The sequence below is a fragment of the Drosophila novamexicana genome, unplaced genomic scaffold (assembly GCF_003285875.2).
Source record: "Drosophila novamexicana strain 15010-1031.04,08,12 unplaced genomic scaffold, DnovRS2.1 tig00000008-arrow-pilon, whole genome shotgun sequence".
Lineage (NCBI taxonomy): Eukaryota > Metazoa > Arthropoda > Insecta > Diptera > Drosophilidae > Drosophila > Drosophila novamexicana.
The window spans coordinates 873,284-937,073 of record NW_020824765.1 but is presented as its reverse complement, the minus strand read 5'-3'; the positions used below and the strand labels follow the sequence as shown (position 1 = coordinate 937,073).

The window sequence follows — 63,790 nt, the reverse complement described above, 5'->3', positions numbered from 1 at the left end:
GAAGCGCTACATTTTGCGCTTTATGCACATTGTTTATGAATTTTCGCTCACAAAAGTTGGCCCAAACGATGTTGCCGCCTTGGCTGGCATTGGTGGTGCTGCTGTTGCTGTTGAATGGTTTTACGATTATTAACCCATAAAGTATTCATTGAAGTGAGCTGAGTGGTGCCCTGGCGCAAAGGCGAAGCCTGGACACTGCAAAAGTGCAATAACAAACAGCCACAACAAAAGCAACAACAACAAGTAAGAATGTTGCCTTCGAATGCTACCGACTGCGTAATACTCGCTCGCAGTCCGAAAACAGCTGAAAACATAAAAGTATAAACACATATCAATTCTAGAATCGGGAGTGAGAAGGTAAAATATTTAAGCTCTTTTGTAATATTTTTTCAGCTGCATGGAAGATATACATTTTCCGATTTCCCACTTTTTCTAACTTGATCCTGCATACCAAATCAGCATACTTTAGCTCTTAAGTTCTAGAAGATATACAGAATAGAAGATATAGACTTATATATAATATATATCTCGATCTTACACGAGTATTTATGTCAAGTTTCGAATCTCTAACCTCCAAAAGTTGTTCTCCACACAAATATCTCTGTTCACATGGACAAACGAACGAATTGACAGCCCTAGCCAGTATACCCGTTTTCACTTTGTAATCGAGCATAAGCTCAACAACAACGAGAACCAAGTCTGCTACAAAGGCGCCACAAGTTGTAGTCAATCTCTCCGTTTCCGTGCATCCTTTTGCATTTTGGCTCGCTGTGAGTCACTTTTTGGGCTGGCGGCCTCTTCAGTTGAGTGCCTTTCATTGGTTTCGCTGTTGCGCAGACCCTTTTATCTGTTGCTGCTGCTGCTGCTGCCCGCAACATTCGTTGTTGTTGTTGTTTGGCTTTTGCATTTTGCAGCCAACGCCAGCGAGACCCACACCTCCGGAGTTGCCTTCACTACATTGTGCCATTCGAGTGCCTTAATTTATTCAGCTACAAGAGTGAATATTAAAAGTTTTCAATGTTTTTACCTTTTGAGACGCCTCTTTTGCTGGGTCTTGAGGTCGCTCCCGCTCCCGCCCTGTACTCCTGCGCTCCTGCGGTCTGCTCTCCCGTCAGCTGTGCGCGTGGGCAGACCCACTCAGCTGCCACCACAGCTTCGCCTGATTATTATTGCTTTCTGGAAGCGCATTCTTAATGAACAGCAGCCCAAGGGCTGGTCAAGTGCTGGGCATGTTAATACGAAGCACGCACTTGGAGAGGGTTGGCAGTGTTGTGAAGTGCAGCTAAGCAATTTCTACAGTGTTGCAAAGTCAAGAGTGTAAAAACAATACAAATTAAAGGAATAGGACAAGACAAACTAAATAATTGCTTAAAACGATTTATATTAACTAAACCAGAAATCATGTAAAGATACTCTACTCTCTCCGAATACAATACTCTCTCTCTCTCTCTCTGAAATTTTACAAACTTAAATTGCAACATGCAACTTTTATGCTGTGTGTTTTTTTCATATTTGATGATGGCCATAAAACATATAATACCTTAATTATTATAATCATATAAATACATATAAATATGTTTAACACAACACACATATATATATGTACATGTATATGAAAAACTTAAACCTTAAAATTATTTCGACCACACTTATTTATTTCTATGCTTCTTATTAAGGTTTCATCTTCTTTACTAGGCTTTGCCCTCTGGTCAGATTAAAATCTCGGAGCAACTCTCCAACCACCTCTCACTTTTCCACCCAGGCTATAAAATTAAAATATACCAAAATGAGTTTTAAATATTTACAGCGCGACCTCAAGGTGCCCTCAAACACACATATTCAGCATAAATTCACAGCACTCGCATAAATTGTTGCTTATTGCAAAAGGTTTAACAAATATTTTCATATGCAGCCTTTGCTTGGGGCACACAACCAACACCTAGCACACACAAAATGCAAAACCCTTTGAGACACACGCAAAAAAAATGTAAGAATCTGGCAGTAGGGTATAGCCGACTGTGCCATACTCTGTTTGCAGTCAAATTACCTTTTACATTGATTAAAAACAGCTTTTCTTATTATGCGACCCTAGTTTAAATCTGTCTATAGATTTTAACTTTTGGGTTCAAAATGGGCGTGGTTGCACTCCAAGTGTAATGTATCCAGCTTCAAGAGGAGAAAATATATGGACGAATGGTTAGCTACACGAACATTACACAAAACCAATATACCCGTTTTCACTTTGTTAACAGAGTATAAAAGGAAACACGAGAGAGAAGCTAAAGAAGCGCCAAACAAAATGTATGAAATTATTTACGTGGAGGGGACCTATAGGATAAGGGCGAGCAGAAGAGGTCTGCTGTCTGCCCGATGATATATGTGTATGTAGGTAAATTTTAACAAATATGCACACGAGCACACACACGCACACATATGTGTGTGTAGCTAGTGCTTTGGAAAAAAAAAGTTAAATTAAAATGAGCTTAAGTGGTTGGCTTTCGACCGAAGTTTTTGTAGTTAAGGAAGAGTGCATAATGGTTAATAGTTGGCCAGGTTGGGCTGGGCTTAAATTCATATTAAGTATGGCAAATATGCAAATGTCTGCAAAGTTACATCGCCTTTTTTAATTAAAGTCCATTAAATGTGCCTGGCAAGTGCATGTTGAAAACTTTTTTTAAATAATTAATAATTACACAGCTTAAAAGCAGACTTTAAAATTGTTATTTTCACACATGGATTGCAATTACCAGCCGCTGTAATGCAAATAATGAGATGCAAAAATAGGTTCTCGACAGGCAGTTAGACATTGACTTAATGACAGCAGTCTAAGAGATGATAGTTTGATGAGAGATTGATTTGGTTTTAATTAAGCTTTAAGCCTAAGTTTGACAATTTAATTTTAGGATTGAAGTGAAGAATCTCTTAAGGCCAGCTTTTATGAGGATACACTATTATCTTTTAAGTCCACACTTGTATTAAGCAGGTTATTTGGTGTCTGCAAATAAAGGCCAGCCTCACACACTTCATAGTTGACAAATGTAAATTCAAGTTTTGTTATTTTATCTTCAATCGAACGTTTAGACCGGGGGTAACACATCACAGTAACCAGAGTTCGACTGACTATTGAAACCACATATAAAGCTCCAATTCTCCACGAAGACGCTTCTGACGCCCATCTGGACCTAAATCGTCCAGGTTTGGAGTAGGTCTATACATCAGCTGAAGTGAATAAGAGCAGTCCAAACATTTCTCGCTTAATGGTAACAAATTAAATTTATTCAATTTGGATACTTTTAAGATTGTGTATAAATTTTGCTTATCCTCGTTTATCAATATTTTTTTAGGTTTTAGTACACAACATATTTATGAAATTCCGTTTACCCCAGCTTTGCACACCTCCAATTAAACGACGACATGCTTTATAGACTTGAAATGAAATTTACTCACCGACAAAGCCATGCAAATAAAAACCCAAACTTGACCAGCAAAAACCTTTTAACATCAATTAGTGCAATTTCTTGGCCAAACCTGAACGAAACCTCAACCAGTCCAGAACAGAACGGACTCTGACATAAGAATCGAGACTGGCTGCAACACCTACTCCGAGCATAAACGTAACGTCAAATTACTCTGGTTGGATGGTAAAGAAAATATGCTGGGCAAAACAAACTTAATTGTCTGCACAGTTTTATTTACTTCGTCGACAGACACTCACATCCTTGGCATGTCCTTGCCACAGCTGCATCTGCTGGTAATTACTGAGCAACGACTCGTGTTCCAAGTCCGACGGCTGCCTGGTGCACTCTCCAGTTCCACTTAACGAACATGGCCAAGTCTGGACAAACAATAGGCCTGGCCTACAACATGCACGGATCGTTGCATGGACAGGAATAACTAGGATCCGTTCTTGTTTAGTGCCACACACAATAAACTGAGCCAAAAGGTGCTGGTATGCAGTCTTGCATGCTTGGCCAGGCAGCGCGAACAAGTCTGTGGCATGTTGCAGGTGTTGTTATCATATTTGCATGTCCACTTCGCCTCTCTTTCTCGACGTGTCCCTCTCCCTCATTTGCCAATAACTCAATCAGTGGCGCATTGCAGCTGCATCGCAGGACATCATTCATCATGTCCAAGCCGAGTAGACTGCGCCAGAGAACCGACAAAATATGAATCGCACTTGCGCCCAGTCGGTTCAGAAATCATCGCGATTATGTCACAGAAGCAGCCAGCTTACAATTTATAATTGTCAAACGGAAACTTGCCAGACAAATGGATAGATATTGTACTCTTCCATATAGTATGGATGCTACGGAATGCATCTGCTTCCTGCTCGGTCTGCACAAATTGAACAACCAACTGGCCCATTGATTTATGGACATGGGAAATTGACTTGTGATATATTGTCGAGACCTTGAAACGTATACACTCAGAGAAATAATTCACAACTTAAAGTATTAGCGAAGCTTAAATCAATTTCCTTTGCATTAAACGTCCAATGGAATAAACAATTATTAACATTTATGTTCCATAACTTAAAAACCCCTATTCAATTTTTTCTTAGAGTTCATAAACCTACATCCCTATTTCTCTGAGCTTATGACCATAAGGCATTGCATTGAAATTGAAAGCAAACGCATCTCATTTAAAATTCCATTTCCAAGGTGGCATAAATTAAGTGCATTCATAATCGCCATAATGCTATTAACTATCTGCCTTTTGCCCTCTCGCCAACTGACCTAACCTCTGTCCCGACCACAGGGTCCTTAATGCATAAGTGATTGCAAACGGGGCACTCAGAGGGCAATGAGCAAGGGCTTAGTACTTGAATCCTTAGGCCATGGCTTTGACATTTTAATTTGTGGCACGGATTTTCTGGCCTTTCAGTGGGTTAGTGGCTGTACAAGCAATTGTTGGTGCACTTAACTGGGAAATAAATGTTTAAATATTCATTCTAAACATACATAAAAACTTAAATTAACCTAACATTTGAATTTTAATTTCTATTTGCCACATTTCTAGTAGTTGATTAGTGCTGCATAACGCTTAACAACAATCGATTCCCTTATTTTTAAAGTCTATCGATTTTTTTGTCAATATAATCGAATATTTCTTTACATTATTTAAATAACTTCTTCATTTTAATTCTAAATAAGTGTGGCATGTAATCGAAAAGAATATGTAAAGAACTAAAACATATTTTAGAAATTCAATATATATTACAAATATATTAAGCTATAGATATGCCAAATATGGACTCTCAAAACAATCGACTGGAAATACCGGAGGCACCCCCAAGTGTTGACTTTCTGTAACTACATCAACTTGAATCTCGTTGTGACCAAGGCAATGATGTGTTTAATGTGCAGAATAAATGTAGGGAGGACATTTGTCAGCTATGTCTAGCTCTAGACAAAAGTGTTTAGCCAATTTGGTAGCTTGAGAGACGCGGACACGCACAGATCAGCAAAGTATTCAACAACTGAAAGGACTTGACAACTTTGTCAAGTGAGAGAACAAAAGGACTTGCCGCCTGTCACCGAATGCTGCACATTCATCTTCGTCACGGAACTGGGTCCAAGTTTGCATTTAAATTGGTAATTAACGCAAATGAAAACGAAAGTCACGAAAGGAACAAAAAAAATAAAACAGAGCACAGAAATGTGCACAAGCACAAAGCCAGATTGAAAAGAGATGGCAGCCAGCGAGAACGGAATAGACAGAGCCGGAAACGACTTATTACGCAAAACGGAAACAATCAACTACACAAAAGATAACAAACGTGCTGGGCATGAAGGATGCGAGTAAAAGCAGAAGATAAACCAGAGAGCAGTGCTAAGCTGAGACGCCACACATCAGCGACGCCAGCGGGCAGCAGAAGCTCCGCTGCTGAGCGCCGAATTGATTGGCTGGCAGCAGGGGCGAGCAGAGGCTAGGAGAGCGGCCACGTAGAGACGGCAAATGTCAGAGAGATGTCACCCAACGTAATGGCAATAAAATTTATACAATTCCTTTTGTTATTGGTTCTCCTGCTTTTGCTGCTGCTTTGCAGCGTTATCATTTCATTAAATCAAAAGAGCGAATAATGAACAAAAGACAAAGCGCCAAAATTCACTGGGTTCAGCTTTTTGTGCCATCAGCGAGTGCTGCCAATTGAATGTAAATCAAAAGTGGCTCCATGCCAAATGAATATGAATGAACGGGAGTGGCGCACTGCGGAAGCGAGCGCGACTGATGTTAATGCGAGGCCGAGTGAGAAAGAGGGAGACAGGTAGATAGCCAGAGGTGGCGCAGCTGCAATCAGACTTTTGTTGAGCAGGTCCCCATGAAAGTTAAGCACTTCTCACATAGACAACAAAAATGAAAGATGTTAATGAAGTCATCACGAAAATGACATTCAATTTAACGGATGTCAAATTCACTTGTAAAATACAAAAATATAATAATTCTGCAATTATAGTTGATTTTGAAAAGCTCTTTGACATTTTTGGACAATTAAACAGGAGTTCAACAGGAAGGAAATGCTTTTTGACTAAAATGTGAAAGCCATATTGAACCTAACTACTATCAAAATACATTTTTTTAGATAGAATTCTTTTCAATTCTTTCCTTAAGTCACTTTTTACAGAACAGACATAAATTTGTTATAGGCCCATGAATGAATCGAAGTTTCAGTTACAAACAGAAAAGGCTTGACATAATACTGATTAAAGCGGAAATATGAAAATGTGTCTCTGCACAACACTGTTCTGGGTAAATGACAGCCAAGGCTGTTATAGGGTCTGACTCTGAGAGACTGTACGTCAATTGAGTTGATTTGACAGAAAGTCTTGGGAGACGGCATACGGACAGATGTTAATTAGATAAAAATATATGCATATATTAATAATGTAACTCATGTAAAGATTTGCAAAGCTGATCGGCTAATAGCAACGATTGATTTTAATTCGCTAAAATTCTACAAGCCCATAACATTGAAATCTGCCTAAAAATATGCTTAAATATGAAATCGCAAATTGACACAAAAAAATGTCCATAAATTGAAAATTTATAGCCCGGCTGTCCAAAGCGAGCCTCAGAATAGTTAATATCAATAACGGTCTAAAACAACTTTCAATTTTCCGGGGGCACCACTCTCTGGCCATCAATCAATCAGAACTTCCACAATGCGGGGTGGAGGGGGGCTTTATAAAACGCGTCGCACTGCACGGGGCCTTTCGGGTACATAAATAACTCACTTGCACAGCTAATTACACTTAATACAATTTTATTGGCCCAACAAACTGACAAAATAAACTGCTGCCCGATATTGATATCGATCGCTGTTCGCAGTTGACATGCAGCCGTTTACAACGGCAACAAAATGCAGCTACAACTGCCCGTCGGTGGCAACAAAATGTATAGAAAACTCAACAATTAGCGCTGCAGGGAACCAGAGCAAAGCCTCACAATACTCAACAGACTGTGCGGCACCCACGCAAGCGACGACTCGGCTCCATGGAGTAGCAGCTTAGCGTCTTAGAACCAGTCACAGACCTGTCGCCAGTTCCAAGCAGCGCGTGTTGAGTGTTGGAAAATATTGGAACGGGTTGCAAGCAGAATGGGAACGGCTTGCAGCCAGCTGCAGTTCATGCATCGTTGACATTGAATGGGCAACCAGGGCTGGGAAATCATAATATTGTATTGGCAAAATTGTAATTAAAGTTAATATTAATTAACAGGTAGTTAATTGGGTTTAACATTTTGAAGCATCATTTCAACGAGCTGTAACACTATTTTTCTTATGTACCTGACACAGCTTTAAATAAGTTCAATTTGACACGAAGTGCAGCAAAATTGAACACGGCTTGCGAACAATTGCAATTGCATTGAAATTTAATCGGCAAATAGTTACTGTGCCTAAGAATAATAAAGAGTGATTAAAGTTAATATAACTTGACAAATAGGTCACATTGACAAAAACTTAACTTCTTGGCTCAAAATTAGTTCTCAAAGTTAAGTTTATTAAGAAGTAGAAGATAATTGGCAACATGCCTCTTTGACATTAAATCATCAGCCAGGGCTGAGAAAAATAAGAGACATATAATTGTTATAAAGATTTTATTAGCTGGTTTAACTTACTCTTGCTCCACTCAAAGTTATTGTTAGTTGATGTTACGGGTTCGACAAGAAGTTAATTAAGTTACAGTTTTCTTATTATTATATTCACTTTCTCATTTATCTTTCAAAGTTTACAAGATGAATTCGACAAGCAGTTAACATGCTTGTTGAGTGTTGCAAAAGAACTGAGTGTTGGATAACATGGAAAACGCAACATTGTTGCGTTAACATTGAAATGAAATGATATGATATTGAAAAAGAGGTCTAATTAATAATTAATAATATTCTAGTAATTCAGAAAAATTAATCATTGTTGATTAAATATATGTTTTAGTATCTTTTCTACGAACAGCTCTTCTGTTCACAAGTTAATTTTGACAAAATGATATGCATTGTGATTTGCCATGTTCTTGTTAATTAATTAACTTCAGAGTTTCAATATGACAGCATTTAATTTCCAGAACAGTCTGAGAACTCGAAAAGTGCATATTAATTTTTAATCAAAAGCTTTTTATATTAATTTATCTTGTTCGGAACTGTAAAATAAATAAAATGTCATTACAAAGTGGCAGTTAAACTTGCTGTTAACATTGACATGAACATACGATAGCTTTACTTACTTATCTAAAACCATTTTTAACTTGTTATAAACGGAACTCCGGACCGAATTAGGAGCTCAAATAATAGTAGTATTCAAAATATGATTCATATCACATTTTGATCACTCAGCCACTTTTTTTGTCGTGACGTTTTTGAAATGTTTTTTTTTGTTGAAATACGAAGTTAGTCAATTTTAAACTTGCAACTCGAATCCCCTTGAAATGATTTCCAGCCCTAAACAGTATGTCAACATGTTTGTTGAGTAACTCATGATGTCGCCTGGTTGATTTGTTGCTACTTGTGTTTGAGTGGCATCCAATGTGGCGCCCCAGCTTGGACGGGCAGTCAACACACACACACACACACACACACACACACACACACACACACACACACACACACACACACACACACGCAGTATCCCTTCACATATGTATTTACTGGCAAAGTTATAAAAGTCGCGTAAATCAGTTTGAATGAAAAACTTGATGCGGCTGCCGCGCCGTCAGTTAGTCAGTTTGCCAGTTAGTCAAGTGAGCATTGCCCACACTTAGAGCTGTAATTAATTATTTGATAAAAGTACAAGCATTAAGTCAATTAAAACTAAATTTATGCCAAGCGTTATCTGATGCTGACAAAAGGCGTGATTTACAATGCATTTAATGCGTGCGTAGATTTTTCTAAAAATCTCATTAAACGAACCACACGAAGTCTCAGCTTTAGTGGGCAGTTCGACTTCCAGTTGCCAAGAGACTGGCTATAAATTCGCCAAGATCTGTTGCCGAGTGGCCAGGCCATTTAACAGGAACGGCAACTCGAACAGCTCAGGAACACAGGAATTCTCTAACTAGTTGCTCGGATCAAATTCACAAGTGCCACTCAAATTTTGAGCTCGCGCCAACTTCAGACGGATACTAATTGGCGATCAAATCTTTCTAATTAGCCAACCTGCCGGAATGCTTTATTCAATAAATATAATAATTAATATTCGATTACAAAAAGTGTTTGGTTCGAGCGGAAATAAATATATTGCACAATTTATTTTTGGCAAATATTTACTGAAATAAAATCTTTCTATATTATTTTTTTAGGAGCAAAATTCGCCTTGAGCGCCTCCCAGTCTTACCCTCTTCTCAAAAGGTTCGGTAAGTAAGGGTATTAAATCTTCGGTGTGCCAAAGCTAACCCTTCTCTCTCATTTGCCTCATTCTCGGTAAGCAATGTGTTTTTTACACACATATATGTATAATCGAAAGAGTTAATCTTATTTTTTATTTTATTTTAAATAATCTATTTTATTTTTATATTTACTCTTAATCCTATATATTAAAGCACCTGCTCAGCAGTCTAATCTAATCAAACTTAAAGCTTCTGCAGCCCCATTTGGAAAATTAAGAACCTTTGGCAATTAAGAGTTCAGCACAGGTCTTCAAGTGCAGACCAGCCGAGTGGTGGGTGGTGGTTGGGGGTTGGTGGTTGGTGGGGCAAGGATTGAATCCGAGTTGGCACTGTTCGTTCGGAGTGGAAGTTTTCTAAATGTTGCTGCAAATTTGTTAACTGTAATTTTGTGGTCAAGAAACAAGCACACACAAAAGGACCGGCAACATTTTGTGCACTTCCAATTGGACGCCAAAGCAAACGGAGCCCGGTCACATGCACTGAGAGAAAGGGCGTGAGACTACAATAATTACTTAATTTATTTCTATTTTTTTATATTCTATTTACCTTATATTTCTAAATACCATAATGTTGTGTTATCGGTCAATTGTTTATCGATAAAACTGAATCTAAATTGTAGAGTATTTTCCATATTCAATTAGTTAGTTAAACTTTACACATATGGGTTTCATACTAAACTAGTTAAACTAACTAGAAACAACAATATTATGAATAGAAATTAGATAAGTTAAAGTGGTTTCAATTTCCAAATGACAGCTACAATTATCGATTAATTTGAGAAATTTAAACAGACTGCAAACTGGTTTTCAATCGAACCAGTTCAAGTTCGGAACTCTAATTTCTTTTCACTGCGAGACGAAATAAATAAAAGAATGATATAGAAAAATGTGCATGGGTTAGTTTGAAAAGAAGAAAGGAGCTGGTCAAAGGAAATTACAGGGGAGGTTTTGAGAAAGTTTATTAATAAATTGACTGATTTTTTTAAATTTAATTTTTCATTTTTCTACAATAACGCCAATTCTACGTCGATTTAAAAGACGCTTAGCTATTCGATTGTGATGTTTTCCAACACTAACCATTATTATTCGCAGCCTGTACAATACTGCCAAATCCTGTTCTTAAGCTATGACCAACATTATTATTCAATACAATTTCTAAACTTTCCCTTACATTTAGCTCAAGGATTGACCCAATTTCTGTGCTTTGTCTATTCCTTCTGGAGCTGCAAGGAACTTGGCCTTAAAAATCGAGCCGTCAACGAGTCCTGCTTCACGAATCAAAACGCAAAGCAAAGCATTTTTGAAAGCCCAACCTTAGCTCGAAACTACCACCTATTTTTGTCAAGTGTAGAAACTTGTCTATTTCTTCTGGCCGCTTGTTGTGCGTAATTAAAACAATGTTTGTGCTTGCAGCTTTAAGAGACGCCACTTGCTGGAGCTGGCCCGAGGAGTTGTTATGTGACTAAAAATTGAATCAAGAAATAAAATATTATGTAGCATATTTCATGGCGTTTACACGGCAACCGAGCGCAGCAAACACACAAAATGTTGATGATGATGAATGTCAGCGCCCCACAAAAGAAAGTAATTTTGTGGAAAAAGTAAACCTCTCCACCCCCCCCGACCCCTTCCCAAGCTGGGCCAGCTAACCTTGTCGACAGCCCGCCACGGAGTAGGCGTGCCCCAAAGCCGTTACAACTGTTAATGACATTTACGAATGTTTGCGAGAGTCGCCCCAACATTCTCGAACTTCCACTCTGCCGCCGCACATAATGCCAAAATAATGACGATGGCTGGACCCAGTCAACCAAGCCCTCCTCCTGCCCCTCTCCCTCCCACTTCGGCGCTCGCATGCAATAGAAAAATGACGCGGAAACTGTCAAAAATATGAAAAAAAAAAAAAAAAAAAGGAAAAACCGCAGCCAGCGCCGCCGTTTTGCGGTTTGCTTTACAAATGACCGTCGGCGTTGATAATGAAACTCTACTTCCCTCGGCCCCCTATTCCACACCCCCTCCTCACCCACCACGACCCCTCCTGCCTGTGCCACGCCCACTCAACGAAAATTATACAATAACGGCGTCAACATTAGCAAATTGTTCCCAGCGAGAAGCAGGGAGCTTCCCAGCGGACTTTCAGGCAGTTCCGTTCCGGTTTTAACGAGCGAGCTCCAATTGCAGACCTTTGCCCAGATCCAATGATTGCTGGGCATATGATTTGGCAAAGAATCCTCCTTCATTTTCAGTCCGCTTTCTTAGTTCGAACGGAAAAGCTTGTCCTTGCTTTGAAACGCAAATGGCAAGAAATTAAATAAAAAACTGATCCCAAAAATTGAAAAACCATATACCTTATGAGTACGTGCTTTACAAGAACATTCACAATAGTTTTGGGAACTCAATCGTAAGTCATCTCAGAGATAGGCCCAAGACAGCCCTCTTTTCAGATCGATATCTATTGAAATGAAAAATTGTTGAGAAAAATACGAACATTTTCTAAGAAAAGCCCAAAGCTCTAGTGCCGCCCGCTAACGAGATCACAAATATATAATATATATCAAAAATGTATTATATATATCTAATATATACTAATACTAATATATACAAAATCATATTATGAAAAGTTTTCGAAGTCCTTCTTGGGGCTTATCCATAGATCTTACGCATTCTACCTTATAGAAGCTCAGTGGCAAAAGGTGTGAAGGATATTAGGTAACAGCATTTTTATGATATTATCAAATCAAAAAATGTCATTGGAGCCACGGTAAGCCCAGAATTCCAAGTTTTCATTAATCAAGTTGGAAATTATTTGATTTGACAATGCGTTTTATACTATTTCCTTAGTAATACGTTTTTATAGAAAACATTCAAAATCGAAAAAAAAGTTGTGTTAGGAAATGCACCTACCTTAAGAGAGCATTGCTAAATATATATTTAAAAGTTCAAACAGAATTAATTAATAACTTAAACCAGAGAAACGAAGTTGATTCAAACGCAACGGATGCTCTTGGAGCGCCATCTGCCAACAAGAAGAAGCAACTTTTGAGAGCGTTTACTAAACACATGCTGCAAGCAGTGCACAAGCAGTGCATTTTTATGTGAAAGCAGTTTGTCCGTTAATATTTCAAATTTTTCCTAAAACGGAATTTGCTTATAGAAAAACTCTAATATATGTAATACCAGCTAATATTTTCCGATTACATCCGATTTTCATAAAGTTTGGCTTTTTGTTCTTGGTTTGACATCTAAATCAACTTGTCATCTAAATCTGGCAACATTATTCTTGGTGAAAGTTCAAGTGAAAATCGTATGACCAAATATCCTATATAGATATGGGTAACAATATCTCGGGGTATACCCGTTAGTAACATACGAAAACATAAAAATAGCAAAGCTAGACCATATTTTTTTCGTTTCCTTGTCTTTAGAAACGAAATTATTTTGTTTATTATAATAAAGTAATTGCGATATTTACATGGTACATGATTTAGAATTTGCATAAGCTACAAGTATCATAAAATGGAGTTAAATAATATAGTCTAAGTCTTAGAAAATGTCTAATTATATAAGTTGCATATAATTATAATATGGCTATAGCGATTTATTATTAGGCCTTAGCAATATATATATAATTTTCTCGATTTCTTTTTGTCTCGAAGTAAAATAAAATTTTGTACTAAAATCATTGAAAGGGAAAATGGAACTGCGACGAGCAGCAAACAAATGTGAGTGGAATACATGATATGGATGTACTGAATATATATATATACAAACAAAATCAAATTCGAATGTAACTAAAGGCTAATAAAATAAAAAGTTTGCAAATTGTACTCGTTAACGGTGGGCAGAGCCAAATAAAAATGAAAATCGATTGAGCGACGCGAGATTAGTAAATCTTGGGTAGTATATAGTAGCGCACCTGGGTGCAGTAGCGGTGCCAGGACGAGTGATAGCGGCCCTGATTGCGTGCATTGGCGCGGGTGGCGCGATGCAAGAGAACGAGCACCAACAACAGCAGCGACAGCACTGGCGGCCAGGCGGGGCGCAAGTACATGGGCGCGCCCAGCGCACAGAGGGCGAGTATGTCGCCCAAATAGTTGGGCTGACGCAAATGTCCCCAGAGGCCGCTCAACAGCAGCCGGCTGCCCTGGTAGGTGTGTATGGTGTCGATGTTGGCGAAGATGGGGTTCTGTGAGTTCAGGCGATACTTGTACTTGTAGGCGCAGCTGTAGCGCTTGATGCAGAGACCCACAAACAGCAGCAACAGCGCTCCAGCTGGCATCAGGTAGCTGCCAATGGGCACACGCTGCTCGTAGAAGTATTTGCTGACCGAGCTAAGCAAATAGGGTGTGGCCGCATAGCGCAGCAGCAGCAGGCAGCCGTAGCCCTCGTGCTGCAGCTCAAAGGAGCAGCTCAGGTGATGCTCGAAGAGCAGCGCATCCAACACATAGATAAGCAGCGAACTGGCCGCCAGCAAAGCGCCGGCATCATAGTTGAGATTGTTCCAGTAATAGCGCAACAAGTAGACGTAGCCCTCCTGGGCTTGTGGCCAATGGGGCCACTGCAGCGTCTGGTAGATGTAGCAGACGGCATATAGCAAGGTGCTGACCAGCGAGAGGCGATAGTAGTACTGCTTCCAGTCGACGCGTCCCAGCCATTTGGGATTCAGCTGACGTCCCAACGCAAAGTCCACCAGAAAGTTGCCGCTGCGTCCATAGTCATTGGCCAGCGTCTGGCGCAGCACATTATATTTGGTGGTGTCCACTCGCCAGTAGCTCCAGCTGGCGGCCACAAATGCGCTGACCAGTCCATAGATGCAGAAGCGCAAATAGTGCCGCAGCACAAAGCTCACAATCGGATACTTTAGGTACTCGACAATGCCGCCGGCGATGAGCAGGGTGAAGCACACGCCCAAGCCATTGAATTTGTAGGTTTCGCGCGTCAGATGGACCCGTCGACCTGGCAGCAGGGCCACCAGCAGAAAGACCACAAACTGATAAGCCGTGAAGACGCCAACGACATGCGTCTGGAACACCTGACGTGTCAGATAGTGCCAGTCGAGCAGTACCGTGAGATTGGTGCGCTTCAACTGACAGGCATTGCGGGCCGTGCAGCTCCAGGTGAGATAGTAAACCAGACCGGGCATCAGCACTAGCAGCAGCAGTGCGCCCGGCCAGCCGCCAAATTCGCGTGGCACCTGCAGTTTCCGGCAGACATTGCTCTCCAGCAGGGGCGTTGTCGAGTGTCGCGTGACATTGAAACTGCGGAATGGCTCATCATCCTCCAGCTGCTCGTCCTCCTCATCTATATCTTCCTCGCCGGTGGAATAGCTGCGCCTCGAGCTCTTCTCGTCGTCATAAACAGAACGTGAAACGGAACGACTGTAGCGACTACTCGCATCCTCCCTATTGACCGTGGGCGTGCCCGCCACATTCGAGATGGTCTTCGATAGAGAACGCCGCAGGCGATCTGTGATACGTTTGCGTATAGAATCCGTGTCCACATCCGCCCCGCTGCCGCCCTCGGTGCGGATCTCAATGCGCTGTGTAGTCGTCGTGCTGCTGCTATAGGTTCGTTGGCTGTCCGGGCTGTTCACCGAGGAGGTGAGCATCGCCTGGTTGGGCGCACGCGACGATGTGTTTGTGGTCAATGTAATCGGAAAGCTGCTCGAATTGCGCACTGGCGATGGTACCTGAATAGTTTTCAATCATTTTAATAACTTACAATTAGCTCAAATCTAAATATAACTAGTTTAAAGAGCATCCGAATTGTACTTTCAGCTCATCCTGCGACCCGCCCGCCAACCATCTTGAGCGAAAGTTCCCAGTTTGGGCAAGCATATAAACCAAAGAACTTGATTTCAAAGCATTCATTCCAATGATATAGTGGACCGAACTTGTCTTAAATATAAGGAATAGAACAAAAGGTTTTATACAAGAATTTCGTGTTCGAATTGCCAGAAAAATACAGACCTAGGCCAAGTCCTACGAGGATAGCTCTAAAACTAAGACTAGAGACGAGGGAGACGGAAGCCAGATGAACAAACGGAAATACTTTATCGACTTGGCTGTTGATACTGATCAAGAAAGTTATAATACCCTCTACTAGAGTATAACAACTCGCTTTGTCCATGTCAATGTAAAGATACTCTCGCAAACATCATGCGAATTCATATGTAGACCACATTCTTTGGGCAATAAAAAAAAAATATAGCAGTGTATCTATTCGCGTGACAGTTGGTGTATTTCTGCAATGAACTCATTTCACCTTCTACTGTTTATACTTTTCACTGTTATACGAAAAACTAGACGAACATATATTAAGGGAGCACACGCTTGATAAGATCTCAATACACTGATTAACCAAAGGAGATAACAAAGCTGATAGACTCGACCAGAAAACCGGTTAACACACACACACACTCACACACACGCGCGCCAAGAAAACAGTTGATGTGTTATAGAGAGAAAAGAACCTGCACCAACCTCATTGACTTCCTTGATGGGCGTCGGGGACTTAATCGTGGCCTTGATGGAGCCTGCTGCTGCAGTGGGCTGCCCGGCAGCGGAACGCGGTCTGCTGGAGCGGCGTGTGCGCGGCGCTAGATCCACTGTGGTTGGCTCCGGCAGCACCTTGTTGCGCGAGGGTGAGGCACGTGTGCGTGCTGCAATGCCCTGTGTGTGGGCTGGGGGGCCGGCTCGTCTAGTCTGTGTGCCGGGCGCGGCTGCAGCGGCGGCAACTGGTGCGAAATCCTCTGTGCGGCGCGGACGTCTTAAGCGTCGATCCATTGCAGTAGTTGCTCTATGTGAATGGCCCCTACTGTGTGTGCTGTAAGTACATACACAAAATGTATTTATATAATATAGAATATACAATATTATTAAAAGCGCGATCTATATTTTATTTATAGTCTGCGCCGCGCGCACACACACACACACACACATGTATTTACACTTTCCCGCCCTGCCCCGCCAGAAACTAGCGACTTTTTCGGCAACAACAACAACACTTTTCAGCTGGCACACAAAAAACGGCGCGTACTGTACCCGGCGACGTCGACAGCGCAGCCGACGGCGACTGCAGCGAATACTGTTGTCTGGCTGTAATGCACTTACAATTAAACCGCAGCCAATGTGCGTTAAATGTATTTTCTGTTTAAGTTATTAAATAAATATTTGTGTACGTCTTCTTTTCTATTTAATTAGTCACATTAATATTGCTTATATCAGCCTTTTCAAAAAGGACGCTCGCCGATTCGTCCGAATGCCTCAGAAATTTTGTTGCAAATGAGCGCGGCAACGCGTTAGCAAATGTAAATGTGTGTGTGTGTTAATGTTACCGTTTCGTGGTGAATGACTGCGCGTTGTAGAGTTGCCAACATACATAGTATAGAAGTGCAGCAAATAAAAAGAGAAACTAATATTAGTTATTGACATTATAAATAGTAATCTTTTAATGATGTATTATTTCTCTATAAATGTTCTAATAGCAATGATTTAAATAGTTGCATTATTTATTGCACTGCTGCACAACCCTGTACTGTATGCAGCTGAAGCGCGTTTATGGTCAATTTTAGTACATTCTTTTGCTGCCTTTTTGCACACACATAATTCTACAACAAAAGGCAGGCAGCGAGCATAAAGAGAAAAAAAAACTTAAAATTAACACGGAATATACGGAAGTTTTTCTGTCAGTTCTAAAAATGTAAGTAGCACAAAAATAACAAAAAGTTCCTCGACGCAACAAACAGCAAATATGTTGTGCAACCTCTACCTAAATTACCAGTGATTTATAACTGTTATGAAAACGTCTCTCTCCTAACGCCTCCCAAAATATCTGGCCGTGCCCCAACCTAGCGCCGCAGCCACACCCCCTGCAGCCCCAGCCGCCGTGTCGCAGTGGACACCGGAATAACAAAGCGCTATGGTCACACCGCAATCACCCGCACCAATGTTCAACGGACTGGACGACGATTTGTACAACGATGCCAAGTTCGCGCACGAGATCAACGACAAGATGCGCGTGCCGAAGCGCATCAAGGCCACGGGCGAGTTCTCCGACGAGGATCTGTTGCTGTCGAACCAGAATGGGATGATCAGTTCGTGGAACTATCACGACAAGATCGATATGAATGTGCCAGATCGGATTGTGGTGCTGGGGCACAATCAGCATCTGGAGACGCGCTCGGCGCCGCGTGAAATCCAACTGGAGAACTCCATATTACCCAAGAATCCGTCAATGGGCTTTCTGCGCGTCCAAACGCCGCCGCGCGTCATCACACTCACGGATCATCATTTTCCATCGGCCTCCGAGGAAAGCTCACCACTCAAACCCAATGGCAATCTCTATGGCCACGATCTGGATGGCGACATGGACGACGACGACGAAGACGCCCGTGCCACGCAATATGTGCGCTCCAATGGCAACGTCCGCATGGGCTTTCACAACAGCAACGATGCCAACTCCGTCGAATCGGACTCGCAGGTGAGCACTCGCAATGTTGCCATCGATTTTTCATTTCTATTAAATGACAAAACGCGAGACGATGCCAACTCTGGAATTCCTAATCCCATGTTACGTCACATTTCAGTTCGTGACGCCGCACTCGATACAATTTCGAACAGCGTAATCTTTCAGAGTCCACTTCCATTATCAGCGCATGTGCTAATGCAGCCCCCATGACGAAATCCGATCGCCTCCAATGGCAACAGCTTTCCTACACACACACACGCCCAACCACATTTTTTTTAATTGTTTAAAGATTAATGAACTGCTGACGCCAAGTAAATCGTCTGGCATTTAGGTCTTGAAGTGTAAATCTTTCGCCTCAACCCGAACCAAGATCTGATCAGATTTGCGCTTCTCATTATGCTCCTATCATTGATATCAGACTATATTACATAGCTTCTTCCTGTTTGCAATTATTGATTATGAATCATCTCTTATATGCCCAGCCTAAATGTTGACGGAATCTCTCGGTTATATTTGTATGTATATTTCATGCCTATTACCACAATTCGTTTTATGACCAAAATGTTTTATCTCTATTTTGTATGCCAAATTTCGTAAGGGCGCACATTAATCGCTTGAGTAGACGTTGGGAAGGCCTTGAGCATGATTCTCAGGATCCTTGGGCGGCTGTTTGTAGGCGGGTCGCTCTGTTGGTTCCTTGAGTGGCTTGGAAAAGGCGCGACACTTCCAGACGTCGACCTCGGTGGCCAGGCACTTGCGAAAGTCGTAGTCGCACAGGCCCAGCGTGTACATGTGCTCGGTGGGCTCAAAGTAGTGCAAGCCGCGTCCAATCTTGATGACAACGCCCGAACTGAGCACGATCTTGCGATCGTGCAGCGTTTCGTCCAGCTGGAAGTTCATGTGAATGTTGCCCGTTGCCAGATCGGCGCGAATCTGCTGGAGTACGTGCAGCTGATTCTTGGGCAGCGCCGTATCCGGCCGCGTCGTCAGTCGTATGTACTTCAGGTAGCGACAATTCTTGACCAGCACCTCGAAGAAGTTAAGCAGGTTCTTGAACTGATGCTGCTCGCTGAGATGCGGCTCGTTCAGGTGCGCCTCCTTGACACTGTCATTCAGATAAGCACCGAGCAGACGCTGATAGCTTCGTCCACGTGCGTCCCGCTCAACGACGATATGCTCCAGCATTTTGCTGGCATGCAGATGACCCCTGACCTGATCCCGCAACTGCTTGGCGCGCGCCTCGTACAGCTTCAGATATTTGACGCACAGATGCTGCTTTTTGGGGTCTGAGTTGGACAGCTGATTCAGCTTGAAGATGCTTTCCTCGTAGAGCAGTATCGCCTCCATAATGTGACCCGTTTGCTCGCACTTGAGGGCATTGCTTATGGACTCCAGCTTGGGCAGGTCCTCCTCGTCGGAATAATGCGCCTGCGACATATCTGACCAATTGTTCTCTGTACTTAAAAATTTTGTTTACCAACTTGTTTTGAAAAAATGTGCACAATAATTTGACTAACTGTTTAAAATGCCAGGAATACTACGATGCCTTCCAAAATTTTGGAATAGTTCATAAATTTGTAACACGACCACTTAAAACTGCACTTTTTGTACTTAAATTTTGTCGATATCCCAAATGCATTTCTCTTAGAAGTGAACTCTTAGAAGTGAATTGTTTCATCATGGCAGCAGGATTACACAGGCAAAATAGGCAGATTTTACCCATTGTGATTATCTTTCATAGATTTGTCAAATTTTAGAGAATAGCAAACAATTATAGTCAACTTTATATTTATATATTTTATTTAAACGATGGTCTGTCAAAACTTTTCCGTAAGTTAAGATCAGCCAACACCCATGCCTAAGCCCAATCCTAACGAACACTTCTCCGTCCCTTGTCCACAGCTCACAACGGGCAGCGCGAGCAAACGCTCCCAGCTGATGCAGCAGCAGCAGCAGAACAATTTGGATGCCTCGATGCTGGCCCACCGCGAGGGCACGCCCATGGGCGAGTTGACGCCGCACGAGGAGATACTGTATCTGCGTCGTCAGCTGGCCAAACTGAATCGGCGCGTGCTCAACATTGAGATCAACAACGAGCAGCGAATGCAGCGCGAGAAGATTGTCTATTGCCTGGGACTGGCCTACTTTGTGCTGAAGACCATCTTTTGGCTGAATCGCTAGAGATGGAATACGGGCTGCAGCCTGATGGTGCTTTCCTTCGTTTGTTTTCTTTTGCTGCATACACACACGCAACGCTAGCCGGGAAAACTGACCAGTTTACCATGTTTTCTTACTTCCTTTAGTTTTTTTTTTTTGTAAATGGCACCGAGAGAGAGACTTGGTTAGTTTTTTTTTTGCCATATTCGTTTTAAGTTCTGTAATTAAATAAGCACAACCTCGATATGTTTTTCCGTCGTGGAACCCAAAAACAAAGCATCAATTTTAATCATTTTTGTCAATACATCAAATCGAATTAAGTCAAAATGCTTCTTCTTATACGTAGACCCTGTACTTGTTGTCTAAAAAGCAGCCGAAACGCCCACAAACTGTCGCGACCTTGAACTCTTGTTGGTGTGTGTGTATCCCTTCCGAACCCATTCAAAGCACGGAACTGAAATATTCTTTTATATACATATATATGTATCTATGTATATATATATATATATCTATTTGTGACTTAATCTAATAGCGCCTAAATTTTAAAATCACATTTCAAAGTTGATCTGAATTCTCGTGTGCTTTTTGTTAAATGTAGTTTTTTAGCCTAAACATTGTTAATCATAATCGCATGGAGTAATATTTGATCCCAACAACGTGAAACTAACGGTATTTCTATGCAATAGATAAAGATACATTACATAACACTTAAAACTTATGAATTTTGATGGTGAAGTTTAAATATACCGAATCCAGCAACAGATGAAATCATTTAGCTTTAGTGTTCGATTATTGGAGGATGATATTTAAAACAATAAATAAGAAAAACGTTTCAACTTGTCTTTTTCTTTACTTTATCAAGCAATTCATCTCTTCAATCCTTCAGCTTACATTTGGTGCGGAGTTCGAGGAAATCTAAAAGGGGATTCCCCCTCATCAAAGAAATCACTTGGTTTATCTTTTTTTTTTAACGCATTTAAAAAATGTATTTTATTTCTTTTTATTTGTTTCTCATATTGGAATTAAATTATATAGGTATTAATTAAGACTAAAAATTAAATGCAATACATCTTGTGATTTATTCTGCAACATCTTGAGGGTTTAACAAAGATGTTTCTCTAGAGTTCAATAATTACGAAAAACCTGAGCGAAATTTCGTTCCTTTTCGAACGTCGTGAAAAAGCTCTCTCAAGGCCCTTTCAATTGTTTTCTTTTGTTTGTTTGTACACTCTTTTTCATTTGTTTCTGGTTTTGTTCTTTTTCTCTCGATAACTTTTAACATTATGCATTAGAGCTATTGGTATATATCGATCTATATAATAGACGGTGATAAGCCGTTTCTCCTGGCAGACCTAGCAATGTCATCATGTTGTGTTCTTGGGAAGGGGGCGAGGGCGGGGTTTGATGCCGTACAGGATATTTTGAGAACAATTGTAGTTTTCGATTTTTTGTTGTTTTTATTTATAATGGAATTACGTTATCGTTTAATTTACAAATTTTTATGCAAGATATACAAATTGATCAATGTTTTTATTTTTTTTTTGCCGTTTTCTAGAATTGTTTTCTTTGAAGGCGAGAGGAAGAATTCCGCGCCTCGAGCTCGACTTAAAAACTGTTTGTCCTCTCTCGTAAATATGTGTATACTAAAAGAAACGCCTACTATAAACTTAAATTCTTATGTATAAATACAATTTTGCATATGTTCTTCGTGTTGGTACATTATTCAACAGTCGCGTTCTTTCGACGGCAACTTTCCTGTTCAACGGTCTTTGTATTTCTATGCTATGGTTTGTTTGTTTGTTTATTTTATGTTTTGTGTATGGTTGGTGCAAGTGGAGTGTAGGGGGGTGGTGGTGGTGGTGGTGGGTGTGGGTGGAGTTTAGACGAAATGCGATTGACTGACTGACAGGTCCACTGATGATGTTCTTGTGGTTTCTGTGATGGCGCCTGTGAAGCGATCTCTTACTCGCTTTCATCGTCATCGTCGTCATCAGAATCGTCCTTTTTGCTTTTTTTCGCTGGTTTTTTCGCAGGTTTTGAACGTTTCTTGGCACCGCCGTTAGCAGCAGCACTGCTGCCGCCGTTGGCCTCAAAATCTTTGACGGCGCGATCGTAATCATCCTTAGCCTTGGCTGCCTTTGCCTCCCACTCCTGCAAGCAAGCAATGGTCAGAGAAAACGGTTTTTATTAGTTTTCGATAAAAACAATTTACTTATGCACATTAAAGCTGGGCGTGCGAGCTTACTTACCGACTTATCCTTCATTGCCCTCCATAATTCACCACCGCGCTTGGCCACCTCGGTCACTTTGATGCCGGGATTTTCGCGTTTGATCGACTCGCGAGCGCTGTTCAGCCACAGCATGTAAGCGGAGAGCGGACGTTTTGGTTTGTCGGCCATTTTCTTTTGTGTTGTTGTGTGTAAGTAGTAAGTTACTAAATTAATTTGCTATAAGCTTCGAGCTGCAATGATTAAATAGACAAGCATACATTAGTATCATCATTGCAGAAAGAAAAATAAATAAAATGCACGCCATGTACTCAGCGAGCGAGCGTAAAAACTAGCGCTCAGACCAGGGAAGCCACCACCACCACAAATCGAATAAGCAACCAACACACATGCAGCAATGGCCGCGCGCAAAGCGTCGCGTCAAGAGAGATGGCAATACTGCTCACACGCACACACTGCTGGCGCAGCGTCGACGCTGACGTTTGAGAAAAGCGCGCGCGCGCGTCTTTCTGGTATTGGTACAAGAGACAGCAGAGTGCGCGCAGCTAACAATATTCACCTATTCATATCACAAATTATTTGCATTAATAATGAACAAAAAAAAATAAGCGTTTGAATGACAAATTACAGCATTTTCGACATTAGCAGCCATTTTCGTTCTGCACTCCCTCAGCGTCGAGTGCAAACGACCGAAATGGCAACACTTTTTTCTGTATGTACTGCTGCCGTCGCCTCGGACTGTCTGCTTGGGCCTGCCAGTGTAGTACAGCAGCGTCGTGTGTGCGACGCGCTCTTTGGCACAGGCCAAGCGACGTTTTGTATGAGAAATGTACTACAAAGAGCAAATTTTGATGGGAAAAAGCAAGCAGCAGGCAAAAATGCACAGAAAACTGTGCTAAATATGCTTATTAAATGGCTTTTAAAGCAGCATTTCTACTTTTTTAAAATGACACTCGTCCGACATTTAATAAATTGCACAATCTTTGTTTCGCTAATTTTGCCTGTCAGCTTTAAATGAATTAAATACTTTTATTCTCTTTTGGTCAATTCAATAAAATGAATCAAAAACAAGTTTGTCACACTTTAAATTTAGTTTTTGATTGCACAAAATTATTTTAAAATACTTTCTTGACTGCTTGCGTTTACCAACCTTCCACGTTTCTTCACCGACTTCAACTGTACTGAGTGAAGCAAGCAAAACGGTAAGGAAACTGAAAGCAGCAAGCATTGGGCGCGCAGCGCAGCAGCGACGTCGGCAGCAGATAAATTGCCGGCTGGGCTGTTTGTCTGACCGAGAGATTGAGAGAGAGAGCGTGAGAGACCGAAAAGAGAGAGCACAAAGAGCGAGGCAAAGCAGAAACACGGTTAAATGACGAGTAAAAACAAATACAAATACGGAAACAAAGTAAAATATGTGAATAGGCCGAAAAAGCGCGCATTTTGGTTAGCTGCGCGCGGGATTATAAAAACAAAATATTGCCCAAGAAGAATGTAACGCATGGCTCAAAAACAATTATGCAAAATTAATTAAATGAATGGCCTAGGCAGCCATTTTGACTTGGCGCCGCTCACGGCGAGCAAAAAACCCGAAATGGCAACGCTTTGGTCTCTTGGTACAGCAGCGTCGTACTTTTCACAGCGACGAACTGAAGTGTGCTCTAGAGAGAAGGCAAAAAGTGTGAACGATGACTGAAAAAAGTCGTTAATTCATTTGATTGTCCTAATAAACGATGTTTCACTGCACTATTTTAAAAAAAATTTGTATATACTTGTCTTGTGCGTTCACTATAATCCACTAAGTATATTTTTGATTTTATATTTCACAAGTTCTTAGGACTCAACCAACCTTTCTTGTGTGCTGCTCAATTTCAACTGTACGGACTTAGCGTCTGCCGTCATAACGAAAGCAAGCAGCTGCCAGCTGGTAAAAACGGTGAGAGCGGCGCAGTCGACGCAGGCAGCAATGCTGTTTAAGATGAGTGCGTGACGCAACATGCGCTTCAACAATTCACGACTTGGCACGTCTTTTGAAAAAAAAACGTAACAATATATAAATTTATCGTTAAAAATGTATAATACTGAACCTAAATATTTATTGTTTATTTTAACTGATCTATTTTCGCTTAATATTACTTATAAATATATTAGGTTTGCGAGCTGCTGCGCAGATAATTCGTGCTGTCTCACGACACGTAACCATATCTAGGAGAGTCAACATGAGAGAGCGAGAGGAAATACAGCCGGCAAATTATCTGAGACGCTCGTTGAGATAAATCAGAAGTATAAAGTTAAAGCAGAAACACCGCTAAAAGCCATGTAAAAACAAAAACAACGTCAATAAAATGCTGTTTGAAATGTAAATAGAATAAATGACGAACACAAAGCGCATTTGCAATAAAAACAAATTCAAATTAGCTAACTTACAAATATGAACCATCCAAAATATTCCTAATGTGCCCCATATTTTCCCTATGAGAGGTACGCATACACACCAAAGGCGAGACCAGTCAATGGCTCTCTCACTGGTACATACAAAAAGAGCTCTAACTGAGACTGGACTTAAAAATGGCGCCAAAACACAAATTATAGTCTGTAGATGGCTGTAAAAACATATTTTACCCGAAAAACATGCATTGAATGTTTTTGTAGATACATAAATGCTTATTAATATATAGTTTTTGGTTCTGAAACTCAATGTTGCTCAATGCCAATAACCTCTCTTTTCAATATATAACTTGTTTAAGACAAGCCGCACATAAATATAAGACTCGTATTCAATCGCAAATATAAGTGAAACATGTTAATAAAGTTACTTAATCACTATGGCAGAAGCGGAATTTAGCAATTTATGTTTTTGCTTCTGGCATTTAGTTTCTTCTCGTTTAGTGAGCAATGCTTTCATATTGGGTTATGCATAGCAACCAGCTTGCTGTCGTGCGTACTAACGACGGCAAAAACAAGGTAGAAACTATACGCTGACGTCACAAATGAACGCGTTAGGCGATATTCGAACTGATACAACAATATTTTAATATATAAAAAAATTCTAGTTTTTACAGAAAACTTATTTTCATAAATGTAAGCTGCATAATTTGCTTACAGTAAGGGTTTTAATAAATTAATGTCTAGTTTATCCAATTTGAGGGCTTAAGAAGAGTTATATATACAAACATACATATATACATTACTAAGGAATGTTTTAAAAGTAGTAAATACAGAATGTATATTTTTCATGGTCCTATCATTATAGATTATTATCCTATTCAGAGATTTGCAAAGAGCAACGATCACGGTCCTTTCAGAACGCGATCCTTCTGTACTTTGTTTGTGAGAAATCGCATGCAATCTCATGCAATGAAATACATACATACATACATACATATGTACGTTTACAGTTAGAATCGACCACAAGGGCAGTTCTCAACATTGTAACGGCTGCTTGTAACTGCTGCTATCCCGTTTAGGGTTAAACATTGCAGAGATTTGGCGGCCAGTTACCACCCAAATACACGGCAGAGGCTGCGGATCAGTTTCCCGCCAAAAAGAAAAAAGAAGAAAAATATGAAGAACGCTGGAAAAAAATGAGCCGAACTGAAGCCTAGAGGAAAAATGGCGTTGCAGTTAATGCTGTTTGCTCGTAAATTTCTAGCAGGAAGGCAGAGGCAACGGCAACGGCTGCCGGCCGTACAAAGGATAACGATGTCACGCGCTGTTTGCAGTTCACAAAGCAACAAGGACAGCATGAATAGACGAGCCGGGGAACTAACGCAGGCAGGATAGGCAGGCAGACGCAGGACTCGCCTCAAATTGTGTGTGCGATGTCTTGCTAAGCTGCATTTGTGCCCATAGTCTTTTTAGGAACGAAATCTTCGAGTTCACATGAAAATGCTTAGGGTAGCTGCTGGAAGTAGGCATGCGATAACAAGGACTACGACAATGCAATTGAATTTGATTCTCTCAACCGAAATTCTGTTGATACTTCAGCCAAGCAATACTTAATTCCCTACCATCCGGATCTTAGTACCGACTTAATATATATACTACATAAGTATGATTAATTTCCTGCAGTCTAACTGAATTTTGAATTTGCCAATAAGAAAATATCAGTCTTCGCCTTGCAAGGTTGCAAGAGACGTTGGTATGGGAGGCTGTGGAGGAGGAGGGGGGCGGGGGGTTGCTTGCATGGAAGCTTCTTTCCCATCGCATTCTTCTTATATATCGCATCGCCAATCGGTTGCTAGCAGCTATCGATAATTGCTTTGCGACTGCTTCCTCTTCGCTAGACGTGCTTCTTCTCTTGATGGCACTGCAGACGAGGCAAAAGCAGATATGCGAGAAATAAACAAAAGCTGGCAGCAAAACAAAAGCAAAGCCAAAGCTTCAGCAATGAGCACGACAAGAGCCGAACGCCAAGAGAAAAAGCTGCTCAGAGCAAAAGCAACAATCGGCAGGCCGCAGTTCTCAGCAAGCATTTCGAGCGCGCGGTCGCCTAACGGTTTTTAGCATTTTCCCCTCCACCTCGATTCCCTGCTCGTGAGCTGGTGTCCGGCATGTCCAGCAATGGGGGCCTACCATTTCGCTTTACCGACGAGCGTCACATGAAGTTCGTGGAGCTCTACAGCCGTGAGCCGTGCCTGTGGAACCGTCGACCATATCTGTGGGGTGCTCGGAACGCCGCCTACAAGCGCATACAGCTCGGCATTAACGCCGAGACGGAACCCAATGAAAACTCGATAACATTGCAGGGTGTCAAAATGAAAATCAAGAATATGCGCACTGGCTATCATCAGGAACTAAAGAAGATCAGGGCTAATCCAAGGTACACACCGAAAATTCCTTGGTTTGCTCCGTTACACAAGTTTCTCGCACAGTTTCTGGACAAGGTAAATGTTCCTATAACCGTTTCTACTGCATTCAGCATTTATGGTGAATATTCCGAATAAGCAGAAATCAGACGAGGAGGTGGTGCTGGTTCCTTCACCGCCCCTAAAGCGTCTGCAGATCAAATTGCCGCGCCTGAAGACAATCAAGCTCCTGCCGCTGGAGTCCGAAGAGAAGCCCGAAATCAAAATGGAACTCGAGCCAAGCCAACAGGTGTTCATACCAACCACAGCTCTGCCCCTCATGCCCACGCTGACGCCACCCCCGCCGCTGCGCCTAATCACACCACCAGCTCAACCGCCCTCGCCAGTCCCACCTCAAATACTCGAAGTCACCTCACTGCCCACAGTGAACCCCACGTTAGTGGACCGACCGCGGGCGCTGCAATCAACGGGCGATGATGAGTTTACATATTTCGGACTTAGCGTTGCGGCCCAACTGCGCAGCATGCCCCTCTCGAATGCGATGATCATGCAGTCCAAGATTCAGTATATGCTATCGATGGAGCGTCGTAGGATTGGCGGTGACACGACCGAGGCGAACTTGTTTGCGTAATTGGGCCAGGAAATGGAGGAACTGAATGAATCTTATAAAAGATACAGCTTAATGGTTCCGACTATTAGGAAGATAACTCAAACTATGAATGTACTTGAAGCTTTACAGGAAACAACAGAAAAAATATACGAATATCTTTACTCCTGCTTATGTGTGATTTAAAAAATATTATTTATAAATTTCCTAAGAACGGCTAAGTGTGGAAGTTTTTAATTAAGTGTAATTTTAAATAATCTGAGACAATGTGCAAAAATCTTTTGATAAATAAATATCATGCAAGCTCATATTTCAATTCAATAGAGAATGGATCGTGAGTTTTTAAGCACGATGATTTCGGTTGGGTATCACGCACGACCTTTTCTAATTCTTTTGTTATAGTATTTATATTGTTGATCGTATTTAAGAATTATTCATATTTTAAATATTCTTATGTACATATTTTTTTATGCAACTGACTAGCAATACGTGAAGACCATCGGGTTGCCTAATCAACATCCCGTTGTTCGGATTGGATCCAATTCCTCTTTCGGTCTCTATTCACCACACATTACCGAATAAGCAGATAATGCCTTACATAACATGATTTACAGAATTAAGTATTAGGCTAGATTTGTGTGTTGGTTCGTGTCACGAAAGATAATACCACACGTGACCATCTCTAAGTGCTGATATCGAAACGACGTGTAGAATAAATGTTTTACTTTGTTAAGTTCTAAAGAGAAATATGGAAATATCCTCGTACCCGAGCATTGAGCATCGCATCGCCGCATAAGCAGAGCAAGCAAATGTTAAAGCACAAGGCAAGTACATGAAAAAGCAAAAGCAAAAGCAAAAGCAAAAGCAAACCGAAGCAGAAACAGCAATGAAAGCAAACCGTACTGTACCACAAATTTTGCCTGCTAGCGCTTGGCAGCTAAGAGCAGCGAACAAACAACCAAAGCGAGCGAGCAACTGAGCTGAAGAGTGACAGCGAGAGCGAGAGAGAGAATGTGTGTGCGTGTGAGATGCATGAGTGTGAATGCGTGTTATTGTGTGGGTGAGTGTAGGCTGTGCCGTATTGTCGAATTTTCGCGCTATAACGAAATGTTGTCTCAAATTATAGCGCAAACTAGCCGTCTTTTTGGCATATTGGCGAATGCGGCCAGCATCAATCTCAAATACCCTACACGATACGGCGACGTCAGATTACATGGCTGTGTCTGCTAGCACATACATACACGTACATAAATATGGATATGTTTATGCATATGTGTATGTAATCGCCTGTGCATGTGTAGAAATCGCCGTTCAATTCTGCGACTCAGTCAGAGAAACTAAGAAAACCGGACGAATACAACGACGACAACGAATTGCTGACTGCGATTGTTGTTGCGGTTGTTTGTTGTTTTCATTTGTGTTGTTTTTTATGAGCATGCTTATCGTCTCTCTGTACGGCATTGGATTTTGCAACAACAAAATACCCTACAATGTGTCAGTTCAGTTCAACAATTCAATTGAAAAACACTTCCAAACTCTTACTGTATGTATATACATATGTATGCCTTTTAGTGATCCATTCTCTCTGATTATCCTAGTTAGAATAATTGATTTCCCGTGAAAAGATAATGTGGCCTATCAGCACTTGAGACATGCCTAAAACTGTAAATGTTTATGACATGCGTTATCCTTGTTTGGAGAGGCACCAACATTCAACCATCCTTCGCATAATTCCTTTTGGGGTCTCAACTGATCACTTTGTAAGGCTCAACAGTGGGCGCAAAAAGTCTACCCACGGTTCGACATGCATTGAGAAGTTCGCAATTCCGTGAAGTTCAGAGCTTCACTTTCGCACTTCGCCATCGAAATTGGGTCATATGCCAGCGGTGGAGGCGGCGGCGGCTGCATGGCCCAGAATCAGAGCAGACTCCCCAGCTGGAGTCGAAGTTGGTGGTGGAGGTGGAGCTGGAGTTGGAGTTGGAGTACGAGTCCTGTTGTTGTTTCAAATCGCGCAACGGCATCGTCAGCCACACTCGGCCACAACAATAGGCAGCACATGAAATGTGTTTAAGATACAGAACTTGGCCTTTGAAAGACTCTGTGGGGCCTCTCGTGTGGGCCCAATCGGCCTGACCGTCCGTCCGTCCGCCCGTCCATCTGTCCGCCTGTCTGCCAGCTGTCTGCTGTTTGGGGCCAACCGGCCCCGAGCCACAGCCACAGCCACAGCCGAGCGGCGTCACAGCAAACGTGCACATGCCATCGCCCTCCAAACAACGACCCATCCGCATATTTGTGAGCACTCACTGCCCCCACTCGGTATTTATATGCATCATCAGCTGTTCGTGCGAACCGAGCGCCAGCAGCACACAGACGCAGAGACCAGAATCTGAATCAGAATCAGAATCAGTACCAGAGGGCAGCACATTACGAGGCACAAATACTTTACTTGCTACAGCTTCAGGTGGTCGGCTTCTACCTGTGCCCATGCGTACGCATATGCATAGCGCGATTTGGATCCAGAGTAATTAAATGCCTGGCGTCAAATTGCTCTTGTTTCGGCTATTGATGAATCGCACGCTTGATCATAGCAGTAGATCGTGTAAAGGGTGACAAAAATAATCATTCGAAATGTAAATCGTTCTCATATAGGTATTTCAGTTATTATCTCAGTTTCAAGAAAGAAAAAGAAAGACTGCGCTTGAAAGTTTTGAGTATGTCTTGCAAACGAAGAAAGGTTTCTTTATAGTTCAAGGTGAATATTGTGTATTCAGTTTTATCAGAGACATAAAGCTTTAAATTATAAAAAGTAAGCAAGCTATTTCAAGAATCTCCCAGATCCATCACCAGCAGACTTTGCTATCAACTTTGTCCTTGTACCTCAGTCAAAGCTTTAACTTGTTGGGAATTTTAAGGCGTCAAGCTTAGAAGAACGAAATGAAATGATTCTTTGTTACTGGGGAATGTTTCTCAGTTTCAAATCTTGCTAGCATTCAAGAGCAATATTCAATCAATCAATCAATCAATAATCATATTCAGATACTTTTGCCACTTCACGAATATGCTAAGCGGAGCCAATTAGGGCCTACAAACTTTTGCTTGGGAAACTGTTCGAAACTTTGCATAATATCGCAATTTTATTGTCCTGGCTTGTGAATATGTGCATTAAATATGCATTGCGCAAGCATAACATAACGGTAAACGTAAAAGATACATTGCATCCATATGGCAAGCATATTGGCTCAAGTAGGCGACGACAATAAGACGCCAGTGCACCAAAAAGCAACAACAACAACAACAACAGGAATGACAACGACAACAAGTGCCTGGCACTCTACTCTGACCATTTCGAGGCCTGGCCAAGCCGTCCTGCTGTGTGCGCCCAAGTAAAGTATATTTATGTGTGTGCATGGAAACTGCAAGATTCACTCGCCCAGCCCAAGTCATCCAGTTCTATAAAGGGACCAACGGCAACAATCATACACACACACACACACACACACACACACACACACTAGCACACACATGCACATACACTGCAACATATGCGAAACCCGAGTATCACGCACAAATGCAACTAAGCTGGCAAACTATGCCGTCCTCAACATTGCCTCTTCATGCCAAACAACATGGTAAAGCGTCCGACCACCCCGGACTTAAGTTCTCTAGGATAACGACATCCTCTATGCACTATCGGACTATTAAAGAAACTGGAATGAAGCGGTCAAAGGAAATAAGTTCAATTTAGGAATCTGAATCAGAATATATAAAATATAAAAGAAACTTGAATCAAAAGGAAAAAAATGAAGAAGACTGAATATCAAATCGAGATTCGTAAGAGTCAAAGAATATAAAATATATGAATTTTAAAAGAAACTTGAATTAAAAGGACCAAAGAAATCAGTTGAAGGAATATCCGGTCGACATTCGTAAGAGTCAGAGCATATGAAATATAAATAAAATTTGAATCAAAAGGAAGGAAATCAGTTGAATGAATATCAGATCGAGACCCGTACGAGTCAGAGAGTATAAGATATAAGGGAAACTTGAATCAAAAGCAACGAAATCAGTTGAATGAATATCAGATCGAGACCCGTACGAGTCAGAGAGTATAAGATATAAAGGAAACTTGAATCAAAAGCAACGAAATGAGTTGAATGAATATCAGATCGAGACTCGTACGAGTCAGAGAATGAAAGTTCTTGATATATCCTGTTATTTATATATCTTTTTTCTCAAAAAAGTAAACACAATTGATTGATTATATGTCTTTTTTCTCATGTCAATCATATAAAGCTGTACTGAATCTTATAATCACATATAGATACTTTTCTATTCTGTCGAATACATTTTGAATCTTCCCAAGCAATTGAAATAATATAAATAACATACAAAAGTAAAACTAAATAAAATTATTTTCACAAACTGCCTTTTCAGTTAGACTAATTTCTAGTATTCAGAAAAATAACAGCAATTTTCATAATTTACTTTCTGATAAATGATATTTTACTACGCACATCCATAGCAATACCTAATTGTTGGTAGAACATATTCGATAGATGCATATTACCAATTATATTCGGTAATTAATATCTATTTTCATCAGCTCGGCTTGTATGCAATTATGTTTTCGATAGCTACTCATTATGTGAAACCCTTTTTGGGAAGAGGGTATATGCAGTTCGAGTTACTCAGCGTATCCTCGGGTCTTATACAATGTGCCTACCAGTTTGCACTTTGTTTCTATGCTCTCACACACGCAGCATAGCAAAGGACACACACATAGAAAATGACGCACACACAAAGACACACTCACACACAGGCTCGTTATATCCACATCCTGTCGAGTATGCGTTCGGTTCGTTAGCTCGTTCGCTCCTTCGTCTGCTGCTGCTGTTGCTGCTGTTGGCTCGGGCAATGCTTGGGCTGGTTTGCATATATCCCGAGCATATATTCCCGTTCATACAGCCGACAATTGCCACCACCGAAGCGACTGCAGCCGCGTCTCTCACCTCAGAGCAGCAGCAGCAGCAGCAGAAGCAGCAGCAGGCAGCAGCAGCGCAGCCAGAGCCAGAACCGGAGCGGATCGGGTCTACACCCCCAACCCCCAACGCGATGTCAATGGCCCGTTAGTTTGGGTGCGGGGTTCGCTTACAGAGGCACGAACCCACGCGCGCATTGGGCGGGGGGTGGTTATACGGCAAACAACCAGAATAATCGACATCGACCCACTGCACTGTGGGCCGAGCTCCATGCGAACAACTTCCACCTAATCGACGGTTTTGTAAATTTGCAGTACATATATTCAACAGATTATTGCGTTGCCTGGCACCAGGCTACAGTGACATGAATGCCATTTTATTGCAAGCAACTTCTTGGTTTCTGCTCTCTGTAATATCTATGAAGGAACCTAGATTCTAAAGGGCATATGTCATCGCACAAATATAGCTGCTAAATTACAAAAGTTCCCCAAATAGATTTCTACTATTTATGCTCATTAGTTATGAACTTAAGATATTCACATTTTTGGTGATTTATTTTTATTTTGTAGATTTTTACCATAGAGCATTTAAACCTTTTTACTATAGTAAATACGGATAGCATAAATTGCAATCAATTTAATATTTCCTTATTTGTTCGAGAACTTTATTATTTATTATTATATATAGCTCTCTCCTTCCTTAATTGCAATACGTCTATCATATCATAATATCTCTCCCCATAAAAATATAATGCTTAACATTAAAAAAAATGACTTTAGTAGATATTTAACAAGTTTTTGGTACCATCAGATGAGTTCTTTTTTGACCCATTAAGGAATTTGACGAACTAGCATCGGAGTTCTATGCCAGTTATATTCCAGTCCAAAAAAGATAGAAGAAGTTGATTCTCTGTATTTATGAAATAAGATATAATTTCATGATCGCAAACATTATATATAGAATTATAATATTATTTAAAATATCATTTTGCCGATATAGGAATATATTTTGAAAAATTCGAATAATTAAACGTATATCCCGAGAACTTCTCCCATTTAAATATGCTTACATACTAACTAAAAAGTTGTACGATCTATATTGCTGTCTATAGGGTGCTATAAATCTTTTAATTCAAAGAGCTCGATTAGCCTTTCAATCAATGCTCAAGCTCTGATCCGAGTCACAGGGGTATTGGTCGTGCTTTCTGATATTCACACGTAGCAAACATATAAAGTCTTGCAACGTGTTGGCCATAGCGCCTGGCCCACTGCCTGGACACAGTATACCCTACATCGAATGCGGCCCATTGTTTTTCGCAGTCTGGCTGCGACGTCGCTGGGGGCCCGTTTTGGGGCTGTGTGCTGTTTGCTCGCATAGATACAGATACACACGACAACGACACGTACAGATACATCGCAGTCGCCGTCATCGCCGTTGCCGTTGCCCTCCCCTCTGTCGCCTCTGTTTCTGCCGCTGCCACTGCCTCTGCCTCTGCATATGCCGCTGCCTATTTCACTCGTTTGCTCGTTGGCTCGCTTGCTTCATACGTACTTTCGTTGCGGGCCTCTGCTACTGGCTGTACTCTGACTGCGGCTGTGGGCTCAGCAGAGCGAGATACTCGTACTGTAGCCAGAGCCATACAAGCGAAATGCTTCAAACTGGTCGAAAATCATTGTGCGCTACACTCGATGAGCTTTTATGGTTTTTATGTGAGGTTGCAGCTATTTTAGTAAACTATTTAATACTCTCGCATGTCTAAATGCATAACTAACATTAAACCAGTCGAGCTTTAAATTGGGCTTAACACTAAATATTGTTGACCAAAATCCCCCATTTTTTATTTTTTATTTATTTGTATATCTTAAAAATGTATACAAATATAAAGATCAAAAGTCAGCTGAGCGTTATATAAATGTTGCTTAGTTGACTTATAGATCGGGTAATATCATCTAAATATTTATACGTGCTCTTCTCCATATAAAATCAGAACTAGGTTATTTCCACTGTATTGAAGAAATATTCGAATCAAAACATATTAAGTTTCGATAATATTAGTTCAAATTCAACTTAACAAGTTTGTATTGAAACATTATTTATAAAAAATGAAAGAAATTATTTTTGAAATGTAGCTTCAAGTCTAACTGTATTAACATAAATATAACCATATACATATGCTAACCCACTTTAAGGAAAAAAAGAGATTTTTTTTTTCTAATTTGCTGAAGTATTAAAATAATAATCTAGAAACTGAATGATCTCGAAATACTTAAAGCAAAAATATTATAAATATTTCGAAACGGGTCAATTTTATAATTCTAAAGAAAATGTCATTTGTTTCAACCATTACAAATGGACAAATGATCGTGCTATTATTTAGAAAATGTTTGAAAATTTCATTAGGTTTTTGGAGATTTTCTAAAACCATTTCAATAGGCTACTATCATCCAATATTTTGATTCAACTACTTGGGTTTGTGAAGTAAACCGTTTGGCGCAGGGCAAGCCAGAGCAAACCAGCCACAATATCAGGCAGGCAAGCAGGCAGGCAGGCGGCCATATTCAGTGTTGTTGCTGGTGCTTCGTTGCCATTGCCGGTTGCCGTTGGCCCTCCTCACCGCGCAACTCCCCATATTCCCCTCTGTCATCCAAGTGCTGCTGCTGCTGCTGCCGCCGCCGCCGCCGCTGCTGCTGCTGCTGCTGCTGCTGCCGTGTGTTCATATAACGAACGAAAATTTTTGTTCACACACACACATTGAAAGCGGGGCCAGGCCAGATACACACGTACATGTGACGCTGGCGTGTATCTGTGACTGCTTGTGAGTGTGTGTGTGTGTGTGTGCTGTACTGTGTGTAGCCGTTGCCTCTGCTTTGCGCACATAGTAGAGCGAACAAACCAACGAAACGTACCGAGCGAGCGAATGAACGGCACACAGACACACACGCAGGCCCGCACACACACACACACAGGCACATACACGCGCGCACGCACATGCACAGTGTAACGCATACAAAATACACATATACAGACACATTTTCACTGCCTGCGTTTGCGTCGTACTCGCATACTGGTGCTTGGTGCTTGGTCTCTGCCTCTGGCTTGCTGGCTGGCTGACTGGCTGGCTGCCTGGCATTCATTCTGTGTATTTGATATTCCACTGAAGGCAAAAGCTGTACGTACTACGCTGAACAAACCGAGACCGATACAGCGACCGAGAGCACAGCGAAACACAACTGACTTGAGTTTTTAGTAGAAGAAAATTTATAAAGTGAACAAACAACAGGCAATACGCCAGTGCACAAAATATAACCACGAGTCGATATATCGACGAAGGCCTACAATTAAAACTGTAAATTACGCGACATTTTCCTACGGGTGAGTGAAAAGTGTCTCACTATGATTGATTTCTCATTGTTTTTACTAAATAAATTGACCAAAATGCGCCGCCATTGCGGCCATTTATTATATAAATTTTGCAAAATAAACTAACGACCCAATTTCTGGCGTATGGGGCTATCAAAAGCGCAAAAGGTGGCCCCGGCCTGGCCTGGCCTGGCCAAACCAAAGACCCAGCTATATTCATATTGTAGAGCTCTCTTCTGTTCGATTCCGTTCCGTTGTTGTCGTCGTCGTCGTCGTCGTTGTCGTTGCTGTTCTTCTTCTGGTTATTGTTGGTATTGAATTTAAATTTTGAATGCGCGCGCTCATAATATTGACGGTTATTTTTTGAAAATGCGCTGCCAAATCGCCTGCTGATTATTCAATAGAAATTTTACACGTAAATAAAGTACGACAACAAATCGAAACTTAAATAATAATACTGATCTCGACGCATTAAGATCTAATAGTTTTTTTTTTGGATGCATTTGGATTAAAATGCAACAAATTTTTCTAGTGTTGTAAAATACATAAAAAAACACAATTTGTTGTTGTCTTTTGAGGTTGAACATAGGCTTTAGGGGGTGAGGGGTATCTCTGATGCCAGGCATTTATTGTAGATTTGAGTGATGGCGTAGGGGGTTGGGGGTGTTAGTGGGCTAGCAAAGAGTGGTAGGGGGGGGGGGGGGCGGCGGTAAGTGGGCGGCATATTTGGTTATATGCGACGACGACTACGCTCATGACATGACGGCGGATAGTATGGAAAACTGAGGGGTAATGAAGGTAGGGGGGAGTGAGGTGCAGGCGAGTGGCAGCGGCGCCGCTGCTGCCGCGGCAAAATGCTACTGGCATTTCGTTCGCACAAAGCTTGTTCGCTCCATGCTTTTTATATGGCTGAAGCAATAAGCAGCCAGCGCGTACAGTCGCGTCAAAAATAGTTGAACATGCGCGAGCCTACATATGGAACAAGGGCAAAAGAGTGTGCGCTTACATTGGTGTAGGGTATGAGCATAATTGCAGCATACATACCTCATATATACATTATCAATAGTTTAAATTAGTTTTTAATGAACAAAGGAAATACGTTTTTTAAGTGCTTCTAAGCATAATTTTCTCTTATCATAAACCGAATTTTATTGATAGTGGAAAAAAAATTAAATATTTATTTCCCATATTTATAGAAATTTTGCTTCCTGACTTCTAATAAGTTTTCTGTATTGCTTGCAATTCAAAATTTTTCTGATTAAAAAAAAAATTAATTTAATTTATATACACCCTGCGATTATTCGCTTACTTCCATTAGTCTTCCAATATTCAGCGCCAGCACTGTGCATGCGCCGTACAAATTCCATAGAGTTGTCAGTTCATTTTGTTGGTACGCTACTGTTGCGGCCACCGCAAAAACGCAAATTATTTTTCTCACACACACGCACTCAGCAGGCGGCAGCTGTGCGCAAGTATTTTGCCACCACTGTCGGCCACTACATACACTGGCCCGTCTGCCTGTGTTCTCTCTGCTCGTTGCCCGCCCGCTGCCGTCAACGTCGTCGTTGCTGTTGCTGCCGTTGTCGTCGTCGTCGTCGTCGTCAGCGCTCTATGTTGGTTGGCTGCCTGGCTGGCTGTTTGACTCTCAGATACAGATACTTTTGCTGCCGCCTGCCTGTACTGCGCTCACTGGGTCTCTGGCTCTGTGTATTATTTGATGGTCTCGCTGTTCACTCGTTCGTTCGGTTCGCCTCTGCGTGTGTATGTTTCGCCTCTGCTTCTGTTCTGCTGCCTGCTGCCCGCTGCCCGCTGCCTGCCTTGCTTCGCTTCGTCTCGCCTCGCCTCGCTTTGCTTTGCCTTTGCTTTGCCTTTGCGCTGGTACAGCTGCTTCAGTTGAATTTCAGTTCAGTTCAGTTTTCTATAGACACTCGCAGTACATTTTGTTCAGCGTTCAGCGTTCAGAGTGTTGTTCAGTGCCAGTGCCAGTGCCAGCGCCAGTGCGAAGTAAATTTCTAGACCGAGCCGGGCCAAGAGTGAAGTGTAAACACACAGCAACAACAGCGGCAGCCAAAGTAAAGTACGTAGATATCAGAAATACGAGTATTTTTCATTAGGCGTCTGTGGGTAATAATTTTTACACTGGCGTTTAGTGTTTGGCCCATGGGCCGTCCATTTACAGTGTGCGTCAAATTAGTTGTACAGGCTTTATATTCGTTTGCTATTCGAAATGCTTGCGGAGGTGCAAGTTGTTGTTTAGTTTAGTGTGGAATGGTTGCCCGATGTTATCATCAATTTAATTGATTAACAGTTGAAATGTTCGTCAGCCCATAGCAAATGTGTTATTCGATTATTGGTTTGATTTTTTGTTTGTACAAAATACATAATACATCTAGTAAATCAGTTAAAACATTTCATAATTAATTTCGTCATACTAAATCCGTGATTAATTAAGTTATTTTTATGTGGGTTTTAATAATTTGAAATATTTTTATATAAACTATTTTCCGGTAAATTTTAAAAAATTTTAGCGATGAAACAGATTTTGTTTAATCTCTTTTTTTTTGAATTGGACATAAATAGGCTTAAATTGTATATTAAAATTACCAATTAGCAGTTTTGAAATAATGCCAAGTGTTTGCTCAATATTATTAACCGCGACTGTAATCACATCCGACAGCCCCACGTCCCCACGATATTTTGGAGCTGTTCAGAGCTTCCGCTTTGCATTTTGTTTTCGATTTCAGCTATTGTTCCAGGCCCGATCCGGACTTGGCTGGCGCCCGCTGCTGCCACCCACCTGTCGATGGCTTTAGTGGGTCTTGCACTAAGTGTTGCTCCCTTGGCGCATTCTTGAGGCACATGTACGTGTGTATGTGTGCACTTGCTGCCTAATCCTCTGGTGCATTGTGTGTTCAGGCATCAGTTGATTTCACATTTCACTGCGATGCGTCTACTGCCTTATCACATGGCTGCAATTGTCGCCAAGTCGCGCCGGCTATCGGTGGTCACGTTTCCCATTCCCGTTCCCAATCCCCTTCCCCTTTCCCTTCCCCATCCCGTACCCATTGCAACTTTCCCATGTTTATTTAGCTTGAGTCGCATTTTGCAGCTGCGTGCGCAAAATTGCCCGGCGGAATGAATTCTCCCCGTCTAAATGAAGTTTGAAGTCTTTGACCGTGAAATGTGGTTAGTAATTGAGTTTGGCTTTAGTGGATTCAACTTGACAATTTTAAAGGCTGCAAAATAAAATACATTCAACATCTCATTGTAATAAACTGGACACAACGAAAGCCAGGCAATGCTGATCCCCAAATGCGCTCTCTTCCTCTTAGAAGAAGACGTTATAAAAACATGTTTCATTCTAATTTTGAGCTTTTTCTAATATCAAAAACGGTCTATGTTTGCATGCAAAGAAAATAGTTTATTAATAGTTGTTTATGATTAGTTAATTATTCGGAGCTTTCCATTATACAAGCTATTTTTTTGACTTGTAGGTTTCAGTTTAAGTTTTTTTTACAAGTTGATTTATAATATCTGTGGTTGTCTATTTTCTGGCTCTACTTCCGCGTGTTATTTGTGTATCTCTATTGTTTATTTTGTTGTTGTTTTCTTTTTTTTTTTTGGTTTCGCGCGCGATTTGCTTATGCACTCGTATCGCGAACACTCGAACGCAAACTAAAAATGGCGCCAAAAGTTTGACACACAACCTGCACAAAGAGAGCAACGGAGCAGAAGTGAGGGCAATTTCGGTGGCAGTGTACCGCAATTTTCGGTTATAGAGCTTTTTTTTGCACCATTTGCACTTCTTCAAAACGAACTTTGCCGCCTATTGGGCGGCCTGCGTGATAATTAATTGATTGAGATTCGCAGATCTGTTTTTAAAGTCAGCTGAAAGCGCTGCCGCTAACGTCGAAAGCTCGCGACGACGTCGACTGCGTTCGTGTAGCCTTCGTTATTGTTGTTGCCGCTTGTCGCTTGCTGATCATCGCCTTTCATGTGATTAATGTGTTAATGTGTGCATGTGTTGGTGCATGCACTTGTTGTTTTTGGCAAAGCTTTCGCTCTCACTCTTGATCTTTTGAAAATGTACCCTCGCCTTTTGTTAGCTAATCGCGGGGATCTTGATCAAATGAGCATTTACAAATATATTTTTTGTGTGTGATTTTGGAATACAAGACTTTCAGCATAGTGTTGTTTTTGAAAAGGTGTTGTAAATGTAAAAACCCAATTATTCGGATGGCTTTGCAATAAATAATTGTAATTGTGTGGCATATGCTTCCAATAAGAATTGACATTGCATAGATGGCATTTCTTTAGGTATAAATTGGTCTGACAAAAAAATGTGGCTTCCAATCAGGGACTCTGCAATGGAATCAAAACAATCTAGAAGCATGCTCATAATTTCTGCCACAACTGTACAGCAACTGCGAGCTACACTTTTCGAAAAAGTTTAGTCAGAAACCCTAACAAATGATATCAGTCAGGCAAACGTTGTAGCAAGGTATAAAAAGTCACCACTGTACGCTCTTTAACGGTAAACGGCACTCACATAGAAACACACAGACAGAGGGACATATATATAAATACATACATACATATATAGCCACATATAACGGTTGTTTGCCCCGTCGACATCCACTGCGCAAATCCCTGTAAAAGTATCTACCCTAAAATGCTGTCACTGCGCACAAGCTCGAGCTGAAAGTCGTATTCAGGCAACAATTTTACAGTTTGGGTTCGTTGTTTTTGGGTGGTTCGGGTGGCTCGGGTGGTTACACTGCCGTGCTGCAGTGTGCTGTGCAGACAACAACCACTGAGCGTTCCAGCAAGCGCGCAGCAGCAGCGCTGTCGACGCCAGCCGCTGCGTTGTCGGCATTAAAAATGCCATAAACACACACACACACACACATACATATGTACAGACACCAGCAGAGAGCACAGATAAGCAGAAGCCATAGCCGCAGAGGCAACGGTAATTTTATGCCTGTGTGTATTTGTATTTGTATGTGTGAACTGTATTCCTTTCAGTAATTTCACATTTCATCCATTTGACTTTGCCCGCTGACGGCAGCAGCGACGTCAGCAGCTGCGTCGACAGCGTTGGCGTTGGCGTCGGCTGCTTTTCAATTTTAGATCAACGCTATAAGGCCGTCCCTGCCTCATTTAGTATGCTATTTAATATCATTTGTTGTCCTTTCCTTTCTTTTCATTCGTTGTTTCGTTGTCCCCAGCTAGTTATCTATTATGCATGGCTGTGTGTGTGTGGGAAATCGTACCACGCTGCGTATGCGTAACGTCCACAGTGTTTGCTACGCTCTAGCTCCAAATAATCAGCTCAAACTCATACGCACATTTTCAATGTGCGTGAATGTTAACGATATGACCAACAAAATGATGACAACGATTTCTATGATGTGGTTGAGTTTGTATATTAATTAGAAATTGTCTACCTTGCCATGGCTACTAATCGCATTGCGAGTGGCTCGCTATGTATGCGCAGATTTTGGACTGAATCAATGTGCAGTTGTATATTTATTTTGAGTAAATGATTGAACTATCTTATTAGAAGGAGAGCACATATTCATATATTTATGATTCCCTATGTCCCTTCATACATATTCTATTGTTTGCCCTAAAAAGTATGCTATAAAAACGTGGGAGAAAACTTTGAATGCATTTGAAACTAAATCGAATATACAGAGTTTCAAAACCAAGATTTGATTTTGAAATCTTTGCATTTGCATTTTGCATTTGAATTGAGTTCAAAAAGATTACAATTCTATTCTCAAATATTATATAAAGAAATTGGAATTAAGCTATGCATTTGAATTCAATTCAAAACATTACTTTTGTGTTCTTAAATATATAGAAATTCTTAAACAAATAGAAATTGGAATTGTGCTATAAAACTTCAGTTAAATTAAAAAAAATTAAATAAATATGAGGTGTATTTCAATAATTATTTGTCAACCATATGACGTTCCTACATTCGAGCAAATAACGAATTTTCCCATTTTTGCAAAGTTGTGAAAAATATCTTTAAGTTAATACGTCTGTTATATCAAAGCACTTAATAGAATTTGAACAGATACAGTTTCGAGAAGTCAACCTTCTAAGGACCCCATGAAAAATACAATTTATTGCATATCTTTTGGCGCAGCGCAAAATGTCATCCTAATTACGTCCTTATTAATTCTTACTAAGAGCTTAACCTTCCGAGCTCAATTAGTGCTCTTTTCCCGGAACCTACTCATATTAAAGCTTTTCACATAAATGGCGGTCGTATCTGCCTAGTTACCTACTTCTACACCTTTCAGTTGCTGACAGCTCCTACAAGCAATCCATGCACACACACACATGCAGACGCCCACGCACATGCACTCGCAGCTTCCCGTCAGACAAATGTGTTTCGCTTTCGATTTTGTAGGTAGCTCCCCATCATGGTGTATTTATATATACATATATATAAGTACGGGCGCCTGTACGCATGCATTACGTGTACGTCCGACATGTGTCGTGCGCATCGGAGGAATCTTTTGGCGTCACCCATTCCCCCTTGCTGGCATGGCAACGCATAACCCATGACGCAGCTCCCTGCTGCTTATGCTTTGTGCATCACGTGTTGCCGCCTCGTGTTTGGGGAGACATTGACAATGCCATTGCGTGGGTGTTCCTGTGTCCTGGGTCTATTTTGTGTGGGTGTGGGCTGTGGGCTATGGGCTGGGGATGGCGCAACTCTGCGGGCGTATCAGTTGCGCGCGTGGGTCTAACAACAACTTTGCCGCCATTTTCCTGTTGCACACAGACGCACACACACACACACACACACAGCGTAGGTGGTCGTCGTTGTTGTTATTGCATCGAGCTAATATGCACCATTGTTGCTGGCTGACCAGTGCCTGGAATACGTCTTCGTGATTGATATGACTGCAGCTTTTCTACCTGCTACCTGCCCCTTCCTACCCCAACCGCAGCTAGCAACCGTGCTGCTGTTGATTTATCGTGCTGAGTTCCCTATGTGCTAGTGCTCAGTTCTGTGGTTTGTTAACCCAATTGCTGGAGCCGCTCGCATCGTCGTCGTCGTCCTCGTCGTTCTCGTTGTCGCTGTCTCGTACGCGTTGCGTTATTTGTCAGTATTTCTCAGTATTTGGGTCAAGTGCATGGAGGCGATTGTCTGATGCTGACGACGACAACGACTACGATGATGATGATGAAGACGATGACGATGATGATGCTGCTGCTGACACATACAACATTTGCATAACGCATACGCAGTTTTCGGCTTGTTCATCAAGCAATGTACGCATGGCTAGCTGCATACTGAGATATTCTATCTTATGGGTCAATTTTTTTTATTTAAATATGAGCCGCAATACTTATGCTCTTACGTCTGATATTTCTGTTATACAATTGTACAACTTAACGAAACAGCTTCCATTGAGCGGAAGTCAATGACAATATTGGGCTTTATGTGCTGGCATATGCAAAGGACATATGCAAGCACTTTATTTACTGGGCAGCTATTTAAAAGTGCATTGCCCTCGTTTTACATATGCACAGGTATATATACTACTTCAGTGGATTGGTCCGAAAACTGAATTCCTATCTGCTGCTGTACACAATTTCATAATTGAGTAAATTATGTACAAAATACATAAATACATGCGCACATAATAATTGAGCTTATGTGCATATAAAAATGGTCGCAGAGTGCATATGTGTGTATCTGTGTGTGTGTGGGCGGTAGGCGGGTGGGCGTATGAGCTGTGTACAGTTGCCTTCACAAAATGCACGAATATTTGATGAGCGTTTGTGTATTCCGATACGCAATTATTGAATATTTAAGGGATTTTCGGTAAGCTGCCTGTCTGTTTATTGATAGCTGCAAAGTATTTTAATTAAGTGGCACACATATTGACAGAGAACAAAAAGCTGGCTAACTTTTCGTTTGTAAATCTTATGGATAAAGTTAAATAAGTTTATTTATATTTATTTGGAATAGGTTTCGATATTACTGTCACAATTCACGTTTGTGCGTGTTTCTACAACATTTTCAAAGCCTACTCGAAGATAGCCTTCGACTTTTATGATTAGTTGTGGCTACTGAACTAAGCATTTCCTTTCATTCGTTTACAGAACACAAAACTCTGAGGGAGCAAATACCCAATTCCAATTAAACCACCGTAAATCCACAAAAACCAACTGCAAACATGAGCGGCGATCGCCCGAAGCGTCCTCTGTCAGCGTACATGCTGTGGCTCAATGAGAATCGCGAACAGATCAAAAAGGAAAATCCCGGCAGCAAGGTCACAGATATCGCCAAGCGAGGCGGTGAGCTGTGGCGCGGCTTGAAAGACAAAACCGTAAGTAATGCATCCACTGTTGACCTTTTCAACAATTAACGTGCATGCTTGTCTTTTTAGGAATGGGAACAGAAAGCCATCAAAATGAAGGAGGATTACAATAAGGCGGTAAAGGAGTACGAGGCAAATGGCGGCACCGATTCTGGTGCGCCCAAGAAGCGAAAGAAGGTCGCCGCCAAGCCCGCCAAGAAGGCCAAGAAGAAAGAGTCCTCCGAGGAGGACGAAGAGGATGAGAGCGAGTAATGTGCTAAGGCGAATGCAATGGCAACGTTCGCATCAGTTTTAAAATACATTTTACTAATGTAATTTTTTAAGTGACATAAAACAAATGAAAAACAATTAAGAAAAAAAAAACACAAAAAACACAAAAAAAGAAAACCTTAAACCTTTAAATATGCACTTAAAACAAACAACCACACACATACACACACACACACCAAGAACCATAATATAAGTTACAAGATAATTTTCAGTCAAAAAAAAAGAAAAACAAAACAAACAAAAAAAAAAACCAAAACAAAACATAAAAAACAAAACAAAAACTAGCAACTGTTTCTTTATAGGTTTGTACGTATGTATGTATCTACTCTAACGCGTTTCTCAGATGCCTCAAGTTGGCCAAGTTGAGCTCCAGTTGGTTCTCCATTTGGTTGCACATGAGGATTTTTTTTATTATTTTTTTTTGTCGCGGCATCTAATGTAAATGTTTATGCATAGCGTTCCACAGTTTGTAGGGGAAACGTTGGATAGGATCAGTTTATGATGCGCAGAGTCCAAAGAATTGAGTTCTGAGATGTTTGCGTCCAACGATTCCTTTATTCGTCCTTTTAGCAGACGTTCTCACTTAACTTACATGCAAATTATAAAGTTTAAACCAACAATCCAACAAGTTATATATACATTTTAATATATACATAAGTATATATGTGTAATTAAAAAAAAGAAATGATAAAAACAAAAAAAAAACAAAAAAAACGAAAACCAACAAATATTACAAATATGTAATTGTAAATGTAGAGCTGAACGGAATATTATTTAAAAATATATAAATAAAAAACATTTAAAAACTTTAAAATTGTGTTTGAATGTTTAAATGATGAGCAGAAGGTGGAGGATGAGTAAAGTTGTACATTTCTTTTAATGGTAAAATATTGAAGGGAGAAATTAGTTTTAATTAATATTAATATTATATTGTTTCTTATTAAATATTTTGCCGGCTTTCTTATTTATATTTAATTACTATTCTATATCACTTCTTCACTTCTGCTTAATGCGTCATGTTTAATTAGTTCATACCTAGATACAAACTTAAAACAAGATAACAATAAAATCAAATTAGCATAAGTTAAAGTAGGTCAGTTCTGCCGGGTTGACAAAGAACTGGGCAACAGCATTCTGAAAATTTAGTTACTTTTAAATGATGTTTGAATGATGTGCACGAGGAACTGGTTTTTTATTGAATTGTAATTTTTATTTAATTTAAAATACTAACATTAACAGAACTGTCGTTGTTTAAAATATAAAACTGTATTTTCTTAACTCATCTAATCTTGTTAATTATTAAATAATATTAATCTAAATAAGATTGTAAAATAAAAATACTAATTCGTATAACTCCGGACTACAGAGCTCGACAAAGCTCGGCATGCTCGAAAGCTCGGCAGCTTTTCATTAACAGTGGGCTTTTATGTTATTAGCTCTGTTAACAGTCGGTTACCATTTAAATGTTCTTAAATTCTACCAACTAAAGTTGGCATTTAAAAGCGCTTGAGAACATTTATGAATACTATTTAATATTGAAATTGTTAAATTTTCACTAGGAAATTATACATATTTGAGTATTGCCAAATAAAAATCATGTCATTGTTTAAGCTAGCTAGAAAAGGCTGCAAAGCTTTTCATTCAATTTCAAACCACGGTGCCCACGCGTGCGCCATCCTTTTGGCCAAAACAAGACCAAGTCAGCTGCTGCCATTGCTGCTGGCCAGCTTATTATCAACGCTTAGTTTGTTGCCTGCCAGCTGCCAAGAAGGTGAGTCCAAGTTTCTGTTACGTTTGCGGTCAATGTGGGGCTGCGTAGTAAGTGCATGCAACAAAATGCATTTGTAGAAAGCAGAAGGACTCGGGAAATAATTAAAACGCTTCTGTCAGACATCATTTAAATGGTCTGTATGTATTTAACTTATTAAAATAAGGCGCGCACCTGTTGAACGACGACGCTTGCAAGTGCGAAATACACAATAAAGATTGTATCCCAACTGCAGCAGTGGGAAAAATCAATAATGTAAAACATATGCCAGTGCTGGGCAGCTGATAAGACTGATTAGACACGGCGCAGTGGCATTTTGCATTAATCATACGCCGCGTGTGCCACGCAACAATGTTACTTTAATTACAGGCGACAAATGGCAAACTAAGCGACGCGACCCTGAACTTTGAACTGGTAGTGAACTCGCAAGAAATTTAACAGCAACAACAACAACAACAATATGGCCAGCCGGGGCCGCTTTCGCAAGGTAAGAGAAACAACAAAGAAACAATCTAGCATGTGTTCGGTGCACTCAAGTTTTTTATGCATGTGTGCCAGGCTAGTGAGGTATTCATATGTAAAATTCCATTTGGAAAAACATTTGTCAAAAAACGTACAACAAATAAAATCGAGAAAACGAGAAACTAAGGTAGACATTTGCCTTACGGTCTTGTAGATATGTGAGAATAGTAAAGCCCGCACATGCTGATTTTGATGTATGAATATATGAATATGTATATCTTATTTAGCATGTGCTAGTTTAATTATGCTCCCGTCATATATGAACAACAACCTATCAACATCGGAACACTATAACATATAGATAGGAACATTTATTATTATTGTATGGAAATATATACTGTTTTTATACCCTTGCAGAGAGGGTATTATAATTTTGTCTCGAAATGGTTAACGCATAGAGGGAGACGTCTTCAACCCCATTAAGTATATATATTCTTGATCGGTATCAATAGCCGAGTCCATGATCGTTTGCTCGTCTGTCTGTTTCTATGCCAACTAATCTCTCAGTTTTAAGGCTGTTGTCATGAAACTTTGGAAGCGTTCCTCTTTCTGTTGTATACAGAACATATGTCGGAACCGGCAGAATCGAACCACCATATCTTGTAGCTGCCATAGGAACGATCGGTGGAGAAGTAGGTTCTTGAACTAAAAACTTGTTTGCTTATCAAGATATCCTAACCATACTCGAAATTAACTAGTTTCCCTGTGCTTCTTAGATACGTGCAAAGCATTATGAGCATTATGAAAAGGTTCGGTCTGCAAGGGTATTAAATCTTCGGTGTGCCGAAGATTGCATTTTGCAAGCGCTGCATTGAAACTGAAAAATTAGATATTTTCAATAATTATAAAACAAAAGAGTTAGAGTCTAAGGATTATTGAGCTAATTCTGTTTACAGCTGAGTTCTCAGGCTGTAGACCAGGTTGTAAACGGAGCTGGTTGAACGTCCTTCGCTGGGCAAAAGAAAAAAAAAACAAGCACACGCCTTGCCTGATGTATGTTGTCTGATAGATGGGGCGCTGGTGAGCTGCTCGATTAAATCGATTCGAAATGATTGTGCGGGCGTCCCGAGGCAATTAGCATGCAAGGCACGGCAGTTTCTTTTTTATTTTATTTTTTTTTTTATTGCATTTGCGTGCTGCCCGCTGGTGGTTCGCCTTGTCAGAGGGGGCCAGTTGACAGTGCGAACAAACGCGAGTCAAGTTTTGTTTTATTCACAGTTGAACCAGCGCAACGCGGAGCTCGACACGGAGGCGAGTGGAGCGCTGTTGAAGTCATCGCCAAACATATTGGAGAACTTTAAATACGACGAGTTACAGGCACAGGCACGGCCACAGCCACAGCCACACGGCCAGCTTAAGCGCATGGCTACCTTACCTGGGCAGGCTAAGAGGCCGCCCTCGCCCCGTTTCTGTGAGACGCTGGAGCAGCATGCTTTTATGAGGAATGTGATAAATACGCGGCCGGAGCCGCAGCGTCGCTACTCGACGCCGGGCGAGAAGGAGGCACATGTGCGACGTAGCCTGGAGGAGATCTCCAAGGATATCAAGGAGATCGAACAGTTTGTTAGCGCCACGGAGCAATTGATGCAGCGCGAAAAGGAGCAGGAGCGCCAGGCGGAACAGCAGGTGACAACTAGTCAGCGCAAACGTGATAAGGAGAACAAGACACCCAGCCCAACCAAGCGGATCAGCTTCAAGATCAATGCCTACAAGGCGCCGCAGCGTCGCCAGTGGCCACATAGTCCTCGTTTCTATCACTCGCGTCTGTACTTTCGCAATGGACGCATTGGATGCGTAGATGCGGAGCGTTCGGGTCAGATTAGCAACATTGAGAGCACCCATGCACTGGTCAAGCACATACTCAAGCACGAGAAGCCTCTGGTCAGTCCGGACAGCGTACGTCGAGTGTTGCATCCACAGTACGTGGAGCGAACACCTCTGCCTGGCGCCGTGGACGAACCCGATCCTGTGGCCGAGCAGCGTGCGGCGGAGTTGCGCAGTGCTACCGGACAGGTGCTGTTGGACCCAGCACCACAGCAGCGGGAACCGGATCAATGTGACCGCAGCTCACAGCCCATGGAGGACGAAGACGAACAGGACGTGCAGATCTGCTACAATGAATCACCGGAGCAGCAGAACAACGATCGGAATGTGCGCACCACGCGTTCCTCCTCGCTCAACGAGAGCGAAATTGTCGCCGTTGTGGAGGCGGACACAAATGCACGCCTGGAGCAACAACGTCCCAGCAGTACGGGCAGCCTGGACTCGCAGGGTCAGCAGTTCCTGCGCGACCAAGTGCGTCACTTGGTGCGCCGCTTCACAGCACGCGCCAACAAGGTGAAGTCGCGCATAGAGCTGCCGCCGACGCCCTCCTCAAGCAGCGCCAGCTCGCCCACACCCCCGCCAGCGCAGGCTGCGCTGCATGCGAGCACCAAGAGCCTACATCCATCGCCGGGACATAAGGTGCGCCTGGTGCCCGCTGGCCAGTCGCCGCATCGCGGACGCCTCTTCGAGGCGGACACGCCGCGCTCTAATGTCTGGCTGTGCTCGAGTCTGTGTGGTGCCAACAATGATGAGCGCACGCTGGATCCACAGGGCAAGATCTATATCTCCTGGCTATGTGTGGTCTCACTGTCGTTCCTCTACAATGCTTGGGTTATTCCGTTGCGTGCTTCGTTTCCCTTTCAAACCAAGGAGAATACAAACATTTGGCTCGCCTGCGATTTCTGTGCGGATATCATTTATCTGCTGGATGTGGTATTCTTCAAGCATCGGGTCATGTATCTCTTTGAGGGCTTTTGGGTTAAGAACAAGAATCTAACGCGCAAAAACTACATGAGAAAACTGCAATTTAAGGTAAGTTGTCCCAAAATACGTAATTACGTTATTTCTTATCTTATCTTATCCCATTTCTAAAATATGGATGAAAATGGACTTCGTTTTTTAAGCATAGCTCGATTTGATAAGAGCTAGATAAACCAAATTTGGGAGTTCCACATTCAATTTATTCTCTTTTTCAAATTGATGGAATTTTCCTAACTTATCCAACATCATTCCCACTCCCAATTTCAATTAAGAACTTCAACAAATAACCTCAGCTCTTATAGGAGAATCTTCTTTAAAGTACTGTTATTTCTGTTTTCCATTCGGCTTATTCGACAGCTGGATCTCCTCGCTTTGCTACCCCTGGAGCTTTTCTATCTGAAGTATGGGACGGGAGCTGTTTGGTTGCGTTTCCCGCGTTTCTTTAAGATACAAAGCTTCTGGGAAGTCTTTCGACTTTTGGACCGAGTCATCTCCTCGCCACATTTCGTAAGTTAACGTAACATCCCCATCTCATAGAAGCGACTCATCAAATCGTTCTCACACAGGTGCGCGTGGCCAAGACGCTGACGTATATGCTCTATATGATTCACATTACGGCCGCCCTCTATTATGCGTACAGCGACTATCAGGGATTGGGCCAGAATCGTTGGGTATTTAGCGGCAAGGGTCATCCATATGTGAGATGTTTTGCGTTTGCCACCAAGACGGCGACCTCGATTGGCAAGAACCCGAAGCCGGAACGGCAGGGCGAATATGTGTTCATGACGGTCGCCTGGTTGATGGGCGTATTTGTGTTTGCTCTGCTCATTGGCCAGATAAGGGACATCATTTCAACGGCCACGCGCAACAGGCACGAGTATCGTCAGCTGGAGGACGAGACGCTTGAGTATATGAGGCGTCTAAATCTCTCGCAGGAGGTGCAGTCACGAGTTAAAATGTGGTTTCAATTCACGTGGGAGCAGCAACGCACGTTGGGTAATATTTACTAACGTTTACTCGAATCAAAGTTTTATTAATTGTCCCGCGCCTTCTCTCAGATGAATCCAACATATTGGATGCGCTGCCGATCAATCTGAAGACGGACATTGCCATTTCGGTGCATATACAAACCCTGTCCAAGGTGCAACTGTTCGCCGACTGTGAGGAGGCTCTGCTTAGGGATCTGGTGCTGAAGCTACGCGCTGTGACCTTTTTGCCAGGCGACTTTGTCTGCCGCAAGGGTGAAGTGGGCCGTGAGATGTACATCGTTAAGCTGGGTCAGGTGCAAGTCATGGGCGGACCGGGCAGCGATGTTGTCCTGGCCACGCTAACCGAGGGCTCCGTTTTCGGAGAAATCAGTCTGCTAGGAATTAACGGTGCGGATCGCCGCACTGCCGATGTGCGCTCTAAGGGCTATTCCAACCTGTTTGTGCTCTCCAAGTCGGACCTCAACGAGGTGATTGCCTATTATCCAAATGCCCAGGCGATCCTCAAGAAACGCGCTCGACAACTAATGCGCAAGAATGCAGCACGCGAGCGCGAGGAGGAGGAGCGTGAACGCGCACGTAGCGCTCTGCAGGCTGATGTTGTCATTGGCAATCCCAAAACGCCTGAGACTCCGCCCAAGCTGCTGCAAACTGTTATCCAGGCGCTGCCGTATGAATCACCCGCTGTGGTGCTCATTACACGTGGCTCGAAGCGGGTGCGCCGCAAGCGACAGTCGCTGCAAATGGAGACGATTGTGGAGCCAGCCCAGGACGTGGTTGGCTGCGCTGAAGGCCTCCAGCAGGCAGGCCATATGAACCGGGATAGTCTGATATTGAAGCCCGGTCGCGGCTCACCGGACCTACTCTCGTCCATTCAGCAGGAGCTCAAGACCAAGCACAAGTTCATCAATCTGACCGACTCGGAAAAGGCGTTGATCATCACCCAATCGGCTAACAATTCGATGGAGTGCGTGCAGGAAGATGTTTAGTCCTCGAATATATTCTATGTGCTATAAATGTACTAATTCTGCGATATAGTTATGTGTATGTCCATATGCTTTATAGATACAAGTTGTCTAACAATATGCTTTATATTAAAAAAGTAGCTTTAACTGAACTGAACTGGTTTTAAGAAAGACTTAGCATTTAAGGGTATAATAGTCTAATAACATACATATAATATTATCGGACAGATCGTTTTTATGGAAGCTGTATGTTTCAAAAGTCCGATCTTAATATGCAACTTTGTATCAAGATAGTTTCAATATTGACTCCGTGGCATAGGAAAGGGATACAAATACTTGCAGACCAACTGTGGATCCAGACGGCCGCCTTGAAGCGTAATAGATATTCTGGTACCAATCTGATATGTTTATCTGATCCAAACGACTTCGACAAAAGAAAAAAAAAATATTGATTGATATACTTTATCGGGTCGAAGCAAATATAACTAAAGATACATTCTTTCCCAAGGATATTGTAGGATAGTTAACTGAAAGTGTTAAAATAGTAGTAAAAGGATCGATAGATTAAAAGATCGCAAACTAAACAATCATTTTTGTTGAGGGATTTTCGTTTTTACTTGGCTTTTAATACAATAACAACATAGTTTAGTTAAGACCTGTTCTGACTTTTATTTTACACTGTATTCAGTTCTTTTCTAAATGTTAGAAACCATCCTTTAGGCATGCTGAACAATTGCCTAGAGGTGTTCGTTAGTGCCCTTGTAATGCTGCTTGTCGCTGCTGTTGTCCAGCTTGATCGAGTAGCTCCCAATTAGAGAGCCTTGTACATCGGCCTGACCGTTTTCATTAAATACGGGACCATCACCGATGTCCTGCATTTCATCCTTGATCACACGGTAACCATTCTCATCGGCCTCATAGTGGACAGTTCGCTTCACGAAGCCGTCGGTGTAGCTGTAGGAACCGGTCACCTTAGTGCCGTCGCGTGTCTCTTCGCGCTCTATTGTTCCATCGTTTATATGGTCATCGACTTTAGAATTAAACTCGTATTGGGCATTTGAATTCTGCTTTGCCTCTAAATCTCTCTGATCTTCGGCATTTAATTGGTCATCGATCTGCGAGTAAGAGAAAACATTAAAGGTTGCAGTTAGAGAGTTAGATGAACATGAAGACATTTCGCTTTTAACGTGGTCATTATCTAGTATCTAGTATCAAGTATCTAGTATCTAGTATCTAGTATCACGCAGACAGACAGCTGTCTTTTCAACAAAATTGATTACATTGTTAATATTCGTAGTTATCGATAGCGTTAGATTTTTGAATATGACTGTGACAGCGACTCTGTGAGTCACTCTGGGTTTCAAAAGACCTCCCACTGAGGGTCTCTCACAGTGGAGGTTGCATAAACGAGTTCGTTGCGATTTGGTTGCTTTGCATTTATTTTACGTTTCGCCTGAAGCTTTTTGTACCTTGTACCTATTGCTATTGGACAGAAAGGTATATAGGTTCCTGTCTTACAGGTGTCACAGGCAGAGCGAGTAGTCAGATATATATGAACATAATCGGGACAACAAGCTGAGAGCCTTGGACTTACGCAGAACAAGGCTATTTATTTCTATATTTTCTTATCAATGTTTCGTATCGAATGATTGATATATCGTATTTTGATAATTCATCTTTCAAGCTTTACAATATTAAGACATATCACATTTGGCATGAAGTTTCTCGAATAATTCACGTTTGGATAACTCTTTTTCATTCTCAAGAATTTAGGAAACAAAGCTTGTTCGGCACTGTCAAATAAAACACACTTTTTTTTTTAATTTGTCTTATGTCACTGAGGGCAGAACGCTTAAATGCATGAGCGGAAATGTTAATTGAAAGATATATCGAAGCTGTTCACTTCAGGTCGGTTTATCAAGTCAACAATATGAGCTACACTATGCGGAATTTGAAGGCTTGACTGATAAACCAGCTAAGGAGCAATAATAATATTGTTTCTATAACAAAATTAGCAATTATTAGTATTGCACATTGATAACAATCTCTAATGGCCACTGCTATAAGGGGAATATGGTATTCGCACCTGGACACCGTTGATCAGCTGTCCTGATCTTTTGAAGAGAGGACTTCAAATATTATTATAAAGACAAGTCGTTTACTGAGGAGCGAATGTAAAGTTTTTAGTTATGATTTGGTTTGTATCCCACATTTTAAAAAATACATCAAATATATAATCCGCATAATAAATATGCAAAGCTTCACGGATTCAAGCACCTGAGGAAATGTGTTCATTGATTGATTGCACTTGCCTATCAAGATTGCTTTTGTCAAGTAATATAGCTCTCATGGATTTTTATTGAAAATTCTTGATCTTGCGGCTAAAGGCCAGCAACTTCTCAGGAATTTTCATTGGACATTCCGGATTTTGAGGTTAAAGCTACTTCAGATGATTTATGTGATTCTTAAATTCGTAGCGCTCTTTGCGAGTGTCCCTAGTCGCAACTTGAGACTATACTGTATATATTCAAAGTCAAATTGATAAATGCCGTTGCTTGAATACCCTAGTAGAAAGTATTACAATATACTAGTGGAGTCCGTAACGCATCGAAGGAGTCTTTGCCTGGCGAAATCAGTATATATCTTTATGATCAGATGTGGTCTTTAGATTTTGTGGCATGGCGAAATGGACCACTATAGTGTATGGGACCGATCGGTCGAAACCCTTTTTGTTTTTCAATACATTTTTGTCAATCTCGACATTTTAAGCCTCACTGTGATAACCTATAGAAATAATCTTTTGGTAATAAAAAGTTAGTATAAAAAGTGTATGCAATCTTCGGCGTGCCGAAGAAAGCCTCTTCTTTCTAGCTTGTCATTGTTTTTGCTTGGTGTTTTTGTGCATTTAATCACGAGACAAAGCGACAAAATTGACAGCAACCTGAAACTGGTTCGGGTAGTAGGCGGTACGGTACGGCCCGGCCTAGGCAAAAGTATAAAGCCGAACCGGCGCCAGTTGCTGCTGACTAAAGCCACGAAGCGGACGTTCAACTAGAGATACGAGGAAAATGGGCACGTATATCGACGGTTCGAGACTTTCAGACACTATCAATAACTCTCTCTCGGTCTCTCTCCCTCTCTCTATGTGTAATTGCAGCCAAGCCTGGTTTATTGCTGTTATTGCTGGCGGTGATTGGCACCTGTGTGGCTGTTACACTGGCGGCCGGCGGTAAGTCATGGCCATAATGGCTTGAGCTTGAGTTGGGGCCCAACTTTATTGTCTATTTTCGTTTTGCAGACTGTCCCTCATCGACCAAGGTGACAAACTGCACGCCCAAGTGCCTGCATGACAGCGAGTGCAGCGCCATTGGCGGCAAATGTTGTCCAAATCTGTGCAACGGGCGCAGCTGTGCATCGCCTAATTTGCTGGGCAACTCGGGCGCCGATAGCTCGCCCTTTGGCAGCAAGAACTGTGAGTAGTAGCCGGGCGCCTTAACTGGAAATAGCAATTGTTCTATTCTATTTGCAGCTGGCTCCACGGGCACATACTGCGGCAATGTCAAGTGCGGCAGCTTCGAGAAATGCGAAACAGATCGCAGCACCAAGCGGCCCAAATGCGTGCGCTCCTAACTCATAGCCAACAAGTTTTTTTTTCAAATGGAACTATTAAATCCCAAATGTAATATTTGCCATCGTTTTCTTTATTTTTCACTCACGGGTGCGGCTAAGGCAACGCTGACCAGCAGGCTGGCAAACAACACGAATTTGAACATTTTCTTTTTTTTTTTTCTCTCTTTCGATTTGTAAGTTGTGGATGGGTTATTCGCGAGCTCTGCACGCTGCAAGTAGACTTTGTACTATGGCTTGTTGGCAGCCAGGTGGAGTTGCTTTTATAACACACTTGAGCTCACACACACACACACGCACATACACATACTTACGGGCAGCAAAGGTGGCAGCGACGCCGGCGCAGAAAGCGCGTCGTTTTGGGCTTTGGGATCTGGCTTTTCGGTTATGGGACAAGTTATTGTTGTTGCTGTTGTTGTCGCTGTCGCTTGTGCATTTGAGATGCGATCTTGGGCTTTCTGTATTTCAAATTTGTACATTTTGCAATACTCACACGGCAACTGCAATTTGTCGTGTCGTCCAGCAAGAGCTCCTCCAGCAGCTGTCAGAAGATTGAAGATGGCATTGCATAAGCGCGCCTGGCTCAAGGTCACTTGGTCAGTTGCGTTGCGTTGCCCGAAATGAAACTAAAAAAAATAAATTTAAAAAAAAAGGGGGAAAAAACTTAACCAGTTTCGGCTGCTCCCTTTAGAGCTGGAAATACGCCCGATTTTATTTTTATCTTCTGTAAGTTGGTCTTCACTCTTATTGTTTATTTTTTGGTCATCTTATGTAATTTATGTGAAGTTTTTGTGCAAATTGAAAGCTTCGATGTGTGTGTATTATGAGTTTGTTGTTGCTGCCTTTGCTTGAATTTAATGTTTTTTTTGCTTTTTTTTTTTTTTGTGCTCTTACGAGGAAGTAAGCGGAGCATTACGTTGACTGTGGGGCTCCCTTTTGAAAATGCGACGCCATAACAACTCAACAACGGCCAAAGACTGGGGCGGACTCTGAAACGGGGGCACAGAGACGCTGCCTGGCAGACTCGGGCAATGCAATTTTTTAAGTGCCCGCCGCGCACAGTGCGCCGAACGAGTTTTAGTAAAAAAAACGGCTGAAGAAGATTATTCCAATACGTATTTACATCTTAAGTGGTTTTAAGAGGGTCGAGTTCTGGTTAGGTGACATAATGAAAACAAGATTATTTAAAGTTCGCATATGTGCATAGTTTATATTGGTGAATAGTTTTTGAAAGGAATGCTTTGGTATATACTGATCTCTATGTGATACTAACGAAAAGGCCGAGATGGGATTTATAATTCGCAACTGGTTTTCTCTTTGGTTTGGCATTGGATGTTTCCAGAATATCAGGCTGTGTATCAGGCCATATTCATGATGAGTATGTATATTGATGATTGCGATGCATAGTTTAAGGTAAATATTCCCATTACTGTTTGAATGCTTCAACTGTCAGTTGTTTATAATTGAGAGTAACAGTAATCGGGTATTAGAATTCATAATTGTGAAATCAAGAAATGACTGGGCGACAAAATCAAAACGTGACTCCGATCTTTAATAGAATATTCTTATTAATTTTCATAAATTTAAGATAGCCAGCTGCATTTAGTATGCTGAGCATGGTTATTGCATTTGGTGCCCCTTTTGGGCATAGCTCGTACCACTGTTTGTGGCACATCCGTTCGTTCCACTTTCGTTTCGCGGCTCTTTCCCCATTCACTTGGCTTGCCATGTGCTGAAGTATTGTGGGCTGAAATGTTTTATTTTTCAAATGTTTACCGAACTGGCAATGGAGCATGAGTTTTCATATGTAACTAATATTGGAGTTTAGTAATTTTCTGTTTATCTTATTTTGTTTTTCTTTTGAATTTCGATGCCACTGCACTGGCATGAATTCGTTTGATATCGCGGCGACTCGAAATAAAAGAAGACCGAAGATGAAAAACCCAAAAAGACAAGTTTTGCTTAAGTTGTTGTAGTTGTTGTTGTTATTGGCGTTGTTGAAATCAATATAAAGCGCTCAAGGTGAGAGACCGCACCAAGTTGTCGTACACGCAACGCCCCACAACATCATCGCCATCGCCATCCTCATAATCATCATTAAAATTTCTGTTCGCATTTTACTGATAATTTTATAATTATATTTTTTTTGTTGGGCCCAATGATGGCCAATATACCGGCCAGGCAGCCAGCTCAGAGCTTTGATTGATTACATTTACCGCGTCTAGCCCCCATTCATGTCACACACACACACACACACTCGTTTTTATACGCCAACGCACACTGTGATAAATTTATGTCTCTATTTTGAGGCTGCCTTCACAAATTAGCACGCTAATTTGCATATGTTGGGCGCATCTGCAGCCTGGGCCCGGAGGGGCAAGATGCTTGCCTGGCAGTCAACCTGCGACTCGCTTTCAAGTCTTGGGTGTTACATTGACAAATTGGTCGGCTCACTTTTTTATCGCCGCTTTTATGCAAATTTTTTTTTATATATTTTTTTCAGCGGCTCTTTGCTTGTATGTGCAATGTGCAGTGGTTTATTTAGCTCAGGGCTGAAGCGATTTGACATTTTCAACAAAATATATTAATTATTTATAGTTTAACCATTTTAAAAGCCATAGTTATGCATTCAGCTCGCGGGATTAGACCTTTTTCGATGAGCACCCCGCCTTACATTGACCTTTTCATTTGCATTTCTGTGTCTTATTGATTGACACGGTAAAATGGTGTTTATAATGATTGGCAATAACTATGAAAGTTTTGCATAAATTATGCGCTGACAGAAACTTGATTCCCTTCACAGCAATTAAAGAGTCTGCATAAGTGTGGTTAAGTATACGACTAGGAAATACTCAGAACTAGCGAGATTCCTTAGTTGTTTAAGTTAGTTGAATATATGTTAGTTGGTTGAATAAGTCAGAGCCGAACCCTAAAAAAATATTATTTACAAATATATTAGGGCGAGGCATTGGTTCGAATAATCAACCGAATATTATTAGGCTTGAAGCCAAAGCCTTCAAACCTGAAGTCAACTAATATTTGTATATACGAAATGCAATGATGTCATTTAAAGATGACATCATTAATGTGCACTAACCAAACGTCCTAGAAGATTGGCTTGATTACAATGTTTTGAATCAATATCATGATTCGAAATGAGAATTTCATAAATTTGTATGGGGAGGTTTTTCAATCTCAACAAATCTGTGTGCTAAAAGTCAAACAAATTAAATTGCCTACGCAGGCGAGGTACTTATCCTCTTACTTCTAAAACAACTATAAGTCTGGGATCATATTTCGATACTCTTATTAAAGAAAATTTAAATATCATACAATAAATATGCATATATTATACAATATAATATAACAATTTATATAGTCTGCTCTCATAAATTATTAGAAAGTAATATTCAAATATCTATTAGATATTTCTTCAGGCTCTGTTTCGATAGTTCAGGGACATTCCAGATCTTCTTGCAGAACTTAGTATTTCATTTGCTTAACTGCATAAGCAAATATTTGGGTACCCCATTTGGCTGGCAGCCACACTTACGCACTAACCAACCAATCCTTGGAGCCCATTTTCAAGTTTTTACAGCTAATGTGACAGTCGCAAGAAAACAGCAAGATGTTGTGGGGATAAGAGTGAAAATCTCAGCCTTTTTATATGCAAATGTGTGTCTGTGCATAATATGGTGCTTATTTTATTGCATTCCTTTGGCACGCACGCGGTCCCAAGTTTCTGGTATTCAATGTCCTATGTAGTCGCCGGTTTTGGCAGTTGCTTGGGTTACGCATACGCCGCGTTGTCCTTGAAATGGGTTCGTGCTGTCATCGGCACCGTCAGCCGCTTCTGTTGCGAAGTGTGTGGACAGCTATTTTAGTGGCAACTGAACTGGAAATTTATGCGTTTGCATATAAATCTATAGCAGCGGCCTGTATACGCATATTTATTGACCTAGTTAAGTGTGGATTCGAGCAAGTTAATAAAACGAAATAAATAATAAATCTCTGCGATTGCGGACAAGGTGTGAACATATTTACGCACATGTCATGTGCGTGAAAATTAATGCTAAACATGATGTGGGAAATATTAAAATAAATGTATATTTTCAGATCTTTCTGCAATCGCTTTAAGTGTGAATTTATCTATTATTATAATAGTTGGTGAAAGAAAAATCCATGCTTATTTATTGTTATTATTTAAATTACTATTATGTTTATGGCCCCCATTCTGTCTCAGACAATTATGCCATATTTTGTTTTGGACGGTTTCGTTACGGAAATTCGGACCAGAAAGAAGCACCTTGCTCAGTAAGATTGTTATAAGGAAGGAATAATAGTTAAAAGTTTCTCACATTTCTTCTTATACAGTCCCGTGTGTTTTCTATCATTCCTTTTTTTGTTTCCTGGCCAAAGCAAGCTTCACATTTCAGATACCAGATTCTAGTTTTTCGAGTGCACTTTCGGGCGCGTTGGCCATTTGTTGTCAGACTTAATTAACGCTTGACTTACTCATGTTGCATGACCACGCCCCGAAAGCCTTTGCACTCCCGACGCACAACCGCACTCACACCGGCACAGAAGCTTCGCAGTAGCATTGTTTCGGAACTAACGTTGTCTTTGTGTCTATTGTTGTTGTTCTGGTTGTATTGTTGTTGTTGTTGCTGTTGTTCTCGCTGTTTGTTTGATAATTACTTTTGATAACTTATGTTGGTTGCCGCGCTTTCAGTTCTGCGTTTGTTGGTTCATTGTAGTTGTTGTTGTGTTTGCCGCTTGCATATGGAGCCATTATAAGGCTTATCAGCAGGCAAGCACATAAGCCACAGCCTGAGCCACAGCCAAAGCCACAGCTGGGCTTTACTACTCTTTTTTATCAACTTTCTAGGTTAAGTGTTGCTCTAAGCCTTGGGGTAGGTCAGCACTAAAGCTGGTCACACTGCCAGCTGTGAAAGAGAAATGAAATAAAAAAAAAAGTTAAAATAAACGTGAACCTTTACAAATTTTTAGACTAAACCAATTATCTCACAGCCAAGATATGTGATAAACTTTAGAATGGCATGTGCATACCTTTTTTATGGCATTGTTTATTAGCTGCTGTCAAGTATATGTAAGTGTTACTTCAGTTATGTGCACAGTTTTTAAAGTTTTCAGAAACATTCGTATCGAAAAAGAATATATAAATTGCACACTTGATTTATAGAAACCCAGTAATTGGAAAATCTCTCATTTATTGTTATCTTCTGCTTTGAAAATCTCGAAAGAGCCTTAGCATAAATTTTTAAGTACTTTTCAACATGACTCAACTCAGATTTTACTTAAATTTTGCCTGCTCTACTTGATTCAAGAATTCTTATGGTTATTCTTTTAAGACGATAAAAAACTTATCTGAAGGTAAATATTTTCTTGAGTGAAGAACCACGCCAAAAATCTCTCTCAAGCATATTAATGCTCGTTTTTCTCACTGTGTACTTTAAATACCTACACTTACATATTGGTATTTCATTAATTGTATATACTATTTATAATTTACGTTTCTCATTCCTTGCACATATTTGCTTTCTTTGTGGTATACCGCACCGATTACTAAATTACCCGAAACATAAAAAGTGGCTTATACATATTCATGTTTAAAAATTTCGACGTCTTTAAATCAAAATTCAAGCTGAGCTTGCTGACAGCATTGACCCTGCTGCAGCTGCTGCAGACAGCGACATGTGTAATTGTGGCAGCAATTTAAGCTGCTGCTGCTGCTGCTGCATGCAACATCATCGCCAACCGGAAGCAAGTGTGCACAAGTGGCGTGCTTGGGATTGGATTGCAGAGCCAGGGGCCGGCCAGGGCGTTCGGGTCGGTGCAGGGGCAGGTGAGCCCGGGCAGCATTGAAAGTTCGTGCGTTTGGTTGTGGCTGTTGCAGTCGCTCTGGTTTATGCCTTTATTAAGCATCAAACAAAATCCAAAACGTCAAGGATATATGCTTCATACATAGTCAGCAGTCGCATCAGCATCAACAGCAGACGCATTCGCATCCTTCACGTGTTTTGTATACAGATGCAGTCGAGGCAGCTCGCAATTTATGCACACAACTTGTCACACAGGTCGGGGCAAGACAAGGCAAGACAAGACAAGACAAGACAAGGCAGCGAGGGGAATGGACGCTGGTTGTAGTAGTGCTCACACTGCATTGGTTAGCCTCAGAGGGGCAGAGGGTGAGTGTGCCGCAGTTGGGTGGTGCAATGAGTAGGACAAGCAATTTACACCGCACAATGCGTTGACACACGTCGCCCGCAAATGTGCGGCTTCGGGAAGCCCAAAGACAATGGGCAAGGACTCGAGATTACAGTGCTCAGTCTCCTTACTCGGCTGGGTTGCATCATTAAACCTGAAAAGTGTCAAATGCCCAGCCACAACCACACTCACACACACTCGCATGCACACACAATGGACTATGAACTCAAGTGCCCAGCAGCTTAAATTGAATTGAATGCAGACTGCAGAGCGACAGAGCTGCTGAGTCTGGTGTTAATCTAAGCCAGAAATTTACGACTGAGTGGTGAGCATGTGTCCTGGCGTCCTGGCGACGGCATCTCAAGCTCAAGCTCATAATTCAAACAGTGTTGACAATGAAAATGAAATTCCCATTAAAATGCAATATGTTGCAGCAACTCTCTGACTGCAAGTCCTTTCCCCAAACTCCCAGCACAGTCAGAAGAGGCTTGCTATTAATTTTGCTGCTGCTGCTGCTGCTTCGGCTGCGGCTGCTGGACGCAATGCGCATAAGGCAAATGTTTATATGGCCACAGTATAAACATTGACAATTTGAAAGCCCTGCCTGGTCCATGAACCCGGACTGCTCGCCGGGCTGCCTGCTGAGCCAGGCAAATGACATTGAAACTGCCTTCGGGATGGGGTTCAATTCTGACTGTTGACTTTGCTGATGATCTGGACTTTAAATTTATTACAGCCATCACGAGAGATTGCTAATGCAGCATATTTCATTCAATTTGAAATTTTAATTAAATTCACAAATATTCGGTTTAACTGGCATTAGAAACGAAGCATTCGTTTGATCTGATATTTACTAACAATTGTTTGATTTATGGATTTTTATTTAAATTAAAGATTTTTATTTTATTAAAGTACTCTTTAAGATACAATATTAGACAACGGGATTAAGGTCATAATGCTTTTGTGCACATGTATGTAACAGGAAGAAGGAAACATGTCGGAAGATAACCTGTAATTTAAAAAAATTTGTTGTAACCTTCATACAAAGGTGTCTATATGTCAAAATGATGTCAATTGCGATATTTATTTAAAATAACGCATTCCATTTTCTAAAATTCAATTAATCTTCATATACTTATTTCTATATTTATATTAAAATTATATTCAACCTTCATATAAAAGTGGACATAAATTTAAATGATTCCAATATTGATATTTATTTTGAATGCATTCGGTTATTTTAAAATCTGTTTATTGTGTTTTAAGTTTATATTTTTAAAGCACGCAACAATTTAAAATCTTCTCATTTATAAATTTACCATAAAAAAAAGTGTTCTGATATCGTGACTTAAACAACAAATTATTAAACTTTTTTAGGCTATAAGAAAAAAAGGGTAACACTTTTTGTAATTCGCACACATTCACAATTTTACACTCTCTTCCACTTTTTTTCCTCATTTTGAATCGTTTTTACCAAGAGATTAAAGTTCTTCGACAACTTTGCGTTCATTGTCACATATTATTTTTGTGTGTCAATAACTTGTTTGCGCTTAACTGAAATGTTGAGTATTTAAGGCTGTTGTGTATTTTTGCGTTATCATAAATTTTAGTGATATTGTGCCACACCTGAAATGGTCATGACTCACTGAGCCATTCACAGCGCATTTTGGTCTTAAAATCTTACAGTTCGGAATCTTGTTAATCCCGCCCGTAGGCTTTGAAATTGCTTGCGCCTCTTTTGATCGTTTTAATGTTTAACATAAATCGTTTATTTATAGCATTTAAAAAG

General features: G+C 41.2%; 9 protein-coding genes and 1 long non-coding RNA gene across 13 annotated transcripts; 6 read left to right on the top strand and 4 right to left on the bottom strand.

Annotated features, from left to right (window-relative positions):
* Positions 1-13,328: 13,328 nt before the first annotated feature.
* On the bottom strand, positions 13,329-17,125 carry LOC115761453 (lamin-B receptor). The gene is made up of 3 exons (XM_030703223.1): positions 16,984-17,125; positions 16,354-16,696; positions 13,329-15,560 (listed from the first exon to the last, which is right to left on the bottom strand). Exons 2-3 carry the CDS (start codon positions 16,654-16,656, stop codon positions 13,755-13,757), a joined length of 2,109 nt encoding a protein of 702 aa, XP_030559083.1. The 5' UTR covers positions 16,657-16,696; positions 16,984-17,125; the 3' UTR covers positions 13,329-13,754.
* Positions 17,126-17,474: 349 nt separating this feature from the next.
* Positions 17,475-21,329, top strand: LOC115772060 (transport and Golgi organization protein 11). Of its 2 annotated transcripts, XM_030718007.1 has the most exons (3): positions 17,475-17,572; positions 17,725-18,352; positions 20,243-21,329. In XM_030718007.1, exons 2-3 carry the CDS (start codon positions 17,792-17,794, stop codon positions 20,519-20,521), a joined length of 840 nt encoding a protein of 279 aa, XP_030573867.1. In that variant the 5' UTR covers positions 17,475-17,572; positions 17,725-17,791; the 3' UTR covers positions 20,522-21,329. The 2 variants fall into 2 exon arrangements, with proteins under 2 accessions (XP_030573867.1, XP_030573876.1); XM_030718016.1 differs by lacking the exons at positions 17,475-17,572; positions 17,725-18,352 and adding an exon at positions 20,085-20,170.
* LOC115772073 (MIT domain-containing protein 1) lies at positions 18,846-19,852 on the bottom strand. Its single transcript, XM_030718028.1, has one exon. The coding sequence runs from the start codon at positions 19,775-19,777 to the stop codon at positions 18,947-18,949; it is 831 nt and encodes a 276-aa protein (XP_030573888.1). The 5' UTR covers positions 19,778-19,852; the 3' UTR covers positions 18,846-18,946.
* Positions 21,330-22,039: 710 nt separating the features above from the next.
* Positions 22,040-22,958, bottom strand: LOC115765346 (high mobility group protein D). The gene is made up of 2 exons (XM_030708861.1): positions 22,747-22,958; positions 22,040-22,648 (listed from the first exon to the last, which is right to left on the bottom strand). The coding sequence occupies exons 1-2, from the start codon at positions 22,894-22,896 to the stop codon at positions 22,460-22,462; spliced, it is 339 nt and encodes a 112-aa protein (XP_030564721.1). The 5' UTR covers positions 22,897-22,958; the 3' UTR covers positions 22,040-22,459.
* A 797-nt stretch (positions 22,959-23,755) lies between these two features.
* On the top strand, positions 23,756-25,299 carry LOC115765362. 3 transcript variants are annotated; one of them, XR_004018110.1, is made up of 3 exons: positions 23,756-23,927; positions 24,553-24,795; positions 24,874-25,299. It is a non-coding gene; the product is annotated as an uncharacterized LOC115765362 (long non-coding RNA). The 3 variants fall into 3 exon arrangements; XR_004018109.1 differs by having other exon boundaries at positions 23,852-23,927; positions 24,560-24,795; positions 24,874-25,294; XR_004018108.1 differs by having other exon boundaries at positions 23,876-24,501; positions 24,560-24,795.
* A 1,903-nt stretch (positions 25,300-27,202) lies between these two features.
* LOC115765339 lies at positions 27,203-28,426 on the top strand. The gene is made up of 2 exons (XM_030708849.1): positions 27,203-27,608; positions 27,673-28,426. The coding sequence occupies exons 1-2, from the start codon at positions 27,276-27,278 to the stop codon at positions 28,159-28,161; spliced, it is 822 nt and encodes a 273-aa protein (XP_030564709.1). The 5' UTR covers positions 27,203-27,275; the 3' UTR covers positions 28,162-28,426.
* Positions 28,427-36,268: 7,842 nt separating this feature from the next.
* LOC115765354 (high mobility group protein Z) lies at positions 36,269-45,300 on the top strand. The gene is made up of 3 exons (XM_030708871.1): positions 36,269-36,488; positions 44,613-44,839; positions 44,900-45,300. Exons 2-3 carry the CDS (start codon positions 44,687-44,689, stop codon positions 45,080-45,082), a joined length of 336 nt encoding a protein of 111 aa, XP_030564731.1. The 5' UTR covers positions 36,269-36,488; positions 44,613-44,686; the 3' UTR covers positions 45,083-45,300.
* Positions 45,301-47,237: 1,937 nt separating this feature from the next.
* LOC115761718 (cyclic nucleotide-gated cation channel beta-1) lies at positions 47,238-52,316 on the top strand. Its single transcript, XM_030703600.1, has 5 exons — positions 47,238-47,355; positions 48,609-50,246; positions 50,553-50,702; positions 50,762-51,191; positions 51,254-52,316. The coding sequence occupies exons 1-5, from the start codon at positions 47,329-47,331 to the stop codon at positions 52,168-52,170; spliced, it is 3,162 nt and encodes a 1,053-aa protein (XP_030559460.1). The 5' UTR covers positions 47,238-47,328; the 3' UTR covers positions 52,171-52,316.
* A 424-nt stretch (positions 52,317-52,740) lies between these two features.
* LOC115757968 (larval cuticle protein A3A) lies at positions 52,741-55,984 on the bottom strand. Its single transcript, XM_030698452.1, has 2 exons — positions 55,863-55,984; positions 52,741-53,261 (listed from the first exon to the last, which is right to left on the bottom strand). The coding sequence occupies exons 1-2, from the start codon at positions 55,917-55,919 to the stop codon at positions 52,884-52,886; spliced, it is 435 nt and encodes a 144-aa protein (XP_030554312.1). The 5' UTR covers positions 55,920-55,984; the 3' UTR covers positions 52,741-52,883.
* On the top strand, positions 55,128-55,834 carry LOC115757979. Its single transcript, XM_030698464.1, has 4 exons — positions 55,128-55,218; positions 55,304-55,375; positions 55,445-55,618; positions 55,676-55,834. The coding sequence occupies exons 1-4, from the start codon at positions 55,215-55,217 to the stop codon at positions 55,774-55,776; spliced, it is 351 nt and encodes a 116-aa protein (XP_030554324.1). The 5' UTR covers positions 55,128-55,214; the 3' UTR covers positions 55,777-55,834.
* Positions 55,985-63,790: the final 7,806 nt, after the last annotated feature.

Excerpts from the sequence above, each read along its gene's own strand:
- LOC115761453 (XM_030703223.1), bottom strand. The coding sequence starts at position 16,656 with ATGGATCGACGCTTAAGACGTCCGCGCCGCACAGAGGATTTCGCACCA. Across the intron at positions 15,561-16,353 it reads CCATCAAGGAAGTCAATGAG|GTACCATCGCCAGTGCGCAA; the intron begins GTTGGTGCAGGT and ends AAAACTATTCAG.
- LOC115772060 (XM_030718007.1), top strand. The coding sequence starts at position 17,792 with ATGGTCACACCGCAATCACCCGCACCAATGTTCAACGGACTGGACGAC. Across the intron at positions 18,353-20,242 it reads CCGTCGAATCGGACTCGCAG|CTCACAACGGGCAGCGCGAG; the intron begins GTGAGCACTCGC and ends CCTTGTCCACAG.
- LOC115772073 (XM_030718028.1), bottom strand. The coding sequence starts at position 19,777 with ATGTCGCAGGCGCATTATTCCGACGAGGAGGACCTGCCCAAGCTGGAG.
- LOC115765346 (XM_030708861.1), bottom strand. The coding sequence starts at position 22,896 with ATGGCCGACAAACCAAAACGTCCGCTCTCCGCTTACATGCTGTGGCTG. Across the intron at positions 22,649-22,746 it reads GGGCAATGAAGGATAAGTCG|GAGTGGGAGGCAAAGGCAGC; the intron begins GTAAGTAAGCTC and ends GCTTGCTTGCAG.
- LOC115765339 (XM_030708849.1), top strand. The coding sequence starts at position 27,276 with ATGTCCAGCAATGGGGGCCTACCATTTCGCTTTACCGACGAGCGTCAC. Across the intron at positions 27,609-27,672 it reads TCGCACAGTTTCTGGACAAG|AAATCAGACGAGGAGGTGGT; the intron begins GTAAATGTTCCT and ends CCGAATAAGCAG.
- LOC115765354 (XM_030708871.1), top strand. The coding sequence starts at position 44,687 with ATGAGCGGCGATCGCCCGAAGCGTCCTCTGTCAGCGTACATGCTGTGG. Across the intron at positions 44,840-44,899 it reads GCGGCTTGAAAGACAAAACC|GAATGGGAACAGAAAGCCAT; the intron begins GTAAGTAATGCA and ends TTGTCTTTTTAG.
- LOC115761718 (XM_030703600.1), top strand. The coding sequence starts at position 47,329 with ATGGCCAGCCGGGGCCGCTTTCGCAAG. Across the intron at positions 47,356-48,608 it reads GCCGGGGCCGCTTTCGCAAG|TTGAACCAGCGCAACGCGGA; the intron begins GTAAGAGAAACA and ends TTTTATTCACAG. Across the intron at positions 50,247-50,552 it reads TGAGAAAACTGCAATTTAAG|CTGGATCTCCTCGCTTTGCT; the intron begins GTAAGTTGTCCC and ends CTTATTCGACAG.
- LOC115757979 (XM_030698464.1), top strand. Across the intron at positions 55,376-55,444 it reads TGTTACACTGGCGGCCGGCG|ACTGTCCCTCATCGACCAAG; the intron begins GTAAGTCATGGC and ends TTCGTTTTGCAG. Across the intron at positions 55,619-55,675 it reads GCCCTTTGGCAGCAAGAACT|CTGGCTCCACGGGCACATAC; the intron begins GTGAGTAGTAGC and ends TTCTATTTGCAG.
- LOC115757968 (XM_030698452.1), bottom strand. The coding sequence starts at position 55,919 with ATGTTCAAATTCGTGTTGTTTGCCAGCCTGCTGGTCAGCGTTGCCTTA. Across the intron at positions 53,262-55,862 it reads GCGTTGCCTTAGCCGCACCC|ATCGATGACCAATTAAATGC; the intron begins GTGAGTGAAAAA and ends TCTTACTCGCAG.